At 41.8% G+C, this 72,089-nt stretch overlaps 2 protein-coding genes and 1 pseudogene across 3 annotated transcripts in view; all 3 read right to left on the bottom strand.

Moving 5' to 3' along the window:
- Positions 1-3,427, bottom strand: part of LOC118360704 (carboxy-terminal domain RNA polymerase II polypeptide A small phosphatase 2-like) — a 15,556-nt gene extending 12,129 nt beyond the window's left edge. Inside the window, exon 1 of one of the 2 annotated variants that reach the window (XM_035740024.2) lies at positions 2,781-3,427. In XM_035740024.2, the coding sequence (XP_035595917.1) occupies positions 2,781-2,841 (61 nt within the window). In that variant the 5' untranslated portion in view covers positions 2,842-3,427. The remainder of the gene's footprint in view (positions 1-2,780) is intronic. The other variant, XM_035740026.2, reaches the window with a different exon arrangement.
- A 4,852-nt stretch (positions 3,428-8,279) lies between these two features.
- Positions 8,280-26,750, bottom strand: LOC118360533 (natural resistance-associated macrophage protein 2-like; annotated as a pseudogene).
- A 5,071-nt stretch (positions 26,751-31,821) lies between these two features.
- Positions 31,822-59,309, bottom strand: LOC118360531 (E3 ubiquitin-protein ligase MARCHF9-like). Its single transcript, XM_052484981.1, has 4 exons — positions 57,568-59,309; positions 34,404-34,559; positions 33,704-33,896; positions 31,822-33,252 (listed from the first exon to the last, which is right to left on the bottom strand). Exons 1-4 carry the CDS (start codon positions 57,889-57,891, stop codon positions 32,924-32,926), a joined length of 1,002 nt encoding a protein of 333 aa, XP_052340941.1. The 5' UTR covers positions 57,892-59,309; the 3' UTR covers positions 31,822-32,923.
- Positions 59,310-72,089: the final 12,780 nt, after the last annotated feature.

Raw genomic sequence — 72,089 nt, 5'->3', positions numbered from 1 at the left:
TATTCATGGGCATAAGTACTTGAACGGACGTCAAAGCTTGATCTTTAACCAGAGATACATTTTCTTCAAATAACATAAAACTATTTGGTGGACTGTGCTTTGTGGCTGCCCAAACAGGCAAGTGAAATTGTCCCGAAAAATGTTGACATTTTGTCTTGAAGCCAATGTTAATTTGCTTTGACTCTAGTGTTCCAATTGCACATCTGTATTTGCGGAGCACAACAAAAAAAGAAACCAACCCAAGCATCGCACAGTTCTTCTCCCTAAATTCCCTTTCCCCTCCTTGTGTCATTCACTCGATTGCCTTCCGACCGCTCACTACACACGTGTGCTGAGTGTGCACACAAGCTCCTATAGAAATAACTGTCTATAAAAATGTATCTAACTGATGGGATACACAAGCTATATACTCCTTGCCAGATGATGACAGTTTTATCACAAATTCAAAATGGACTGGTTTATTGATGTAGGAAAATATGCATTCCAACAATGAGCTGCAGATTAGGAATAATTGTGTCCCATCTAGTTTCCACTTAGGCTACTTTGCAAACTGCTAGTGCCATTTAGAATTAGTTAGCCTAGGCTATAATCCCCCTAATATAGACAGGTTCCACACTGAAAATATGCAAAAACATTAGTTTGATAAAGACATATATTTTCACCAGAATCATTAAGCATTCATTACCATGCAGTGTTCAATGAATTTTAGAAAATTCTATTCTAACTGGCCAAATTGATCCCCGTTTCAAATTAACACTCTTTGAGAATAACTTTCCCAGGCTCGAGATGCGCATCACTTGCACTGGCAACTTTTTCATTTGGAAAAATATTCGGATATATTTTATTCTGTTATATAACATCATGTTTTTTTTTACAATAAAATGTGTCTAAAAAAAAATGTTTTCCACAATATAATATAACTAGTTGATAGTATGGTTTCAATAATTGAATCTTAAATGGCACTTGCTTTTTTATTGACTGAATATGGCAATTTAGCAATTAGGATTTGTTATCTGTAACGGTTATGATAAATGAAGCATTGTGGCACACTGTTGGCATAAACTTATAGATAAATGTGCACATGTGTTTTTCCAGCGCAGGCCTTGTGTTCTAAAAATATACTTTTTTCCATTGGAGATCTCGGGAAAAAATAATAATGGGAGTACTTGAACGGTCATAAAAAGTAAAATGCCCATCCCTAATTCATGTGGTTGTTGGCTTATGCATCTATGAAATGCTCATGTATTGTTTACGAAAGCATTATTAATGTGTTATGAAGTCTCCCTTATGTAGCTACCCTTCAAATAAAGTGTTACCAAAATCGTTTAGGGCTGACATGTATAGGCATATTACCCAGCAGCTTACAGCTTACTTAACTGTAAACATGATTGTTGTTGTGGATTTCCTTTATAAACACAAACATAACATGCTAGTGCCAAAAAGTCATTTTAAAGGGTAGGATAGCCTATTCCTGAATATATCGAAACAAAATTCTAATAAATGAGAGAAAAAAAACAATCTATAATAATCAAATAATCGAATCTATTAGATTTGTATCTGTTGAGCAAACATAGGATAACCCTGCTGCTCCTATCACACATAATCAGGTATTGTAAATCAACCATAACCATACAGCAGTACCCTACCCTCCAATTCAAACCGGAATGCCTGAAGCATGAAAACAAAGATTCTTTGAAACCGCGCTTTACAATGGGCGGCGGAGGGCGTGTGCTGAGGGGTGTGCTTGTGCATTCCACTGTCAATATCGACCGCGGCACCTGGCATTTCTACGGTTATGTTTTTCATCCGCAACCGTTGTTGGTTTAATTTCCAACAAATTGTATATCATACACCTGACAATCTTTGTATTGTATAGGCCTGTGATGTGGTATTTTTATAATAACATTAGGATAGCATGCCACCCTGCGCGCATTGATCTGCCTTGATGTGTCTCCAGCCTGAGCCTGCGAACAAAAACAAGACATGGCTGTGCTGTGTGTATGGCTGCCTAGAGACATATGTGACAAAGTAATAAATGGAACGGCGACATACAACAGCTGGACAGATATGAAAAACACAGGGTAGGCTAAATTTGGCGTTGGTTTGGTTGAACATTTTACACGCAAAATTATTTGTCTGTCAATTAATGAAATTATAATTATTGGCTAATAATAATAATTTGGTATTGGATGTTGTAGCCTTGTTTTGGTCGATAGAAATACTGTATCATCAACAACTGAATCATTTGATTGGTCTTGAAAATCTAATCATGTAAAATGGGAAATAAATATTGATTTGAATTGTTTACAGTGAATTCGTGATGACAAAAGACATGTAATGCGATACGGTTTTTCAAATAGCCTTTACTCTTACATTGTCAAAAATGTGTTTGTACCAGAGGGGTTTTCCCCTTCCAATTATGCAGGTGTTCCATAATACCTTTGAAAACTAATCCATGTTCAGCATCAGTTGCATGTGGCGGCTTGAATCATCATGAAATATAATATTGATATTCAACGTAGTCTATTTATATGCCAGATTAATCCAATGTGTACATATCAGACCGTGAAGAAGAACAGTGAGCTCTAGAATGTCGCGCGCAATATCCGCGACGTTGGAACTGTCAAATGGACGCGCTGGGAACATGTTTGCATCAACGTGAGTGCTTTCATTTGATTACTTAACGAAGCTCCTCCAAATCAAACTAACCTTTACCCTTCTAGTTAAACCCATGATTTATCAGAACAAACCATAAAAACCGGAGCATATCATATTCTTACCTGTTTTCGGTGACAATTGAATGTCTTCTTTTTGCACTTGAGTGATGATAGAACTTTCCATCTGACAAGCACAGAGCCCTCAAAATCCAATCCGTTCCCCAAACAGAGATAAGCAGCCTTCATTAGGTTATATTGACAAGTTACTAAATGATTGCCCTGATAACTGTCATCCGTGGCTTTGTTGGATATGGAAGACGCTACAATTCATCACCAACAATGCTTCTTTATTTCTTGCTTCTTCTGGGAGGGGCAGGGCGCTTGGATATGTTTTCGTCTTTGCGTTTTCCTCGGCTGCGCGTCTCGGTTTACTTTATCGCTAGTATATTTCGGAACCGAACGACCCCTTCCTGTCTCTGCGAAGAACTCACTTTTCGCTCCAACAACATGGAGAATACAGGCGAAAGAAGAAAAACAACCGAGGAAATGGGGCAAGGGGCGGTTTCAAGTTCCCCTTACTACAGATAAACAACACCGTCAAATTGATATTACAGAGAGGAGGCAAAGAAAACAGATTACATCGGCGGACATATTTCTCAAAAAGAGAATTGGTTATGAATATAATTCGATTTTAAATGTGAGATGTATTTTTTTTTCTGGGCTTTGTTTTTCTTCGAATGGGACACCAAGGGCGCCTTGAAACCGTTGCTAGTTTCGGATTGGATCTTTTCAAAGTGGGAGTTGCAAAGGCATTCCTCGCCATTCCGCACACTCCACACCAAAATATGTTCCAGAGCTGGTTTTGTTACGACTGAGTGTGCATTTATGATTGTAATAAATTGGATTAGTAAATTAAGCAATTTTTTCTTCGATATATCAACATTATAATAATAATGTTTTTATTGATATTGTCATTGATAATATTATACATCTTTAGTTAATTGAGACACAGGACTTCAGTAATTGCAGTAATGACTAAGAAAAAACAGAACTTAAGCATTCAAGTTTATCCACCGTATATGATTGTTTCCTTACAAATACAATTTTTGCTAAATATAATGTTTATGTCCATCATAACTAATGGTAATCTGTTTAGTTGATTTGTTGTAATTTTCCAGCACTCCAACATGACAACACTTCATCTTATACAGATGAAGGAAGAGGTAGCTAGCTAAGTCTTTTTTTGTCAAACGCAGTGCTGCACACATCACATACAGTGCATTCAAAAAGTATTCAGACCCCTTTCGCTTTTTCCACATTTTGTTACTTTACAGCCTTATTCTAAAATTGATTACATTTTTGTTTTCCTCACCAATCTACACACAATACCCCATTATGACAAAGCAAAAACTGAAATATCACATTTACATAAGTATTCAGACCCTTTACTCAGTGCTTTGTTGAAGCTCCTTTGGCAGCGATTACAGCCTCAAGTCTTGGTGGGTATGACGCTACAAGCTTGGCACACATGTATTTGGGGAGTTTCTCCCATTCTTCTCTGCAGATCCTCTCATGCTCTGTCAGGTTGGATGTGGAGCGTCGCTGCACAGCTATTTTCAGGTCTCTCCAGAGATGTTCGATCGGGTTCAAGTCTGGGCTCTGGCTGAGCAACTCAGCGACATCCAGAGACTTGTCCCGAAGCCACTCCTGCGTTGTCTTGGCTGTGTGCTTAGGGTCGTTGTCCTGTTGGAAGGTGAACCTTCGCCCCATTCTGAGGTCCTGAGTGCTCTCGAGCAAGTTTTCATCAAGGATCTCTATGTACTTTGCTTTGTTCATATTTCCCTCAATCTTGAGTAGTCTCCCAGTCCCTTCCTCTGAAAAAAATCCCTGCAGCATAATGCTTCACCGTAGGGATGGTATTAGCCAGGCGATGAATAGTGCCTGGTATCCTCAAGATGTGACGCTTGGCATTCAGGCCATCTTGGTTTCATCGGACCAGAAAATCTTGTTTCTCATGGTCTGAGAGTCCTTTAGGTGGCAAACTCCAAGTGGGCTGTCATGTGCCTTTTACTGAGGAGTAGCTTCCGTCTGGCCACTCTACCTTAAAGGCCTGATTGGTGGAGTGCTGTAGAGGTGGTTGTCCTTCTGGAAGGTTCTCCCATCTCCACAGAGGAACTCTAGAGCTCTGTCAGATTGACCATCGAGTTCTTGGTCACCAACCTGACCAAGGCCCTTCTCCCCCGATTGCTCAGTTTGGCTGGGCGGACAGCTCTAGCAAGAGTCTTGGTGGTACCAAACTTCTTCAATTTAAGAATGATGGAAGCCACTGTGTACTTGGGGACCTTCAATGCTGCATACATTTGTTGGTAACCTTCCCCAGATCTGTGCATCGACACAATCTTGTTTCAAAGCTCTATGGACAATTCTTTTGACTTCGTGGCTTGGTTTTTGCTCTGACATGCACTGTCAGCAGTGGGACCTTATATAGACAGGTGTGTGCCTTTCCAAATCATGTCCAATCAATTGAATTTACCACAGGTGGACTCCAATCAAGTTGTAGAAACATCTCAAGGATGATCAATGGAAACAGGATGCACCTGAGCTCAATTTTGAGTCTCATAGCAAAGTGTCTGAATATTTATGTAAATAAAGTATTTCTGTTTATTTTTAATACATTTGCGAAAAAAAGAAAAAATGTTTTTGTCATTATGGGGTATTGTGTGTAGATTGATGAGGGGGAAAATAATTACATCCATATTAGAATAAGGCTGTAACGTAACAAAATGTGGAAAAAGTGAAAGGTCTGAATACTTTCCGAATGCACTGTACCTCCTGAGGTGCATTTTTATTTTTGATTGTTGTCTAAAAATACATTTCACCAGCTCCACAGAACACACTGAAATGGATGAACAAATGTGTTTCTTATCATTTTGAAATGCTTTTGACGCTGAAATAATGTGTAACAATAACACCTTCAACAGCAACAGAGGGTGAATTTCAGAACACACCTGTAGTGCGGTAAGGGCTGAGTGCTCTGACTGACTCTGTGTGATGTGAGGCAGGTGTATACTGTGACTGGAAATACATGGAAATAAGATAACACATTGATGAAATGCTTATGGACATGCACACAGAGAGAGGGACATACATCAGGGAATTCTGCATCTCTTTTGGGTGCAGCATGTTTTGGAAGCCAACCTGTGTATTCTAACAGGAGCACTGAGCAGAGGACGCAAAAGACAGATGTTTCTTTATGACTAACCCAACTAACAACACTGGAGCAGAGAGAGAGAAACTCTGGGGCCCTACTGCCAAAATCATGGATCCGGATCAAAACGCCAACCACAAAACTAATGCATAAACAAGAATGGCACAGCTGTTTGCATTCCTGCTTTCGGACTGTTTTTACACAGCAACACAGATGCATTGTGAATGTATGTCAAATTAGCATCAACTGGATGACCTGGAAAATGTCATGAGGCTCAATGTAAAAAAATGAGGCCACTGATGACACAAATTAAACTTGAAATTGTTTCTCTGTGCTTGTTTTCTGGTCTGTCTGTCTTTAAAGTGTCTCTCTCCTGGTCATGTTGTCTTTGCATTCCTCTGAGCTATAAGAGCTGAGAGAGAGAGAAAGGGACTGAGAAAGAGAGAGAGACAGAGAGGGAATGTGAAAGAGAGAGGCATAGAAAGGGACTGAGAAAGAGAGAGAGAGAGGGACTGAGAAAGAGAGACAGAGCGAGGGACTGAGAAAGAGAGAGACAGAGAGAGGGACTGAGAAAGAGAGAACTACAAAGATGGAGAAAGAGAGAGAAGGGCAGCTGATGGGGGAGTATCGCCTTCCTAAGGAGTAGATAGAGGCAGCGCAAGCGGAACGGAGATATTACGAGGAGTAGTACCGACGAGACAAGCCCGAGAAGCAGACGAGGAGACGAGGAGATTGGCTGAGTCAGGTTGGAGACCTGAGCCAACTCCTCGTGCTTACCATGGAGAGCGTGTGACTGGTCAGGCACCGTTATATGCAGTGATGCGCACGGTGTCTCCAGTTCGCATTCATAGCACGGTACGCTCTATTCCAGCTCCTCGCATTTGCCGGCCTAGAATGGGCATCCAGCCAGGAAGGATGGTGTCGGCTCATCGCTCCTGGTCTCCAGTACACCTCGTTGGACCAGGATATCCTGCGCCGGTTCTGCGTACTGTGTCTCTCCGGTGTGTCTGCACAGCCCAGTGAGTCCTGTGCTAGCGCCCCGCACAGCCAGGGCGCAGTGTGCCAGCTTTATGCTCCAGATCTCCAGTGCGCCTCCACAGTCCAGTACGTCCTGTGCCTGCTTCCCGCACTCGCCCTGAGGTGCGTGTCACCAACCCGGTACCACCAGTGCCGGCACCATGCACCAGGCCTCCGGTGTGCCTCCAAAGTTCAGTACGTCCTGTGCCTGCTCCTCGCCCTCGCCCTTAGGTGCGTGTTCCCAGCCCGGTACCACCAGTGCCGGCACCACGCACCAGATATCCAGTGCGCCTCCGCAGTCCAGAGCTTCCGGCGACAGTACCCAATCCAGAGCTTCCGGCGACAGTTCCCAGTCCAGAGCTTCCGGCGACAGTTCCCAGTCCAGAGTTTCCGGCGACAGTTCCCAGTCCAGAGCTTCCGGCGACAGTTCCCAGTCCAGAGCTTCCGGCGACAGTTCCCAGTCCAGAGCTTCCGGCGACGGGCCACAGTCCGGAACCTCCAACGACGGGCCACAGTCCGGAACCTCCAACGACGGGCCACAGTCCGGAACCTCCAACGACGGGCCACAGTCCGGAACCTCCAACGACGGGCCACAGTCCGGAACCTCCAGCGGCGGGCCACAGTCCGGAACCTCCAACGACGGGCCACAGTCCGGAACCTCCAGCGGCGGGCCACAGTCCGGAACCTCCAACGACGGGCCACAGTCCGGAACCTCCAGCGGCGGGCCACAGTCCGGAGCCTCCAGCGGCGATCCGGGGTCCAGAACCAGAGCCGCCCCCGAGGGTAGATGCCCACCCAGATCCTCCCCTATAGGTTCAGGTTTGCGGCCGGGAGTCCGCACCTTTCGGGGGGGGGGGGTACTGTCACGCCCTGACCTGAGATATCTCTGGTATCTTTATTATTTTGGTTAGGTCAGGGTGTGACTAGGGTGGGTATGTTAGTTTTGTATTGTTTAGGGGTTTTGTAGGTCTAGGTAGTATGTATGTCTATGGTGGCCTGATATGGTTCCCAATCATAAGCAGCTGTTGATCGTTGTCTCTGATTGGGGGTCATATTTAGGTAGCCATTTTCCCTTTTGTGTTTGTGGATTCTTGTTCTATGTTTAGTTGCCGGTCTGCACTACTCATATTAGCTTCATGGTTTGTTTTGTTGTTTTTGTCTGGTTGTTCAGTGTTCGTTCTTATAATAAGGAAGAATGTACGCTTACCACGCTGCACCTTGGTCTCCTTCGTACAACGAACGTGACAACAGCAGCATTTGATTTCCCAAATAATCCCTGAAAGATAATTGAGTTGAACATTTTATGTTATAAAATTGTGTTATAAACATGATGAGAAGTTTCAAGGAAAGCTTTTTTTAAATAAATAATTAGACAAAGTAATTTCAAATGTCCTATCTTATTCTTTAGTTCCAATCTTAGTTATCTGAAAAGAGCAAGTTCAGAGAATCAGGATCTATCAATCTTTGTACAAAACAATCCAAATGTGCAGATAGTTATCATTCACCATCAAACTTCATCTTATTAAATTCTGTTAAAAAAAAATATGACACAATATCAACACAATATTAATTTGGGAATACACTGTTTAAATTAAACATGAACCTAAACATGTAATTAACCATATTACATACAGTTGAAGTCGGAAGTTTACATACACTTAAGTTGGAGTCAGTAAAACTCGTTTTACAACTTCCACAAATTTGTTGTTAACAAACTACCGTTTTGGCAAATCGGTTAGCACATCTACATTGCGCATGACACAAGTCATTTTTCCAACAATTGTTTACAGACAGATTATTTCACTTATATTTCACTGAATCACAATTCCAGTGGGTCAGAAGTTTACATACAATGAGTTGACTGTGCCTTTAAACAGCTTGGAAAATTTCAGAAAATGATGTCATGGCTTTAGAAGCTTCTGATAGGGTAATTGACATCATTTGAGTCTATTGGAGTTGTACCTGTGGATGTATTTCAAGGCCGACCTTCAAACTCAGTACCTCTTTGCTTGACATCATGGGAAAATCCAAAGAAATCAGCCAAGACCCCAGATTTTTTTTTTAGACCTCCACAAGTCTGGTTCATCCTTGGGAGGAATTTCCGAATGCCTGAAGGTACTACGTTCATCTGTACAAACAATAGTATGCAAGTATAAACACCATGGGACCACGCAGCTGTCTAACCGCTCAGGAAGGAGACGCGTTCTGTCTCCTAGAGATGAACATACTTTAGTGCAATAGGTGCAAATCTATCCCAGAACAACAGCAAAGGACCTTGTGAAGATGCTGGAGGAAAAAGGTACAAAAGTATCTATATCCACAGTAAAACGAGTCCGATATCAACATAACCTGAATGGCCGCTCAGCAAGGAAGAAGCCACTGCTCCAAAACCGCCATAAAAAAGCCAGACTACGGTTTGCAACTGCACATGGGGACAAAGATTGTACTTTTTGGAGAAATGTCCTCTGGTCTGATGAAACAAAAAATAGAACTGTTTGGCCATAATAACCATCGTTATGTTTGGAGGAGAAAGGGGGAGGCTTAAAACCCGAAGAACACCATCCCAATCGTGAAGCACGGGGGTGGCAGCATCATGTTGTGTGGGTGCTATGCTGCAGGAGGGACTGGTGCACTTCACAAAATAGATGGCATCATAAGGAATGAAAATGATGTGGCTATATTGAAGCAACATCTCAAGACATCAGTCAGGAAGTTAAAGCTTGGTTGCAAATGTGTCTTCCAAATGGACAATGACCCCAATCATACTTCCAAAGTTGTGGCAAAATGGCTTAAGGACAACAAAGTCAAGGTATTGGAGTGGCCATCACAAAGCCCTGACCTCAATGCTATGGAAAATTTGTAATAATATAATAATATATGCCATTTAGCAGACGCTTTTATCCAAAGCGACTTACAGTCATGTGTGCATACTTACAGTCATGTGTGCATACATTCTACGTGGGCAGAACTGAAAAAGCGTGTGCTAGCAAGGAGGCCTACAAACCTGACTCAGTTACACCAGCTCTGTCAGGAGGAATGGGCCATAGTTCACCCAACTTATTGTGGGAAGCTTGTGGAAAGCTACCCGAAACGTTTGACCCAAGTTAAACCATTTGAAGGCAATGCTACCAAATCATAATTGAGTGTATGAAAACTTCTGACCCGTTGGGAATGTGATGAAAGAAATAAAAGCTGAAATAAATCATTCTCTCTACTATTATTCTGACATTTCACATTCTTAAAATAAAGTGGTGATCCTAACTGACCTAAGACAGGGAATTATTACTAGGATTAAATGTCAGGAATTGTGAAAAACTGACTTTAAATGTATTTGGCTAAGGTGTATGTAAACTTCCGACATCAACTGTATCTCCAATCAGACTCTGTAAATCTAGCATACATGTTCAATGTCTGCCCCCTCCATACTTGGCTATGGCGACTATGAAGATCACATCTGAGCTTTATGTAGGACTGGGACTTTAGGTCTAGGATCATGTGATTTGCTGGAAGCCCACCTCCCCTCCCCTCCCTTCTCCTTCCCCTGCCCCTTAGTGGCCTCTGCTGGGCTATGTTTCCAGGAAAGGGGCCTGCTGGACAGACTGTGAGAGAGGCCTATGCAGGGAAAGATTGGCTCATAGAGAAAAACAAAAACTCCTCCTTACATAAGGCTGCTGCCTCAATGACAGGAAAACGTTCCCAGCCACCACAATGCAAAGAAAACCTGTTTGGCGCTCTATTTCACAGTCACAGCACGGCACTTGAGGACTGAAATATGCTAAACTCTTATAACAATGACTCTACCAGTCTTCTACAGGAAATGTAATGACACAATTGTGCATACTAGCATAAGAATTCCAATCAACAACATTAGCTATACACTGTAGCAATTGCATTCAGAGGCAATCAAGACTTATATTTGAGGTGAAATAAGATGAACATGGTGGATGTACAAATAAAAATAAAGTGATGCACTTTCACAATATGTAAAAACTCATGGCATTAAATGTTTGTTGTTCAGACTACAGTACTGGTAGTCTGGTACTTTTAAACATTACCATGAGTTTTAGTCAACAGTGCCTCCCTGTGGCAGAATGCTAGGCTTCTGTCAAGCACGTGCATTATGAAACCTGTGCTGTGAGGCTATGCAATGAGCCTTGAAGGTGATATTTGGAAAGGGAGATATCTTGTCCCTCGTACAACTGAATGCATTCAACTGAAATGTCTTCTGCATTTAACGCAATACCTCTGAATTAGAGAGGTGCGGAGGGCTGCCTTAATCGACAACCACGTCATCGGTGCCCGGGGAACAGTGGGTTAACTGCCTTGCTCAGGGGAAGAACGACAGATTGTCAGCTCTGGGATTCGATCCAGCAACCTTTCGGTTACTTGCACAAAGCTGGAGGTGCGACTATACAGACTGTACGATAAAAAAATGTAATCAAGGTTTTTTTATTTGATATTTTTAAAGATTATACAGACAAGACAAACAAACAAACAGGTAGAGGGCAAACACTGATCTCATAGCACATCAAATAGATGGCCGTAATGTTTATGTGATGGTCAATGACATCTAATGGAAAAGTAGTTTCAGGAGTTGAGGAATGCTAGGCTTCTGTCAAGCACCGACATTATGAAACCATTTTTCTCTGGTAGATCTCATTGACCACCACATACAAAAAAATAGGAGAAAATCTATTTGAGTTAACCATTTCAAGATGTAATTCAGTCACTAAGTGAATAAATAATATATTGACATTTACAGTACCATTTCACAATAATTTTCAAGACTCATCACAAAGAAAGTCCTATTACCATTAATATGTCAATTAACTTATCCCAAGGATCCTCACATAGCCACACACACACGCGCGCGCACACGCACACGCACACGCACCCACACACACGCACACACACACACACACACACACACACACACACACACACACACACACACACACACACACACACACACACACACACACACACACACACACACACACACACACACACACACACACACACACACACACACACAGCTGCTGTATCAGAACTGTGGTGTCGTTCCTGACCCTGCCGTTGACATCCAGACAGGACACGCCTAATGCTATCAGACTAAACAACACCTAGAGAGAGGGAGAAAGGGACGGAGAGACAGAGGAGAGAAAGGGGTGTGAGAGATTCAGTACAATGTGTAATCATTCTACTGCCAGGAGGGCATTCTCACACATATAACTGTCCTCATGCAAAGTTTGTCAAATGATTAATAACTGACTCAGTGGTTTAAGATTAAAGTGGTCCTCTATATTACCAATTTAGTTCAGTATGCATTGCACGACATAGAAAACAAAGAGTGAAAAACCTTTCAAACTGACCACACAAAGCTTTCAGTAATAAATAAACAGCCTAAACTAAAATAAATACTTACCAGGTAACCTACAAATCCCAAATATCCTATGCAAAGAAAAGCAGCCAGCACATATAGCCACACGCTGTCCAAAACTGTCACATAGATGACCACAAAGTACATGTTGATACAACACACTAGCAGGATCACAACTCCTCCCCAATCTTCCAAAATCTGAAAGAATGGTGATAGCATCAGAAACCATTCGGATCAAAAAAATTGTACGTTGAATCTTCTCATATTATCATATGATGTTCTTTAAAATATACCATTTAATGTAGCTAAAATTGTAACGTTTTCAGCATATTCACAGTATACTTACAATCCATTGGCTAATTCAGTCATGAGGGATGACAAACTGGTGAAAGTGAGGATGGAAATCAAAGTAAATGGCAGCTGAGTGACGAAAAAGAAATCATCAACCAACTACTCTGTTGGAATGGCAGAAACAGAAAGCATCAACCAACTACTCTGTTGGAATGGCAGCTGAGTGAGAGAAACAGAAAGCATTAACCAACTACTCTGTTGGAATGGCAGCTGAGTGAGAGAAACAGAAAGCATCAACCAACTACTCTGTTGGAATGCAACAGCTTGCCTGGGATTAGGGTTAGGGTTGAGTCGGGGTGTGGAGCTGAAGCTAGAGCTAGGTTTGTGGTTGAGACAGGGGTTAGGGTTGGACCGGGTTGTGGACATGAAGCTAGGGTTAGGGTTAGGATAAAGGCTAGGGTTGAACCAGGCTGTGGAGATACAACTAGGGTTAGGGTTATGGTTAGGGTTGAGGCTAGAGTTAGGGTAGAACTGGGTTGTGGACATGAAGGTAGGGTTAGGGTTGAGGCTAGGGTTAGGATTGAGCTGGGGTGTGGTCTAAGGTGTCCACGCTTAAAATACCCAAAATGTGGAACAATAGGATGATTTTGCAAGACATTCACGGGATATTGTAGCCCACACGGGCTCTCGAGTGGCACAGAGGTCTAAGACAATGCATCTCAGTGCTAGTAGGCGTCACTACAGACTCCCTTGTCGAATCCAGGCTGTATCACAACCGGCTGTGATTGGGAGTTCCATAGGGTGGCGCAAGTCGTCCAGGTTTGGCCGCTGTAGGCCGTCATTGTAAATAAGAATTTGTTCTTAACTGACTTGGCTAGTTAAATAAAGGTTACATTTAAAAATGTAAAACATTAACAAAAATGGTCAGCACCAATGTTCTTGAGCGCAAACGTCAAAGTTGTGACAATTCTGTAAACACTGAGAATGTACCCACTTCAAAGTACAGTTTTAACCTTGGCCAAGTGGGCTACTGTGGCTATTTAATCATAATGTAGGTGTCCCCATAAAAAAACATGGAGAAAATGCATCCCATAACATTTTAACATGGAAATTGCTGTTCTATCATTCAACCTACATTAGCAGCCAATGTGTGGTGTTCAATGTAGGCCTGCAGTCGTGGCAAAAAGTTTTGAGAATGACACAAATATTAATTTCCACAAAGTTTGCTGCTTCAGTGTCTTGCATATTTTTGTCAGATGTTACTATGGAATACTGAAGTATAATTACAAGCATTTCATAGGTGTCACCGGTTTTTATTGACAATTACATGAAGTTGATGCAAAGAGTCAATATTTGCAGTGTTGACCCTTCTTTTTCAAGACTTCGGCAATCCGCCCTGGCATGCTGTCAATTAACTTCTGTGCTACATTCTGACTGAAGGCAGCCCATTCTTGCATAATCAATACTTGGAGTTTGTCAGAATTTGTGGGTTTTTGTTTGTCTACTCGCCTCTTGAGGATTGAACACAAGTTCTCAATGGGATTAAGGTCTGGGGAGTTTCCTGGCCATGGACCCAAAATATCAATGTTTTGTTCCCCAAGCCACTTAGTTATCACTTTTGCCTTATGGCAAGGTACATGCTGGAAAAGGTGTTGTTCGTCACCAAACTGTTCCTGGATGGTTGGGAGAAGTTGCTCTCGGAGGATGTGTTGGTACCATTCTTTATTCAAGGCCGTGTTCTTAAGCAAAATTGTGAGTGAGCCCACTCCCTTGGCTGAGAAGCAACCCCACACATGAATGGTCTCAGGATGCTTTACTGTTGGCATGACACAGGACTGATGGTAGCGCTCACCTTGTCTTCTCAGGACAAGCTTTTTTCCGGATGCCCCAAACAATCTAAAGGGGAATCATCAGAGAAAATGACTTTACCCCAGTCCTCAGCAGTCCAATCCCTGTACCTTTTGCAGAATATCAGTCTGTCCCTGATGTTTTTCTTGGAGAGAAGTGGCTTCTTTGCTGCCCTTCTTGACACCAGGCCATCCTCCAAAATTCTTCACCTAACTGTACGTGCAGATGCACTCACACCTGCCTGCTGCCATTCCTGAGCAAGCTCTGTACTGGTGGTTCCCCGATCCCGCAGCTGAATAAACTTTAGGAGACGGTCCTGGCGCTTACTGGACTTTCTTGGGCGCCCTGAAGCCTTCTTCACAACAATTGAACCGCTCTCCTTGAAGTTCTTGATGATCCGATAAATGGTTGATTTAGGTGAAATCTTACTGGCATTTATATCCTTGCCTGTGAAGCCATTTTTGTGCAAAGCAATGATGACAGCATGTATTTCCTTGCAGTTAACCATGATTGACAGAGGAAGAACAATGATTACAAGCACCACCCTCCTTTTGAAGCTTCCAGTCTGTTATTCAAACTTAATCAGCATGACAGAGTGATCTCCAGCTTTGTCCTCGTCAACACTCACACCTGTGTTAACGAGAGAATCACTGACATGATGTCAGCTGGTCCTTTTGTGGCAGGGCTGAAATGCAGTGGAAATGTGTTTTGGGGATTCAGTTCATTTGCATGGCAAAGAGGGACTTTGCAATTAATTGCAATTCATCTGATCACTCTTCATAACATTCTGGAGTATAGGCAAATTGCCATCATACAAACTGAGGCAGCAAACGTAATATTTGTGTAATTCTCAAAACTTTTGGCCACGACTGTACATTCCATTAGACTTTTGAAAAAAACATACAGGGCTTGACATTAACCTGTTTATCCTACAGATAAGGCAGATAAGGAGGTGACTGAAAATGTTTTTGTGTTGTGTAATGCAAGAAATCACTACTATTTCCATATCATTATTACATAGAATCAGACAAATGATGCTACCCTCTGCCTATTGGCTGCTTAGCTTATTCAAGTCTGTCTCAAAATACAACACTGCCCCTTTAAGACAAAAAAGCTTTCTCTACTTGACTCACTTTTCAAAGATGTCTAGAAATGTATGTACACGTTTTGTGCTCTTGTAGGAAGCAATCATTCCCCTATTGCTGACTACAAATGATCTATAACAGGGCCATTAACTCACGAATTAGCAAAGGATATGAACTAAATGTGCACGTGGCTACATGCAGCTCTTGCTTTGATTTCAAAACAAGCACAGGACCACAGCTGTAAACAGATTCCAGTTCAAAGTAAATGGCAAAGATCCATATATGGCAATGGTCTATTTGCATATAGGCCTAGTGCCGCTCTGATTGGTTATGCTGCACAGGTCTATGTAGAGTATGGGCGCAATAGATTCCTACTCAGATACGTTCTGCCTACAGCAAAATCTCTTGCATATTTCGTTTTGGTATGAAAGTGACCAGTATTAGTTGATTCGATCACAACTGTCACAGTAAAGGAAAACGTTGATAGCGTTAACGCACAGGGAAAACTCAGCAGTCAAGGGGGAGCTGTGTGGCATAGAGGCAACATTGCTCAGAACCCCCCACCCCCCCACACACACGATAAAATGTAAATTATGTGAGCAAATTAGAGCAGATGGTGTTAACTAACTGTAGTCTTCCTGTATTTTGTTTTAATCAAAAAACATTCTGCGTAGTGGCGCAGGCTTCTGCGTTTTTGCTACATGAGATATTTTTTTTGACTATTCAGCTAACCATCCTAAAGTGTCAAAAGAATTGTGGTGTTTCTTGTGTAACAGTAACGTTATACTATGCTATTATACTTGGATATGTTATGTAGAACATTAATGAATCATTATGTGATCATCCAAGACATTGATACAGCTTTGATTTGAGCACCATTGTGAGAAGTGACAAAACTCCGGTGTGAGAAGTGGCGGAGCTCTGGTGTGAGAAGTGGTGGAACTCTGGTGTGAGAAGTGGCTGAGCTCTGGTGTGAGAAGTGGCTGAGCTCCGGTGTGAGAAGTGGCTGAGCTCCGGTGTGAGAAGTGGCGGAGCTCTGGTGTGAGAAGTGGCTGAGCTCTGGTGTGAGAAGTGGCTGTGCTCCGGTGTGAGAAGTGGTGGAACTCCAGTGTGAGAAGTGGCTGAGCTCCGGTGTGAGAGGTGGCAGAGCTCCGGTGTGAGAAGCGGTGGAGCTCTGGTGTGAGAAGTGGCTGAGCTCCGGTGTGAGAAGTGGTGGAACTCCAGTGTGAGAAGTGGCAGAGCTCCGGTGTGAGAAGTGGCGGAACTCCGGTGTGAGAAGTGGCGGAACTCCAGTGTGAGAAGTGGCAGAGCTCCGGTGTGAGAAGTGGCAGAGCTCCGGTGTGAGAAGTGGCAGAGCTCCGGTGTGAGAAGTGGCGGACCTCCAGTGTGAGAAGTGGCAGAGCTCCGGTGTGAGAAGTGGCGGAACTCCAGTGTGAGAAGTGGCGGAACTCCTGTGTGAGAAGTGGTGGAACTCCAGTGTCAGAACTCCAGTGGTGGAACTCCAGTGTGAGAAGTGGCGGAACTCCAGTGTGAGAAGTGGCAGAGCTCCGTGTGAGAAGTGACAGAGCTCCGGTGTGAGAAGTGGTGGAACTCCAGTGTGAGAAGTGGCTGAGCTCCGGTGTGAGAAGTGACAGAGCTCCGGTGTGAGAAGTGGCAGAACTCCAGTGTGAGAAGTGGCTGAGCTCCGGTGTGAGAAGTGGCGGAACTCCAGTGTGAGAAGTGGCAGAGCTCCGGTGTGAGAAGTGGCATAGCTCCGGTGTGAGAAGTGGCGGAACTCCAGTGTGAGAAGTGACAGAGCTCCGGTATGAGAAGTGGCAGAGCTCCGGTGTGAGAAGTGGCAGAGCTCGGGTGTGAGAAGTGGCGGAACTCCAGTGTGAGAAGTGGCTGAGCTCCGGTGTGAGAAGTGGCGGAACTCCAGTGTGAGAAGTGGCAGAGCTCCGGTGTGAGAAGTGGCGGAACTCCGGTGTGAGAAGTGGCGGAACTCCAGTGTGAGAAGTGGCAGAGCTCCGGTGTGAGAAGTGGCAGAGCTCCGGTGTGAGAAGTGGCAGAGCTCCGGTGTGAGAAGTGGCGGACCTCCAGTGTGAGAAGTGGCAGAGCTCCGGTGTGAGAAGTGGCGGAACTCCAGTGTGAGAAGTGGCGGAACTCCTGTGTGAGAAGTGGTGGAACTCCAGTGTCAGAAGTGGCGGAACTCCAGTGTGAGAAGTGGCGGAACTCCAGTGTGAGAAGTGGCAGAGCTCCGGTGTGAGAAGTGGCGGAACTCCAGTGTGAGAAGTGGCTGAGCTCCGGTGTGAGAAGTGACAGAGCTCCGGTGTGAGAAGTGGCAGAACTCCAGTGTGAGAAGTGGCTGAGCTCCGGTGTGAGAAGTGGCGGAACTCCAGTGTGAGAAGTGGCAGAGCTCCGGTGTGAGAAGTGGCAGAGCTCCGGTGTGAGAAGTGGCGGAACTCCAGTGTGAGAAGTGGCTGAGCTCCGGTGTGAGAAGTGGCGGAACTCCAGTGTGAGAAGTGGCAGAGCTCCGGTGTGAGAAGTGGCGGAACTCCAGTGTGAGAAGTGGCTGAGCTCCGGTGTGAGAAGTGGCGGAACTCCAGTGTGAGAAGTGGCAGAGCTCCGGTGTGAGAAGTGGCGGAACTCCAGTGTGAGAAGTGGCTGAGCTCCGGTGTGAGAAGTGACAGAGCTCCGGTGTGAGAAGTGGCGGAGCTCTGGTGTGAGAAGTGGTGGAACTCTGGTGTGAGAAGTGGCTGAGCTCTGGTGTGAGAAGTGGCTGAGCTCCGGTGTGAGAAGTGGCTGAGCTCCGGTGTGAGAAGTGGCGGAGCTCTGGTGTGAGAAGTGGCTGAGCTCTGGTGTGAGAAGTGGCTGTGCTCCGGTGTGAGAAGTGGTGGAACTCCAGTGTGAGAAGTGGCTGAGCTCCGGTGTGAGAGGTGGCAGAGCTCCGGTGTGAGAAGCGGTGGAGCTCTGTGTGAGAAGTGGCTGAGCTCCGGTGTGAGAAGTGGTGGAACTCCAGTGTGAGAAGTGGCAGAGCTCCGGTGTGAGAAGTGACAGAGCTCCGGTGTGAGAAGTGGCGGAACTCCAGTGTGAGAAGTGGCAGAGCTCCGGTGTGAGAAGTGGCAGAGCTCCGGTGTGAGAAGTGGCAGAGCTCCGGTGTGAGAAGTGGCATAGCTCCGGTGTGAGAAGTGGCGGAACTCCAGTGTGAGAAGTGACAGAGCTCCGGTATGAGAAGTGGCAGAGCTCCGGTGTGAGAAGTGGCAGAGCTCGGGTGTGAGAAGTGGCGGAACTCCAGTGTGAGAAGTGGCTGAGCTCCGGTGTGAGAAGTGGCGGAACTCCAGTGTGAGAAGTGGCAGAGCTCCGGTGTGAGAAGTGGCGGAACTCCGGTGTGAGAAGTGGCGGAACTCCAGTGTGAGAAGTGGCAGAGCTCCGGTGTGAGAAGTGGCAGAGCTCCGTGTGAGAAGTGGCAGAGCTCCGGTGTGAGAAGTGGCGGACCTCCAGTGTGAGAAGTGGCAGAGCTCCGGTGTGAGAAGTGGCGGAACTCCAGTGTGAGAAGTGGCGGAACTCCTGTGTGAGAAGTGGCAGAACTCCGGTGTGAGAAGTGGCGGAACTCCAGTGTGAGAAGTGGCGGAACTCCAGTGTGAGAAGTGGCAGAGCTCCGGTGTGAGAAGTGGCGGAACTCCCAGTGTGAGAAGTGGCTGAACTCCAGTGTGAGAAGTGGCAGAGCTCCGGTGTGAGAAGTGGCAGAACTCCAGTGTGAGAAGTGGCTGAGCTCCAGTGTGAGAAGTGGCGGAACTCCAGTGTGAGAAGTGGCAGAGCTCCGGTGTGAGAAGTGGCAGAGCTCCGGTGTGAGAAGTGGCGGAACTCCAGTGTGAGAAGTGGCTGAGCTCCGGTGTGAGAAGTGGCGGAACTCCAGTGTGAGAAGTGGCAGAGCTCCGGTGTGAGAAGTGGGCGGAACTCCAGTGTGAGAAGTGGCGGAACTCCAGTGTGAGAAGTGGCGGAACTCCAGTGTGAGAAGTGGTGGAAATCCAGTGTGAGAAGTGGCGGAACTCCAGTGTGAGAAGTGGCGGAACTCCAGTGTGAGAAGTGGTGGAAATCCAGTGTGAGAAGTGGCGGAACTCCAGTGTGAGAAGTGGTGGAACTCCAGTGTGAGACGTGATGGAAGTCCTGTGTGAGAAGTGGTAAAACTCCAGTTTGAGAAGTGGTGGAACTCCAGTGTGAGAAGTGGTGGAACTCCAGTGTGAGAAGTGGTGGAACTCCAGTGTGAGAAGTGGTGGAACTCCAGTGTGAGAAGTGGTGGAACTCCAGTGTGAGAAGTGGTGGCACTCCAGTGTGAGAAGTGGTGGAACTCCAGTGTGAGAAGTGGTGGAACTCCAGTGTGATCCAGCAGCACCTACACATCTGATCCTTGACTTATCTACTATTTTTTGCCTTGCGCAAAATTTGGTAATGCAGAAACGAGAGGACACATGTGTGGCTGTTTTATGAAAATCTTGGAAGATTTGGCAAAGGAAACATTTCTGGTTGGTCTCAGAGAATGTTAAACAGCTAGGAAGGGTAAGGGATACTTTTAAAAGGGGATTGAGTGAAGCAGCAGCCAATATGTTGAATGATCAACTGATGAGCATCAGATCAAATCAAATCAAATTGTATTTGTCACATACACATGGTTAGCAGATGTTAATGTGAGTGTAGCGAAATGCTTGTGCTTCTAGTTCTGCCAATGCAGTAATAACCAACGAGTAATGTAACCTAACAATTCCACAACTACTACCTTATACATACAAGTGTAAAGGGATAAAGAATATGTACATAAAGATATATGAATGAGTGATGGAACAGAACGGCATAGGCAAGATGCAGTAGATGGTATGGAGTACAGTATATACATATGAGATGAGTAATGTTGATGATAGGTCTATGACATTGGCCGCCTATAACTCGTCTTGCGCTGCGAAGAATGTCAGATCTCAACAACGATTGAAGAAGTGTTTAACATCACCAGTACCATATCCTTATGATATACACTGCTCAAAAATATAAAGGGAACACTAAAATAACATATCTGTCACGTTCTGACCTTTATTTCCTGTGTTTTGTATTTAGTTAGTATGGTCAGAGTTGGGTGGGCAGTCTATGTTTGTTTTTCTATGATTTGGGTATTTCTATGTTTCGGCCTAGTATGGTTCTCAATCAGAGGCAGGTGTCATTAGTTGTCTCTGATTGAGAATCATACTTAGGTAGCCTGGGTTTCACTGTGTGTTTGTGGGTGATTGTTCCTGTCTCTGTCTTTGTACCAGATAGGACTGTTTTGAGTTTTCACATTTCTTGTTTTTTTGTAGTCAGTTGTTCATGTGTACCTTAACGTATTAAAAAGAACCATGGACACTTACCACGCCGCGTATTGGTCCTCTGATCCGTTTCGCCTCTCCTCTTCGGAAGTAGAGGAGGAAATTCATTACAATATCCTAGATCTGAAGGAATGAACTATTCTTATTAAATACTTTTTTCTTTACATAGTTGAATGTGCTGACAACAAAATCACACAAAAATTATCAATGGAAATCAAATTTATCAACCCATGGAGGTCTGGATTTGGAGTCACACTCAAAATTAAAGTGGAAAACCACACTACAGGCTGATCCAACTTTGATGTAATGTCCTTAAAACAAGTCAAAATGAGGATCAGTAGTGTGTGTGGCCTCCACGTGCCTGTATGACCTCCCTACAACGCCTGGGCATGCTCCTGATGAGGTGCGGATGGTCTCCTGAGGGATCTCCTCCCAGACCTGGACTAAAGCATCCGCCAACTCCTGGACAGTCTGTGGTGCAACGTGACGTTGGTGGATGGAGCGAGACATGATGTCCCAGATGTGCTCAATTGGATTCAGGTCTGGGGAATGGGTGGGCCAGTCCATAGCATCAATGCCTTCCTCTTGCAGGAACTGCTGACACACTCCAGCCACATGAGGTCTAGCATTGTCTTGCATTAGGAGGAACCCAGGGCCAACCGCACCAGCATATGGTCTCACAAGGGGTCTGAGGATCTCATCTCGGTACCTAATGGCAGTCAGCCTACCTCTGGCGAGCACATGAAAGGCTGTGCGGCCCCCCAAAGAAATGCCAACCCACACCATGACTGACCCACCGCCAAACCGGTCATGCTGGAGGATGTTGCAGGCAGCAGAACGTTCTCCACGGCGTCTCCAGACTCTGTCACGTCTGTCACATGTGCTCAGTGTGAACCTGCTTTCATCTGTGAAGAGCACAGGGCGCCAATTTTGGTGTTCTCTGGCAAATGCCAAACGTCCTGCACGGTGTTGGGCTGTAAGCACAACCCCCACCTGTGGATGTCGGGCCCTCATACCACCCTCATGGAGTCTGTTTCTGACCGTTTGAGCAGACACATTTGTGGCCTGCTGGAGGTCATTTTGCAGGGCTCTGGCAGTGCTCCTCCTGCTCCTCCTTGCACAAAGGTGGAGGTAGCGGTCCTGCTGCTGGGTTGTTGCCCTCCTACGGCCTCCTCCACATCTCCTGATGTACTGGCCTGTCTCCTGGTAGCGCCTCCAAGCTCTGGACACTACGCTGACAGACACAGCAAACCTTCTTGCCACAGCTCGCATTGATGTGCCATCCTGGATGAGATGCACTACCTGAGCCACTTGTGTGGGACTCCGTCTCATGCTACCACTAGAGTGAAAGCACCGCCAGCATTCAAAAGTGACCAAAACATCAGCCAGGAAGCATAGGAACTGAGAAGTGGTCTGTGGTCACCACCTGCAGAACCACTCCTTTATTGGGGGTGTCTTGCTAATTGCCTAGAATTTCCACCTGTTGTCTATTCCATTTGCACAACAGCATGTGAAATGTATTGTCAATCAGTGTTGCTTCCTAAGTTGACAGTTTGATTTCACAGAAGTGTGATTGACTTGGAGTTACATTGTGTTGGCTAAGTGTTCCCTTTATTTTTTTGAGCAGTGTATATCCTTTCATAAAGCCAAACGTGACTGCAAGAGACTGGTTGGAATGTCTGACTGAAATACGGGACAAATCAACCTTTTTTTCTCAAGTAGTGGTGTTTGAATTTGTTGATCAAATGCGGGATATGATTGTTTGGTTGTAGGACACAGGACAAAGGGACAAAATTCAGGACTTCCCCACACAATGTGGGACATGTGGTCACCCTAGTGTAGGAATGGGGGTTTAGGATTAGGGTTAGGGTTGAGGGTTAGGGTTGAGGATAGAGTAAGGGTTGAGCTGGGGTGTGGACATGAAACTAGGTAAAGGGGATCTGCTGTCTGACCTGACTCATCTGCTTAAAGAAGTTTATTTATTTTTAAACAAAAAAACCTGCATGCTCTGCAACACGTTGAGGAAGTCGTTCATGGGTGACGTCCTTGAAGATGGCTACCAGAAGGGTGGGCGTGATGGCGATGGAGCGGGTCAGCAACACCCGAGAGAAATGGGACAAGTGTAGGTTCAGAAAGCTCTGTAGGGACGAGACTGGGTTCAAAATCTTTAACTCTGATTTTCATTTAGCTACTGTAAGGTTTTAGATGATGTTAGTGGTGATGAGAGAGCTGAGACACTGTCATTTTATCTACCATCACAAACGCTCTACAGCCTGATACCTGGTATTATTTAGTCATCGACAGACAGTTAAAGCAATTAACAGATCAATACATCTAATTGATCCAGGGGTTGACTTGTAAATAGGGCAGAGTTATAGGTGAGTCTAAGAGGATCTCATCTCTCAATTCAATTGACCTTGAATGAATAAATGAATGAGTTCTTGCACAATCCTCCATGACAAACTATCCTGAGTAGGTCCCAGTCATGGTTGTCCCAGGCTAGAACACACCTAGCCTAAACCCATTCATTGTCTTACATCAGATCGCATCACTCCTACGCGACGCTCATCCCTTAAACGATCAGTGCAGGTGGAATCAACACGCTCTCTGACTTAAGACAATGTGCCTACACCAGGAAAAACCTGAATGTTGGCATTCAGCCTGAGGGTGAAAGGGCATCCTTAACCCTTTGAAGATGTTCACCTGCAGTGTCTAATTGTTCAACAGGAACAGATCTAGATGAGGAATGTGTGTTGATTTACAGACTTCATGCTGAAATAAAGAGCCACAAGACATGTTAATAACGTCAACAACAACGTCTAGAAGCAACACAGCATTGAAATAAAATAAACTCAGCAAAAAAAGAAACATCCTCTCACTGTCTCACTGCGTTTATTTTCAGCAAACTTAACATGTGTAAATATTTATATGAACATAACAAGATTCACCAACTGAGACATAAACTGAACAAGTTCCACAGACATGTTGTCACGATCGTTATAAGGAGTGGACCAAGATGCAGCGTGGTATGTTTCCATCCTTTTAATTAGGAAGAGAAAAACTCAAAGAACAAAAACAATAAAGTTCACAAATGAAACGTGACGCTGATATAATGGTCACTGGCAAGTATACCAAGACAAAATCCCACAACAAAGCACAATGGGAAAATGGCTGCCAAAATATGATCCCCAATCAGAGACAACGATAAACAGCTGTCTCTGATTGGGAACCATACCAGGCCAACATAGATCAATAATCACCTAGATAACCCGCCCTAGTCACTGTCACGCCCCAACCAACACAGAGAATAAACAGCTCTCTATGGTCAGGGCGTGACCAACAGAAATGGAATAATGTGTCCCTGAACAAAGGGGGGCACTACAACTTGTCCCTGAACAAACAGAGGGCACTACAATGTTTATCCACTCAGAGAGCACATATAAACTCAGAAAAAAAGAAACATCCCTTTTTCAGGACCCTGTCTTTCAAAGATAATTCATACAAATCCACATAACTTCACAGATCTTCATTGTAAAGGGTTTAAACACTGTTTCCCATGCTTGTTCAATGAACCATAAACAATTAATGAACATGCACCTGTGGAACGGTTGTTAAGACACAAACAGATTACAGACGGTAGGAAATTAAGGTCACAGTTATGAAAACTTAGGACACTAAAGAGGCCTATCTACTGACTCTGAAAAGCACCAAAAGAAAGATGCCCAGGGTCCCTGCTCATCTGTGTGAACGTGCCTTAGGCATGCTGCAAGGAGGCATGAGGACTGCAGATGTGGCCAGGGCAATAAATTGCAATGTTCGTACTGTGAGACGCCTAAGACAGCGCTACAGGGAGACAGGACAGACAGCTGATCATCCTTGCAGTGGCAGACCACGTGTAACAACACCTGCACAGGATCAGTACATCCGAACATCACACCTGCGGGACAGGCACAGGATGGCAACAACAACTACCCGAGTTACACCAGGAATGCACAGTCCCTCAATCAGTGCTCAGACTGTCCACAATAGGCTGAGAGAGGCTGGACTGAGGGCTTGTAGGCCTGTTGCAAGGAAGGTCCTTACCAGACATCACCGGCAACAACGTTGCCTATGGGCACAAACCCACCGTCGCTGAACCAGACAGGGCTGGCAAAAAGTGCTCTTCATTGACGAGTCGCGGTTTTGTCTCACCAAGGGTGATGGTCGGATTCGCGTTTATTGTCAAAGGAATGAGCGTTACACCGAGGCCTGTACTCTGGAACAGGATCGATTTGGAGGTGAAGGGACCGTCATGGTCTGGGGCGGTGTGTCACAGCATCATCAGACTGAGCATGTTGTCATTGCAGGCAATCTCAACGCTGTGCGTTACAGAGAAGACATCCTCCTTCCTCATGTGGTACCCTTCCTGCAGGCTCATCCTGACATGACCCTCCAGCATGACAATGTCACCAGCCATACTGCTCGTTCTGTGTGTGATCTCCTGCAAGACAGGAATGTCAGTGTTCTACCATGGCCAGTGAAGACCCCAGATCTCAATCCCATTGAGCACGTCTGGGACCTGTTGGATCGGAGGGTGAGGGCTAGGGCCATTCCCCCCAGAAATGTCCAGGAACTTGCAGGTGCCTTGGTGGAAGAATGGGGTAACATCTCACAGCAAGAACTGGCAAATCTGGTGCAGTCCATGAGGAGGAGAGGCACTGCAGTGCTTAATGCAGCTAGTGGCCACACCAGATACTGACTGTAACTTTTGATTTTGACCTACCCCCTTTGTTCAGGGACACATTTTTCCATTTCTATTACTAACATGTCTGTTTATGTCTCAGTTATTGAATCTTGTATGTTCATACAAATATTTACACATGTTAAGTTTGCTGAAAATTAACACAGTTGACCGTGAGAGGCGGTTTCTTTTTTTGCTGAGTTTATAATCACTGCTACAAGGCAGGCAGGTTACATTGTAATGTACATAAGATTGGTGATTATTGACCTTGTGCTTGTCTCCACCCCCCTCCAGGTATTGGCCATCTTCCCCATTATCCCTTGTGTATTTATACCTGTGTTGGACCAGCTCTGCAATGCCATCTCCTCCCAAGGAGCCCTCATTGGTAGACACAAGGAGATGCTTCGTGGTCTGATGGAAGGGTTCCAGGACGTGGCCGAACATCACGACCTAGCATTAGATGCTTTGCGGGAGCAATTCCTTTGCTTGCCTACTAGGCAGCCTACAATGACGGTAACCTCCCAGCCCCTCAGTAACCCGGCTGATAGCAGCGTCATCACCCCGGTTTCCCGGGAACTCCCCCAGAGTGCTACGATGGAGATTCCAGAACCTGCCAGGCCTTTTGCTCCCAATGCTCCCTCCTTTTCCAGCTGCAGCCTTCTTCGTTCCCCTCGGACCGCTCAAAGATAGCGTACATTATTATGCTGAAGTCCGGTAGGGCACTCGCCTGGGCCACGGCGGTGTGGGAGCAATAATCCGGCACCTGCTCAGTCTGGAGGTATTTGTGAGGGAGGTGAGAAGTTTGAGGCTCTATGCGGTGCAGCGTAGGGTACCTGGAACCCAGAAGCGCTGTTCGACGCGTTCCTGCACAGATTATCGGTGGGGGTAAAGGACGAGCCCGGGAACTACCGATGGATCTCAACTCACTCATCCCCTTAACCTTCCAGATCCATGGATGGTTATGGGAATGTAGTAGGGAGAAGTGGTCTGATCACGGTCCCAATCGCTCACTCAAGGATCCCTTCTTGCATCTGATGAACTCCGGAATTATCCGAGAGGATTCGAGCTTACCCGAGTTCCTCCAAAAGACTCCGAAGACCGCTGTGTTGCCTCTTCCCGAGCTGATGCAGCTCGGCAGGGCTAGGCTGCCTCCAGCCGAATGCGTACGCAGACTGAACACCCAGAGTTGTCTGTATTGCGGTACTTTCAGTCATTATGTGTCTACCTGTACCTGTACCTGTTCCCATGGTATTGGGATTCTCTTGGCTCCAGCGACACAATCCCTCCATTGACTGGGCAACTGGTGCCAACATGGGCTGGAGCCTGTCCTGCCACTCTCATTGCCTGAAGTCAGCTCTGCCTGCCCCAGGACATCTTCCTGGGGGCTTGGAAATTTGCCTGGACCCTGCTCCGCAGAGTACCAGGACCTCCGGGAGGGGTTCAGTAAGGCCCGGGCGACTTCTCTTCAGCAGCACCGACCGGTATCCAAGAAGGTCAAGCCTGAGGCGCTGGCACGCTGCTATAGTACCGTGGCTACTAGCCGAGACCTTTTCCCCCTGCTCCAAGATCAATAGCCCCTCTGCTGTTCGTCCTCTGTTGCCCCTTCCCCTCTGTATTTTTCCTACCTTTTCTGTGTCTGGAGTTAAAACCATGTCTAACTGCCCCTTGTCTCCTGTTTCCATGCCCACCCCTCCCTCGTCTCATCAACGGCCGACTGGCATACATGGTGAGACGCCTCCAGAAGGTTCGACCTCTGGGCTGGGGATTCCAGTACATGGTTGACTGAGAGGGGTATGGCCCGGAAGAGAGGTCCTGGGTCTCCACTAGACCCAGCCCTCATCTCTGAGTCCCAGCGCCAGCACCCCGTTCAACCAGGTATGCGCCCAGGTAGGACACCAGGTGGCGTCCCTAAAGAGGGGGGAGGTACTGTCACGCCCTGATCTGTTTCACCTGTCCTTGTGCTTGTCACCATCCCCCTCCGGGTGTCACCCATCTTCCCCATTATCCCCTGTGTATTTATACCTGTGCTTTCTGTCTGTCTGTTGCCAGCTCATCTTGCCTGTTCAAGGACAGGCTACCAGCGTTTTGTCTCAGCTCCTGTTTTTCCCTAGTCTCTCTTTTTCGCATCCTCCTGTTTTTTTACCTGTCCTGACCCTGTACCCGCCCGCCTGACCACTGCCTGTCTCTGACCCTGACCCTAAGCCTGCCTGCCTTCTGTCCTGTAACCTTTGCTCCATCTCTGGATTACCGACATCTGTCTTACCCTGTCCCTGAGCCTGCCTGCCGTCCTGTACCTTGGCCGTCCTGTACCTGTACCTCTGCTCTGGAATGTCGACCCCTGCCTGCCTTGACCTGTCGTTTGCCTACCCTTGTGGTTACAATAAACATTGTTACTTCACACAGTCTGCACATGGGGCTTACCTTGATTCCTGATAACTGGTTTGGTTTCTGAGATGTGTTTGTCATGCAAACCCTAACTTCTGTGTTGTCTTTTGGACTCCCGCTGAAACAACCAGCCAACGTAACCGAACCTGCTCCTATCATAGTACACTTTACTGTTCTATTTCTAATGCTCCCTTACCTTCTCCATGCGTTGGCTCCTGGCCTGTGGAAAGACTGGGAGGTAGAGAAGAGATGTGGATGTTCTCAGGCTGGGGGTTTCTCTCTGCAAACACAAAGTGTTATAATTTAGAGTAGGTTGTGGTGTGGTAGGCTACACAAAAGACGCCATAGCTTACTGTATACACAAAACTAATCCAACCCATGTAAAGAGAACTGGGACTTTCCACAAACTGCACATTACAGGGTCTTGCTGAAAAAGGCCACACACAAACAATTGAACTGACTGAGTCAAATAATAAGCATGCACATTTTAGCTGTCAACAATTCATTGTATTATGGTGCCAGTTAATACATATTGCCCTCAAACATGGTGACAATGGAAATATGTTTTATACTTCATGCACTGAATACGGAAATAGCATGATAATGCATTGAACACAACCTGTACACACGTTTTAATAGTCAATGTAACAAATCAAATGGTGTCGCTACAGAGGTCTGCATTTTCCTCTAAAGCACTCAATATTACAACCCTAATGGCACATTACCTGTCATCAGAAAAGAGAAGATGTTTTAACTGAAGCTCTTCATCCTCGTCTTCAAAGCGAAAGGTAGGCTACCTGTACATTTATAAGTCCTCATTGAGGTATTCAGGAAAATAGTGTGCCTTACTGTATTGAAATAGCCAACTTTGTGAGTTTACACCTCATCCATCCATTCAAATAATAGTTCCACCGTGTTACAACTTATCTAGTCCACTGGTGTCTGAGCCATTGAGGGTGAGAGGAGGCCAGTAAAGGTGTGTTTACAAAGGCATGCACATTTTGATATTTTTTCCACTAATTGGTCTTTTGACCAATCACATCACATCTTTTTACATCAGCTCTTTTTGAGAGATTCTGATCTGATCTGATTGGTCAAAATATCAATTAGTCAAAAAAGATCAAAAGAGAGAGGGCAAAGTCACATTTGGAAATGTTTGATATGAATGTGCAGTATTTATATCACTTGCCCGGCCTACCTGGCAGGCTTTGTCCGAGCGTTAGGACTAGGTCATGTCTAGTATGATTACAGCTTTTGTCAAATTTGAAGTCAAAAGTTTATTTATTTTAGCATTTTAGCTAACCTTAACCCTAAGTCTTTTCCTAACCTAAACCTAATTCTCCTAACTTGCTACGTTCATTCTCCTAACCTGCTGCTTAAATTATCCTAAGCCTGCTACAAAAAGTCAATTTTGACAAAAGCTGTATCCCTTCTAGACAAAACCCTAGGACTAGAGCCGTTGAGGTAACAATGAATGTATGGCATTGGGGCGCCATCTATCAGAATGATTAGGCCATACACCTGAATTAGACTACATTATGAAGAGAGAATTATGTGGTTAGGTCTCTAGGAGGTGACAAAGGAGGCGTCCTTTCAGGGAGGCGTCCTTTCCGTCTAGGAGGCGTCCTTTCCACACAATGCAGAGATCATACTACAGTTTATTACATTGTAATAATGGGCCTATGTCAGAGATTCTAGTGTAATAAATGGCCTACGACAGAACTTCAATGTAATAATGGGCTTTTGACAGACCTTCTAATGTAATAAATGGCCTTTGATAGAACTTCTAATGTAATAATGGGCCGATGACAAAACTTCTAATGTCCATAAATTACCTACCTACACTACAAAAGTTTGGGGTCCTTTCGAAATATCCTTGTTTTTGAAAGAAAATAATTATTTTGTCCATTAAAATAACATCAAATTGATCAAAAATACAGTGTAGACATTGTTAATGTTGTAAATGACTGGAAATGGCAGATATTTTATGGAATATCTACATAGGTGTACAGAGGCCCAATATCAGCAACCATCACTCCTGCGTTCCAATGGCATGTTGTGTTAGCTGGTGTACAACTGAGCAAGAGGATAAGTACTAGACTAGACTGTCTAGTTTGAGAAACAGATGCCTCACAAGTCCTCATCTAGCAGCTTCATTAAATAGTACCCTCGAAACACCCGTCTCAACGTCAACAGTGAAGAGGCAATTCCGGGATGCTGGCCTTCTAGGCAGAGTTGCAAAGAAAAAGCCATATCTCAGACTGGCCAATAAAAATAAAAGATTAAGATGAGCAAAAGAACACAGACACTGGACAGAGGAACTCGTTGAGACTGGTGTTTTGCGGGTACTATTTAATGAAGCTGCCAGATGAGGACTTGTGAGGCATCTGTTTCTCAAACCAGACAGTCTAACGTACTTATCCTCTTGATGAGGACTTCTTGGCAATTTCTCGCATGGAATAGCCTTCCTTTCTCAGAACAAGAATAGACTGACGAGTTTCAGAAGAAAGATCTCTGTTTCTGGCCATTTGAGCCTGTAATCGAACTCACAAATGCTGATGCTCCAGATACTCAACTAGTCTAAAGAAGGCCAGTTTTATTGCTTCTTTAATTAGAACAACAGTTTTCAGCTGTGCTAACATAATTGCAAAAGCGTTTTCTTTCTCCACTTCCTGTCTGAATGACGTGCCCAAAGTAAACTGCCTGTAGTTCAGGCCCTGAAGCCAGGATACGCATGTAATTGGTACCATTGGAAAGAAAACACTTTGAAGTTCGTAGAAATGTTAAAATAGTATAGGATAATATAACAAAATAGATATGGTAGGAGAAAATCCAAAGAATAACCAACCTGACATTTTTTTGAGAGAGACTGTCCTCTTAGAAATGCAAGGTCATATTGATAATTCCCTCCCTGGATGCAATTCCTATGGCTACCACAGGGCGTCAGCAGTCTATGTTCAAGGTTTCAGGCTTGTAACTTCAAAAACAAACAAGAAATATTAGTTTTAGTAGTGGGACACAGGCTTGTAAATTTGTGTTTGCGCGCGCCATAAGAAATTACTCACCTGCTAAAATCAGTTTCCTATTGAACATACTTCTTTTCAAAATAAATATTATAGTTTGATTACATTTTAGGGTATCTGAGGAGTAAATAGAAATGTATTTTGACTTGCTGACACAAAGTTTAGGGGTAGATTTTTGGATTCCTTTCTCTGCTGTTGATCGAGTGGATTACTCAAATCGATGGCGCCAACTAAACAGACTTTTTGGGATATAAAGAAGGATTTTATCTAACAAAATGACACTACATGTAATAGCTGGGACCCTTTGGATGACAAATCAGAGAAAGATTTTCAAAAAGTAATTGAATATTTAATCGTTATTTGTGAATGTATGAAACCTGTGCCCGTGGAAAAATATTTTGATGTGTGCCGCCGTCCTCAAACAATCACATGGCATGTTTTCACTTTAATAGCTACTGTAAATCGGACAGTGCTGTTAGATTAACAAGAATTGAAGCTTTCAGCCAATATAAGACATTTATAAGTACATAAATGTTTAAAATCCATAATATTTACGATTATTTATTTGAATTGCGCGCCCTCCAGTTTCACCGGAAGTTGTCCAGTTACAATAGTCATTTACAACATTAACAATGTCTACTGTATTTCTGATCCATTTCATGTTATTTTAATGGACAAAAAAATAGCTTTTCTTCATAAAAACAAAGACATTTCCAAGTGACCCCAAACTTTTGAATGGTAGTGTGTATGTAATTGTACAGTATTTACACCATGAACCAAGATACAACTTGCAAGAGGGCAGTTTTAATAAGAAGAAGAATGAGGCAGTCATTTCTAACTGTATCAGTAGATATAAAGAAAAACAATGACACAGGAGTGAGATAGTGAATAGCAAGAGATTACATAGATCTCCATCTTTAATCCAAATCTGAATCATCAGCACACAGCAGCGAGTCAGTCATCTTTGTTTTAGCTGAAATAACACACTGCTATTTGACAGATTCAAAAAACAGTTTGGTGCAATGAAACCAGATGAATAAAAAGCTTTTCTGAAAAGCACCATTCTGAATGAGCAAATTTGTAGAAGTGCTTAAATGTTATGTGATGATGATGCTGCATACAAAAATGATATACCCATGCAAAATTCACCATGAAATGTACAGATATCTTTATTGCAGAGAAGATAGGACGAGGAGTCATTTTAATGTTAATAAATAAATAATCTTCATTTTGTAGTCTATCCATTGATCCCTGTATTTATTGTTTGCAGTAATAACTGCTGTTTTCATATGATGTCTTAGATATGATGTATTTGTTGTTCTCTGGTCTGTAGCCTAATCATCATTATCTACAGCAATATTTCAGAACTACAAAACTCGTAAATTAATTATTATTCAGAGTTTGTTCATGTTTGGCGTGGCATAAGGAGTTTCAGGTATCTCTTTAAATCATACTGCCACAAAAAAAATAGAAATGAGTAAAATGGAAATCATACCAAAAAACGCAGGAGAAAATACATTAAAGATAAAATAATCTTTGTGCATCCTGAAATTGTCCCGAAAAATATCTGTTCTCACCTTGGATTGCGTTGTTATAAAGCCTTGCATGTTCAACGTAGCTCATAATATCAGTTCTTCAATTATTACAAATGTGCACCTCTAAACAAACTCCTGGAAAGATCCTCATAGTTCAGCATGTTCTGTCTGTTTTTGTTTCAGGGCAAACCACTGCTCCAGTAGGATACATCCACTTGGGAGGAATCATGATGAGCCTAGCATGGCAATGGCCGTTACAATATCACAGTAGCTTGACTGCAGTGCAAGACATGGTCTTGTCTGTACATGTCCTTCCCTGGGCTGGGTATTGAAATCCAGTTCCTCAATGGTGTTGACAGAATCACTTGAAAGAACTGGCCAGATTAAAAAAGAAAACACGATACCCAGTTTTAGTCTTTTCTTCCAGCCCTTCCACATTCAGTCTCATACCGTTGTCACCCTCATCACCACCTCCCGGTTGGCCGTGGAGCCAAAGCGTGGGTTGTGGGGCCGTAGCTGGCTGAGGATGTGCAGGATGGTGTAGCCACAGTGGTGGTCCAGAATAGTCCTGAACCTCCGGTTCTGTCTCCCACTGCTGCCACTACCCAGGCCATGGGAGTTACTTCGTGAGCCCCGACCCCCACCCTTACTGCTACTCAGCGGGTCCCCCAAGTCATTGGCTTTTATATAGTTCAATACTTTCCACTGCTGATTGACAGCCTGCCATCGCTTGAATATTCGGTACACTGATGAGCCCTCGTGGATTATAAGGCCTGGGAAGAGAGAGAGTTTTTTATTTTTACAGATATGGGAAAGGCAAGATTTCTAATGATTTTAAAGGCTTTTGCATGACATACTTCCAGCAACTAATATGTAAGAATCAGCCAAATACTATAGCACTAGTATATATAACTGGCATTTGGCATAACCACACAGTGCAGATACAAAGCTAGTACCATCTGTTTTCAGGTTGGCAATGCACCATTTCACACAAAACAAATCTATCTACAAAGATTTACGTGTGTGTGCGTGTCTGTGCGTGTGCATGCATGCCTGCCTTCCTGAGTGCATGTGTGTGCATGCCTGCCTGCCTGCATGCCTGCGTGCATCTTTGTGCATGCCTACCTGCCTGCCTGCGTGCATGTGTGTGTATTCATGGGCCTGTGTATGAGAATTTGTGTGACTATGCCAACGGTCCAGTTTCACATGATTCATCCCCCTCACCGATGCACACGATGTCCATGAAGCCGTACATGCCGTAGCAGATCTGGAAGAGCAGGTCCTGACGCTGCCACTTGGCCGAGGGGCTGAGGGACGACCAGATGAGCCAGGAGATGCTGGCGATGAGGAACAGGGAGCCCAGGATGATGGCAGCAATCTGGACCTTCTCAATCACCGTCAGGGAGATGGCCTGCCACTGAACAGAACAGCCACAAGGGCCAAGACAGGGACAGTAAGAAAGGGACAATATGGTGAAGTCCAGTCCTCACACCATCATTGTGAGTGCCCACGATTTGTTCTAGCAAAGTGAGTAACTGTAATGCCTAGACTGGTGCACCTGAGCAGAGCACTGCATACTCCTGATTGTGGTATTGTGCATTGTTTAAATCGATGCATTAGCAGAAAACTGTGAGATAAGATCTGTGGCTACTAGAAAAAATATTAATTAATTTGAGATGAGAGTAGACCTTGTGCACAATGAAAATACGACTGGAGTGGATGAGACAGACCCCTAGCCCCTATCCCTTAGACACTTGTGTAGATCTGAAAGGATAGGTGTGAACAATATGGCGAATATCTTGCAGTTGGCAAGGTGTAGCTACTACCGTATTGTACCGCATGAAGTACCTAGGAAATAGGGTCTGATTCTGGCCAGAGCGTAAGTCCCAGAGAATGAGGGGTTGGACAGGCTGAGGAAAGGTACCTGCAGTGGGTTCTTGGTGCTGATGGCCAGAACATGGTACTTGAAGTAGCAAAGCTCACAGCTCCAGGAGCCTCTCTCACTGATCCAGCGGATGAGGCAGGGCTGGTGGGTGCAGCGCACAGAGCCCTTACAGCGACACGGGCTCAGCAGCTCACCCTGCAGGAGACAGAGGAGTAGAAACAGAATTACTAGAACAGATATTCCTATTTAAGTCAATGTTCTGACGTGGCATAACATACCATAAGTTATTTCTGAATTGAAAATATTTTGAAAAAACAAACAATATTGGATTATGGATAGCCTTCAATGTCTCTCCGAAGCTACTGGTTTGGTGTATGTCTGTCTGGCACACTCAGGAAGCGGATGATGAGTGGGTTCACACAGGTTGTGGGACCTTAACTCAACATCACAATCCTCCCACTTAATGTAGACTTTGAAACAGTCAGAAAGCAACTATGAATGACCTATTCATTATTAAATAGAGTATCTTCCTTCTCTTCCACGATTTCCACCTTAGTAAATGTTGGCTAACTTCCTTCTTAAAAAGTAAGTGCTGAAAACGTCCGTATTGTAGCTAAATGCGGAGGTTATTTCGTTACTCCTCATCAATGCTAAAATCATTAATGTCTAGGAATCACTAGTGCTAAAATTATGCCTGTGAAGGAATCATTAGTGGTAAAATGATTGATGTCTAGGAATCATTCGTGCTAAAATGATTCATGTCTAGGAATCGTTAGTGCTAAAATTATGAATGTCTAGGAATCATTAGTGCTGAAATTATGAATGTCTTGGAATCATTAGTGCTAAAATTATGAATGTCTAGGAATCATTAGAAGTCAAATAATTAGTAGTAGTAGTAGTATATGCCATTTAGCTGACGCTTTTATCCAAAGCGACTTACAGTCATGTGTGCATACATTCTACGTATGGGTGGTCCCGGGAATCGAACCCACTACCCTGGCGTTACAAGCGCCATGCTCTACCAACTGAGCCACAGAAGGACCACAATGTCTAGGAATCACTAGTGCACAAATGATTCATGTCTAGGAATCATTCGTGCTAAAATTATGAATGTCTTGGAATCAGTAGTGCTAAAATTATGAATGTCTAGGAAACATTAGTGTTAAAATTATGAATGTCTATGAATCATTAGTTCTCAAATGATTCATGTCTAGGAATCATTATTGCTAAATGTTTCAGGTCTAGGAATCATTAGTGCTAAAATTATTCATATCTAGGAATCATTAGTAGATCAATGCATGCACCCATCTTGATTGTGGCCTGTTGGCCAGAACGAGCCTATTAGGACCCAGAAACATTGACAGGGGTGCTCAGAGATTCGAAGTGCAGGCAGGTGAATGGGAGGTGAGCCATTCAAACCCTACTGTTCACATAGAACGTGTCTAGGACACATAGGACTCTGGTCAAAAGTATTGCACTATGTAGGGAATAGGTTTCCATTTGGGATGCAGAGACAGACTCTCAGTGAACTCAATCAATACAGGCCCTACTGCAGCACCTATGGCAAACATTGCCCTTTCAACAGACTGACTCTTGAGGAATAGGGAGAATGTTGAGCATTGTAGAAACATTTAAACAGTTATGTATGTGCCTATTTACACACATCTAAAAGGGCTGAAGTTAAAGTCCCAGTGCAGCCAAAATTCTGTTTTCCCTGTTTTTCCTGTTTTATATTATATTGTACAACAGCTGATAAAACTAACACTGTAAACGTGTGAACAAATTTGATCAGTGTTGTTTCATGATTGTTGAAAATACAAGATACACAGGACCTTGTAATCAGCAGGTTTACAGGACCAATAACAAAAGAGTTCCTAGGGAATTAGCCCGTCTCCACGCCTTATCCAATAAGAATAGCTGCTGCCTCTGCAAAAGCTAGTGGGAGTTTTCAGTTTTCAGTTTCAACCTCCACACTCAAGACCACTCAGTCCTACCATATTGTTAGCTTGAGAAATATTTTTGAGTTGCTAAAATGTTTTGCTAATTTTAATGGAAATCTATTACAGTAAGGTAGTTCATTGTTACCCAGAAATGATTTGATTTTGAAATCAATTGGCTGGATTGGGCTTTAAAAGAGTAGCCTAGTCATTCCTCTGAATGCAGTTTCCTATTAATTGCTAGCAGCATCTACAGCAAACATCCCATCTCGTGAGATGGGAAGGAAGTCAGGCTGCATCCCGAGGCTTCTCCCCCTTTGCATACTCCCCATCATGGATTTAAAATCATTCCAATAGTGGAATATTAGAAACTACCCTCACTAATTAAGTTGGTTGGTTGTCTTGCATTTTAACATTTTAGTCAAATAGCAGACACTCTTATCCAGAGCATAAATGGTCATTTGTACTGGTCCCCCGTGGGAATCAAACCCACAACCCTGTCATTTCAAATGGCATGCTCTACCAACTAAGCCACACTGGACCGACAACTTGCACAACAAACTTAATTCGTTTTTATTACTTTACACATTTATTTTGGGATCCACCCCTGTAAACGTAATTTGCCTGATGATGTGTGAGTGGTTATTTGTTTATGTGGATTTCCCACTAGCTTTTGCAGAGGCAGCAGCTATTCTTCTTGGATGAGGCGTGGAGACGGGCTAATTTCATACAAGCACTAGTTTGTCCACTTTCCCTCGCCTCAACACCTCTCCTCGATTACCTTTGAGATTTTTCAAAAGGAGACAAGAGAGGACGGTAGGAGTTGACCAAATTAAATTGAGATAAGGCCATAGTCCCTGATGACTCATGAAAATTATATTTAATAGTGCAATATTAGAAACTACACTCACTGCAGAAATAATTACATCCCAAATCCTTTTCTTTATTTCCAATCTCAAATGCAGAACAGTGGCTCATTTAACCCATGTTTATTCCTCCCTAAGTAACCAGGAACCCTGTTTCTAGACAGGGGGACGACAATTAGACAAATCAATATTTTCCCGTTTTAAATGCCCAGTGATGTCAAAAAAGTGATTTTCCTGTGTGATGTATATATTTCCACACTAGGAGGTTGGAATAATACTGTGAAATTGTGAAAATTATGATAATGTCCTTTTAGTGTAAGAGCTCTTGAAAAGACCACCTGAAATGTCAGTACATGTGGAATTGTTTCATACACATTAAACACATGGCTTCTATGTGTTTGATACCTTTCAATTTGCTCCGTTCCAGCCATTATTATGAGCCATCCTCTCCTCAGCAGCCACAACTGTCCCAGACAGTCCAAGCTACATTTTTGACTATTTTAATGGAAAAAAAATCACAGTAAGGTACTTCATTGTTACCCAGAAATAATTTGATATTGAGATAAAAACAGCTGTATTGGACCTTCAACATTGAATCCCCCCCGTCTCGCATGTTAAAAACGTGTTATTATAAGATACATTCATTGACTAACCACATACCGATTTGAGTGGGGGAGAGAAGCTACTTGCCCATTAGTCATGAACGTTATATTAAACGAGCTGAAATGATAAAGACGTTATAATAACTGCGCTGAAATGATAAAGACGTTATAATAACTGGGCTGACATTATAAAGACATTATAATAACTGGGCTGAAATGATAAAGACGTTATAATAACTGGGCTGACATTATAAAGACATTATAATAACTGGGCTGAAATGATAAAGATGTTATAATAACTGGGCTGAAATGATAAAGACATTATAATAACTGGGCTGACATTATAAAGACGTTATAATAACTGGGCTGACATTATAAAAACATTATAGTAACTGGACTGACATTATAAAAACATTATAATAACTGGTCTGACATTATAAAGAAGTTATTATAACTGGTCTGACATTATAAAGACATTATAATAACTGGTCTGACATTATAAAAACATTATAGTAACTGGTCTGACATTATAAAGACATTATAATAACTGGTCTGACATTATAAAAACATTATAGTAACTGGTCTGACATTATAAAGACATTATAATAACTGGTCTGACATTATAAAGACGTTATAATAACTGGGCTGACATTATAAAAACATTATAGTAACTGGTCTGACATTATAAAGACATTATAATAACTGGTCTGACATTATAAAAACATTATAGTAACTGGTCTGACATTATAAAGACATTATAATAACTGGGCTGACATTATAAAAACATTATAATAACTGGTCTGACATTATAAAGACATTATAATAACTGGTCTGACATTATAAAGACATTATAATAACTGGTCTGACATTATAAAGACATTATAATAACTGGGCTGACATTATAAAAACATTATAGTAACTGGTCTGACATTATAAAGACATTATAATAACTGGTCTGACATTATAAAAACATTATAGTAACTGGTCTGACATTATAAAAACATTATAATAACTGGTCTGACATTATAAAAACATTATAGTAACTGGTCTGACATTATAAAGACATTATAATAACTGGTCTGACATTATAAAAACATTATAGTAACTGGTCTGACATTATAAAAACATTATAGTAACTGGTCTGACATTATAAAAACATTATAGTAACTGGTCTGACATTATAAAGACATTATAATAACTGGTCTGACATTATAAAAACATTATAGTAACTGGTCTGACATTATAAAAACATTATAGTAACTGGTCTGACATTATAAAGACATTATAATAACTGGTCTGACATTATAAAAACATTATAGTAACTGGTCTGACATTATAAAGACATTATAATAACTGGGCTGACATTATAAAGACGTTATAATAACTGGGCTGACATTATAAAAACATTATAGTAACTGGACTGACATTATAAAAACATTATAATAACTGGTCTGACATTATAAAGAAGTTATTATAACTGGTCTGACATTATAAAGACATTATAATAACTGGTCTGACATTATAAAAACATTATAGTAACTGGTCTGACATTATAAAGACATTATAATAACTGGTCTGACATTATAAAAACATTATAGTAACTGGTCTGACATTATAAAGACATTATAATAACTGGTCTGACATTATAAAGACGTTATAATAACTGGGCTGACATTATAAAAACATTATAGTAACTGGTCTGACATTATAAAGACATTATAATAACTGGTCTGACATTATAAAAACATTATAGTAACTGGTCTGACATTATAAAGACATTATAATAACTGGGCTGACATTATAAAAACATTATAATAACTGGTCTGACATTATAAAGACATTATAATAACTGGTCTGACATTATAAAGACATTATAATAACTGGTCTGACATTATAAAGACATTATAATAACTGGGCTGACATTATAAAAACATTATAGTAACTGGTCTGACATTATAAAGACATTATAATAACTGGTCTGACATTATAAAAACATTATAGTAACTGGTCTGATATTATAAAAACATTATAATAACTGGTCTGACATTATAAAAACATTATAGTAACTGGTCTGACATTATAAAGACATTATAATAACTGGTCTGACATTATAAAAACATTATAGTAACTGGTCTGACATTATAAAAACATTATAGTAACTGGTCTGACATTATAAAAACATTATAGTAACTGGTCTGACATTATAAAGACATTATAATAACTGGTCTGACATTATAAAAACATTATAGTAACTGGTCTGACATTATAAAAACATTATAGTAACTGGTCTGACATTATAAAAACATTATAGTAACTGGTCTGACATTATAAAGACATTATAATAACTGGTCTGACATTATAAAAACATTATAGTAACTGGTCTGACATTATAAAGACGTTATAATAACTGGGCTGACATTATAAAAACATTATAGTAACTGGTCTGACATGATAAAGACATTATAATAACTGGTCTGACATGATAAAGACATTATAATAACTGGTCTGACATTATAAAAACATTATAGTAAATGGTCTGACATTATAAAGACATTATAATAACTGGTCTGACATTATAAAAACATTATAGTAACTGGTCTGACATGATAAAGACATTATAATAACTGGTCTGACATGATAAAGACATTATAATAACTGGTCTGACATTATAAAAACATTATAGTAACTGGTCTGACATTATAAAGAAATAATAACTGGTCTGACATTATAAAGACGTTATAATAACTGGTCTGACATTATAAAGATGTTATAATAACTTGGCTGACATTATAAAGACATTATAATAACTGGTCTGACATTATAAAGACATTATAATAACTGGTCTGACATTATAAAGAAATAATAACTGGTCTGACAATATAAAAACATTATAGTAACTGGTCTGACATTATAAAGAAATAATAACTGGTCTGACAGTATAAAAACATTATAGTAACTGGTCTGACATTATAAAGAAATAATAACTGGTCTGACATTATAAAAACATTATAATAACTGGTCTGACACTATAAAGACATTATAATAACTGGTCTGACATTATAAAGAAATAATAACTGGTCTGACATTATAAAAACATTATAATAACTGGTCTGACATTATAAAGAAATAATAACTAGTCTGACATTATAAAGACATTATAATAACTGGTCTGACATTATAAAAACATTATAATAACTGGTCTGACATTATAAAAACATTATAATAACTGGTCTGACATTATAAAGACGTTATAATAACTGGGCTGACATTATAAAAACATTATAGTAACTGGTCTGACATGATAAAGACATTATAATAACTGGTCTGACATGATAAAGACATTATAATAACTGGTCTGACATTATAAAAACATTATAGTAACTGGTCTGACATTATAAAGACATTATAATAACTGGTCTGACATTATAAAAACATTATAGTAACTGGTCTGACATGATAAAGACATTATAATAACTGGTCTGACATGATAAAGACATTATAATAACTGGTCTGACATTATAAAAACATTATAGTAACTGGTCTGACATTATAAAGAAATAATAACTGGTCTGACATTATAAAGACGTTATAATAACTGGTCTGACATTATAAAGATGTTATAATAACTTGGCTGACATTATAAAGACATTATAATAACTGGTCTGACATTATAAAGACATTATAATAACTGGTCTGACATTATAAAGAAATAATAACTGGTCTGACATTATAAAAACATTATAGTAACTGGTCTGACATTATAAAGAAATAATAACTGGTCTGACAGTATAAAAACATTATAGTAACTGGTCTGACATTATAAAGAAATAATAACTGGTCTGACATTATAAAAACATTATAATAACTGGTCTGACATTATAAAAACATTATAATAACTGGTCTGACATTATAAAGAAATAATAACTAGTCTGACATTATAAAGACATTATAATAACTGGTCTGACATTATAAAAACATTATAATAACTGGTCTGACATTATAAAAACATTATAATAACTGGTCTGACATTATAAAGAAATAATAACTGGGCTGACATTATAAAAACATAAAAGTAACTGGTCTGACATTATAAAGAAATAATAACTGGTCTGACATTATAAAAACATTATAATAACTGGTCTGACATTATAAAAACATTATAATAACTGGTCTGACATTATAAAGAAATAATAACTGGTCTGACATTATAAAAACATTATAATAACTGGTCTGACAATATAAAAACATTATAATAACTGGTCTGACATTATAAAGAAATAATAACTGGGCTGACATTATAAAAACATAAAAGTAACTGGTCTGACATTATAAAGAAATAATAACTGGTCTGACATTATAAAGACATTATAATAACTGGTCTGACATTATAAAGAAATAATAACTGGTCTGACATTATAAAGACATAATAATAACTGGTCTGACACTATAAAGACGTTATAATAACTGGTCTGACATTATAAATACATTATAATAACTGGTCTGACATTATAAAAACATTATAATAACTGGTCTGACATTATAAAGAAATAATAACTAGTCTGACATTATAAAGACATTATAATAACTGGTCTGACATTATAAAGACATTATAATAACTGGTCTGACATTATAAAGAAATAATAACTGGTCTGACATTATAAAGACATAATAATAACTGGTCTGACACTATAAAGACGTTATAATAACTGGTCTGACATTATAAATACATTATAATAACTGGTCTGACATTATAAAGAAATAACAACTGGGCTGACATTATAAAGAAGTTATAATAACTGCGCTGACATTATAAAGAAGTTAAAATAACTGGGCTGACATTATAAAAAAGTTATAATAACTGCGCTGACATTATAAAGAAGTTATAATAAATGGGATGACATTATAAAGAAGTTATAATAACTGGGCTGACATTATAAAGAAATTATAATAACTGGGCTGACATTATACAGAAGTTATAATAACTGGGCTGACATTATAAAAAAGTTATAATAACTGGGCTGACATTATAAAGAAATTATAATAACTGGGCAGACATTATAAAAAAGTTATAATAACTGGGCTGACATTATAAAGAAGTTATAATAACTGGGCTGACATTATAGAGAAGTTATAATAACCGGGCTGACATTATAAAAACATTATAATAACTGGGCTGACATTATAAAGAAGTTATAATAACTGGGCTGACATTATAAAGAAGTTATAATAACTGGGCTGACATTATAAAAACATTATAATAACTGGGCTGACATTATAAAGAAGTTATAATAACTGGGCTGACATTATACAGAAGTTATAATAACTGGGCTGACATTATAAAGACATTATAATAACTGTACTGACATTATAAAAACATTATAGTAACTGGTCTGACATTATAAAGACATTATAATAACTGGTCTGACATTATAAAAACATTATAGTAACTGGTCTGACATTATAAAGACATTATAATAACTGGTCTGACATTATAAAAACATTATAGTAACTGGTCTGACATTATAAAGACGTTATAATAACTGGGCTGACATTATAAAAACATTATAGTAACTGGTCTGACATGATAAAGACATTATAATAACTGGTCTGACATGATAAAGACATTATAATAACTGGTCTGACATTATAAAAACATTATAGTAACTGGTCTGACATTATAAAGAAATAATAACTGGTCTGACATTATAAAGACGTTATAATAACTGGTCTGACATTATACAGACGTTATAATAACTGGGCTGACATTATAAAGACATTATAATAACTGGTCTGACATTATAAAGACATTATAATAACTGGGCTGACATTATAAAAACATTATAGTAACTGGTCTGACATTATAAAGAAATAATAACTGGTCTGACATTATAAAAACATTATAGTAACTGGTCTGACATTATAAAGAAATAATAACTGGTCTGACAGTATAAAAACATTATAGTAACTGGTCTGACGTTATAAAGAAATAATAACTGGTCTGACATTATAAAAACATTATAATAACTGGTCTGACATTATAAAAACATTATAATAACTGGTCTGACATTATAAAGAAATAATAACTGGTCTGACATTATAAAGACATTATAATAACTGGTCTGACATTATAAAAACATTATAATAACTGGTCTGACATTATAAAAAATTATAATAACTGGTCTGACATTATAAAGAAATAATAACTGGGCTGACATTATAAAAACATAAAAGTAACTGGTCTGACATTATAAAGAAATAATAACTGGTCTGACATTATAAAGACATTATAATAACTGGTCTGACATTATAAAGAAGTTATAATAACTGGGCCGACATTATAAAGAAGTTATAATAACTGACCTTACATTATAAAGAAGTTATAATAACTGGGCTGACATTATAAAGATGTTATAATAACTGGGCTGACATGATAAAGAAGATATAATAACTGGGCTGACATTATAAAGAAGTTATAATGACTGGGCTGACATTATAATGATGTTATAATAACTGGACTGACATTATAAAGACGTTGGAATAACTGGGCTGACATTATAAAGACGTTATCATAACTGTGATGATATTATGAAGACGTTATAATACCTGGGCTGACATTACGAAGAAGTCATAATAACTTGGCTGACATTATAAAGAATTTATAATAACTGGGCTGACATTATAAAGAAGTTCTAATAACTGGCCTGACATTATAAAGAAGTTATAATAACGGGGCTGACATTATAAAGAAGTTATAATAACTGGGCTGACATTATAAAGAAGTTCTAATAACTGGCCTGACATTATAAAGAACTTATAATAACGGGGCTGACATTATAAATACGTTATAATAACTGGGCTGAAATTATAAAGAAGTTCTGATAACTGGCTAACATTAGAAAGAAGTTATAATAACTGGGCTGACATTATAAATAAGTTCTAATAACTGGGCTGACATCATAAAGATGTTATAATAACTGGGCTGACATTATAAAGAAGTTATAATAACTGGGCTGACATTATAATGATGTTATAATAACTGGACTGACATTATAAAGACGTTGGAATAACTGGGCTGACATTATAAAGACGTTATCATAACTTGGCTGACATTATAAAGAAGTTATAATAACTGGGCTGACATTATAAAGAAGTTATAATAACTGGCCTGACATTATAAAGAAGTTATAATAACGGGGCTGACATTATAAAGAAGTTATAATAACTGGGCTGAAATTATAAAGAAGTTCTGATAACTGGCTAACATTAGAAAGAAGTTATAATAACTGGGCTGACATTATAAAGAAGTTCTAATAACTGGGCTGACAACATAAAGATGTTATAATAACTGCGCTGAAATGATATAGAAGTTATAATAACAGGGCTGACATTATAAAGATGTTATAAAAACTGGGCTGACATTATAAAGACGTTAGAATAACTGGGCTGACATTAAAAATAAGTTATTATAACTGGGCTGACATTATTAAGAAGTTATAATAACTGGGCTGACATTATAAAAACATTATAATAACTGGGCTGACATTATAAAGAAGTTATAATAACTGGGCTGACATTATACAGAAGTTATAATAACTGGGATGACATTATAAAAAAATTACAATGACTGGGCTGACATTATAAAGAAGTTATAATAACTGGGCTGACATTATAAGTCACTTATAATAACTGGACTGACATTATAAAGAAGTTCTGATAACTGGCTAACATTAGAAAGAAGTTATAATAACTGGGCTGACATTATAAAGAAGTTATAATAACTGGCCTGACATTATAAAGAAGTTATAATAATGGGGCTGACATTATAAATAAGTTATAATAACTGGGCTGAAATTATAAAGAAGTTCTGATAACTGGCTAACATTAGAAAGAGGTTATAATAACTGGGCTGACATTATAAATACGTTATAATAACTGGGCTGACATTATAAAAACATTATAATAACTGTGCTGATATTATAAATAAGTTATAATAACTGGGCTGACATTATAAAGAAGGTATAATAACTGGGCTGACATTATAAAGAAGGTATAATAACTAGGCTGACATTATAAAGAAGTTATAATAACTGGGCTGACATTATAAAGAAGTTCTAATAACTGGGCCGACATTATAAAGAAGTTATAATAACGGGGCTGACATTATAAAGAAGTTATAATAACTGGGCTGAAATTATAAAGAAGTTCTGATAACTGGCTAACATTAGAAAGAGGTTATAATAACTGGGCTGACATTATAAAGAAGTTCTAATAACTGGGCTGACATCATAAAGATGTTATAATAACTGGGCTGACATGATATAGAAGTTATAATAACTGGGCTGACATTATAAAGATGTTATAAAAACTGGGCTGACATTATAAAGAGGTAATAATAACTGGGAAGACATTATAAAGAAGTATAATAACTGGGCCGACATTATAAAGAAGTTATAATAACTGGCCTGACATTATAAAGAAGTTATAATAACTGGGCTGACATTATAAATACGTTATAATAACTGGGCTGACATTATAAAAACATTATAATAACTGTGCTGATATTATAAAGAAGTTATAATAACTGGGCTGACATTATAAAGAAGGTATAATAACTGGGCTGACATTATAAAGAAGGTATAATAACTAGGCTGACATTATAAAGAAGTTATAATAACTGGGCTGACATTATAAAGAAGTTATAATAACTGGGCCGACATTATAAAGAAGTTATAATAACGGGGCTGACATTATAAAGAAGGTATAATAACTAGGCTGACATTATAAAGAAGTTATAATAACTGGGCTGACATTATAAAGAAGTTATAATAACTGGGCCGACATTATAAAGAAGTTATAATAACTGGGCTGAAATTATAAAGAAGTTCTGATAACTGGCTAACATTAGAAAGAAGTTATAATAACTGGGCTGACATTATAAAGAAGGTATAATAACTGGGCTGACATTATAAAGAAGGTATAATAACTAGGCTGACATTATAAAGAAGTTATAATAACTGGGCTGACATTATAAAGAAGTTATAATAACTGGGCCGACATTATAAAGAAGTTATAATAACTGGGCTGACATTATAAAGAAGGTATAATAACTAGGCTGACATTATAAAGAAGTTATAATAACTGGGCTGACATTATAAAGAAGTTATAATAACTGGGCCGACATTATAAAGAAGTTATAATAACGGGGCTGACATTATAAAGAAGTTATAATAACTGGGCTGAAATTATAAAGAAGTTCTGATAACTGGCTAACATTAGAAAGAAGTTATAATAACTGGGCTGACATTATAAAGAAGTTCTAATAACTGGGCTGACATCATAAAGATGTTATAATAACTGGGCTGACATGATATAGAAGTTATAATAACTGGGCTGACATTATAAAGATGTTATAAAAACTGGGCTGACATTATAAAGACGTTAGAATAACTGGGCTGACATTAAAAATAAGTTATTATAACTGGGCTGACATTATTAAGAAGTTATAATAACTGGGCTGACATTATAAAAACATTATAATAACTGGGCTGACATTATAAAGAAGTTATAATAACTGGGCTGACATTATACAGAAGTTATAATTACTGGGATGACATTATAAAAAAAATTACAATGACTGGGCTGACATTATAAAGAAGTTATAATAACTGGGCTGACATTATAAAGAAGTTCTAATAACTGGGCTGACATCATAAAGATGTTATAATAACTGGGCTGACATGATATAGAAGTTATAATAACTGGGCTGACATTATAAAGATGTTATAAAAACTGGGCTGACATTATAAAGAGGTAATAATAACTGGGAAGACATTATAAAGAAGTAATAATAACTGGGCCGACATTATAAAGAAGTTATAATAACTGGCCTGACATTATAAAGAAGTTATAATAACTGGGCTGACATTATAAATACGTTATAATAACTGGGCTGACATTATAAAAACATTATAATAACTGTGCTGATATTATAAAGAAGTTATAATAACTGGGCTGACATTATAAAGAAGGTATAATAACTGGGCTGACATTATAAAGAAGGTATAATAACTAGGCTGACATTATAAAGAAGTTATAATAACTGGGCTGACATTATAAAGAAGTTATAATAACTGGGCCGACATTATAAAGAAGTTATAATAACGGGGCTGACATTATAAAGAAGGTATAATAACTAGGCTGACATTATAAAGAAGTTATAATAACTGGGCTGACATTATAAAGAAGTTATAATAACTGGGCCGACATTATAAAGAAGTTATAATAACGGGGCTGACATTATAAAGAAGTTATAATAACTGGGCTGAAATTATAAAGAAGTTCTGATAACTGGCTAACATTAGAAAGAAGTTATAATAACTGGGCTGACATTATAAAGAAGGTATAATAACTGGGCTGACATTATAAAGAAGGTATAATAACTAGGCTGACATTATAAAGAAGTTATAATAACTGGGCTGACATTATAAAGAAGTTATAATAACTGGGCCGACATTATAAAGAAGTTATAATAACGGGGCTGACATTATAAAGAAGTTATAATAACTGGGCTGAAATTATAAAGAAGTTCTGATAACTGGCTAACATTATAAAGAAGTTATAATAACTGGGCTGACATTATAAAGAAGTTCTAATAACTGGGCTGACATCATAAAGATGTTATAATAACTGGGCTGACATGATATAGAAGTTATAATAACTGGGCTGACATTATAAAGATGTTATAAAAACTGGGCTGACATTATAAAGACGTTAGAATAACTGGGCTGACATTAAAAATAAGTTATTATAACTGGGCTGACATTATTAAGAAGTTATAATAACTGGGCTGACATTATAAAAACATTATAATAACTGGGCTGACATTATAAAAAAGTTATAATAACTGGGCTGACATTATACAGAAGTTATAATAACTGGGATGACATTATAAAAAAAATTACAATGACTGGACTGACATTATAAAGAAGTTAAAATAAACGGGCTGACATTTAAAAAAAGTTATAATAACTGGGCTGACATTATTAAGAACTTATAATAACTGGGCTGACATTATAAAAATATTATAATAACTGGGCTGACATTGTAATGATGTTAGAATAACTGGGCTGACATTATAAAGATGTTATCATAACTGGGGATGACATTATAAAGAAGTTATAATAACTTGGCGGAAATTATAAAGAAGTTATAATAACTGGTCTGACATTATAAAGAAGTTATTATAACTGGGTTGACATTATAAAACCATTATAATAACTGGGCTGACATTCTACAGACATTCTAATAACTGTGCTGACATTATAAAGAAGTTATAATAACTGGGCCGACATTATGAAGAAGTTATAAGAACTGGGCTGACATGATAAAGACATGATAATAACTGGGCGGACATTATTACGACATTATAACGAAGTTATAATAACTGGGCTGATATTATAAAGAAGTTATTATAACTGGGTTGACATTATAAAAACATTGTAATAACTGGGCCGACATTATGAAGAAGTTATAAGAACTGGGCTGACATGATAAAGACATGATAATAACTGGGCGGACATTATTACGACATTATAAAGAAGTTATAATAACTGGGCTGACATTATAAAGAAGTTATAATAACTGGGCTGACATTATAAAGAAGTTATAAGAACCGGGCCGACATTATAAAGAAGTTATAATAACTGGGCTGACATTATAAAGAAGTTATAATAACTGGGCTGACATTATAAATAAGTCATAATAACTGGGCTGACATTATAAAAACAATATAATAACTGGGCTGATATAATAAAGAAGTTATAATAACTGGGCTGACATTATGAAGAAGGTATAATAACTGGGCTGACATTATAAAGAAGGTATAATAACTAGGCTGACATTATAAAGAAGTTATAATAACTGGGCTGACATTATAAAGAAGTTATAATAACTGTGCCAACATTATAAAGAAGTTATAATAACTGGGCTGACGTTATAAAGAAGTTATAATAACTGGGCTGACATTATAAAGAAGTTATAAGAACCGGGCCGACATTATAAAGAAGTTATAATAACTGTACCAACATTATAAAGAAGTTATAAGAACTGGGCTGACATTATAAAGAAGTTATAATAACTGGGCTGACATTATAAAGAAGTTATAAGAACCGGGCCGACATTATAAAGAAGTTATAATAACTGGGCTGACATTATAAAGAAGTTATAATAACTGGGCTGACATTATAAATAAGTAATAATAACTGGGCTGACATTATAAAAACAATATAATAACTGGGCTGATATAATAAAGAAGTTATAATAACTGGGCTGACATTATGAAGAAGGTATAATAACTGGGCTGACATTATAAAGAAGGTATAATAACTAGGCTGACATTATAAAGAAGTTATAATAACTGGGCTGACATTATAAAGAAGTTATAATAACTGTGCCAACATTATAAAGAAGTTATAATAACTGGCCTGACAAGATAAAGAAGTTATAATAACTGGGCTGACGTTATAAAGAAGTAATAATAACTGGGAAGACATTATAAAGAAGTAATAATAACTGGGCCGACATTATAAAGAAGTTATAATAACTGGGCTGACATTATGTTGAAGTTATAAGAACTGGGCTGACATTATAAAGAAGTTATAATAACTGGGCTGACATTATAAAGAAGTAATAATAACTGGGAAGACATTATAAAGAAGTAATAATAACTGGGCCGACATTATAAAGAAGTTATAATAACTGGGCTGACATTATAAAGAAGTTATAATAGCTGGGCTGACATTATAAAGAAGGTATAATAACTGGGCTGACATTAAAAAGAAGTTATAAGAACTGGGCTGACATTATAAAACATTATAATAACTGGGCTGACATTATAAAGAAGTTATAATAACTGGGCTGACATTATAAATAAGTTATAATAACTGGGCTGACATTATAAAAACATTATAATAACTGGGCTGATATTATAAAGAAGTTATAATAACTGGGCTGACATTATAAATAAGTCATAATAACTGGGCTGACATTATAAAAACATTATAATAACTGGGCTGATATTATAAAGAAGTTATAATAACTGGGCTGACATTATGAAGAAGGTATAATAACTGGGCTGACATTATAAAGAAGGTATAATAACTAGGCTGACATTATAAAGAAGTTATAATAACTGGGCTGACATTATAAAGAAGTTATAATAACTGTGCCAACATTATAAAGAAGTCATAATAACTGGCCTGACAAGATAAAGAAGTTATAATAACTGGGCTGACGTTATAAAGAAGTAATAATAACTGGGAAGACATTATAAAGAAGTAATAATAACTGGGCCGATATTATAAAGAAGTTATAATAACTGGGCTGACATTATGTTGAAGTTATAAGAACTGGGCTGACATTATAGAGAAGTTATAAGAACTGGGCTGACATTATGTTGAAGTTATAAGAACTGGGCTGACATTATAAAGACATTAAAATAATATCAGCAGAATATGAGGAACTGAATAAAACTTAAACAAACACTTGTTGTACAGTAAAAGTAATCCAGTATGCCGAACCACCCATCCATCCATCCTCCCACCCACATACCCAACCCATCCATCCTCCCACCCACCCACCCACACACCCAACCCATCCATCCTCCCACCCACCCACCCACCCACCCACCCACCCACCCACCCACCCACCCACCCACTCACCCACCCACACACCCAACCCATCCATCCATCCTCCCACCCACCCACACACCCAACCCATCCATCCATCCATCCATCCATCCATCCATCCATCCATCCATCCTCCCACCCACCCATCCACACACCAAACCATCCATCCATCCTCCCACCCACACACCCAACCCATCCATCCATCCATCCATCCATCCATCCATCCATCCATCCATCCATCCATCCATCCATCCATCCATCCATCCATCCTCCCACCCACCCACCCATCCACACACCCAACCCATCCATCCATCCTCCCACCCACACACCCAACCCATCCATCCATCCATCCATCCATCCATCCATCCATCCATCCATCCATCCATCCATCCATCCATCCATCCTCCCTCCCACACACCCAACCCATCCATCCAGGCACCCATCCATCCATCCATCCTCCCATCCTCCCACACACCCAACCCATCCATCCAGGCACCCATCCAGTTTGAAGCAAATGCTGCCAGGCTTTGCCCAGATCCTTACATTTGGCTTCTATTCAAAATATAAGACTGACACAGCCAATACTGAAGCTAGCTGTGTACACCAGTGAGTCAAGTGGAATGGTTGGTGGTGGTGCACACATAGAAACAGAATTACTAGAACAGGCATAGCTCCTCAGACCACAGAACTAGATTATATTTCTATGCCTCATACCCCTTCACCCATCACCCATATTGACTTGAATGGGAATTTCTATGAGAGAATGGTATTCATTGACTACAGCTCAGCGTTCGACACCATAGTGCCCTCAAAGTTCAATACTAAGCTAAGGACCCTGGGACTAAACACCTCCCTCTGCAACTGGATCCTGGACTTCCTAACGGGTCGCCGCCAGGTGGTACGGGTAGGTAACAACACATCCGCCACGTTGATCCTCAAGAAGGGGAGCCCCTCATGGGTACGTGCTCAGCCCCATTCACTCATGACTGCACGGCCAGGCACAACTCCAACACCATCATTAAGTTTGCCAATGACACAACAGTGGTAGGCCTGATCACCGACAACAACGAAACAGTCTATAGGGAGGAGGTCAGAGACCTGGCCGTGTGGTGCCAGGACAACAACCTCCCTCTCAACGTGATCAAGACAAAGGAGATGATTGTGGACTACAGGAAAAGAAGGACCAAGCATGCCCTCATTCTCATCGACAGGGCTGTAGTGGAGCAGGTTGAGAGCTTCAAGTTCCTTGGTGTCCACATCACCAACAAACTAACATGGTCCAAACACACCAAGACAGTCGTGAAGAGGGCACGACAAAACCTATTCCCCCTCAGGAGGCTGAAAAGATTTGGCATGGGTCCTCAGATCCTCACAAGTTTCTACAGCTGCACCATCGAGACCATCGAGACTGGTTGCATCACTTCCTGGTATGACAACTGCTCGGCCTCCGACCGCAAGGTACTACAGAGGGTAGTGCGTACGGCCCAGTACATCACTGGGGCTAAGCTTCCTCCTATCCAGGACCTCTATACCAGGTGGTTTCAGAGGAAGGCTCTAAAAATTGTCAAAGACTCCAGCCACTCTAGTCATAGACTGTTCTCTCTGCTACCATATAGCAAGTGGTACCGGAGCACCATGTCTAGGTCCAAGAGGCTTCTAAACAGCTTCTGACCCCAAGCCATAAGACTCCTGAACATCTAATCAAATGGCTACCCAGACTATCTGACAGGGACATGACTCTGTCCCCTGTTGTGACCACTTAAATAATGAAATAACAATTAAATGACAAAGTTGCTGGGTCTAAGATAATAGGTCATCACTGTAAAAAAAATGATCTAGTTGTTTCAACTAATTATTATTAAGTAACTGGTTCCACATCCTTTTTTAATGTTTACTCAACTTCAGTTACCTGAACAACAACAAAAATAGTTGGCCCAATCTCTAACTTGAGAAAATGTAGGCAAAAAGTCAACTTAAAATTAACTCATCTTGTCTCATTCACCAATAAATTATTATTTGGGCATCTTACTGTCACGCCTTGGTCTTAGTATTTTGTGTTTTCTTTAATTATTTGTTCAGGCCAGGGTGTGACATGGGTTTATTGTATTGTCGTAAAGGGGTTTTTGTAGGCATTGGGATTGTGGTTGATTAGGGGTGTGTCTGGTATAGGCTTGGCTGCCTGAGGCGATTCTCAATCAGAGTCAGGTGATTCTTGTTGTCTCTGATGGGGAACCGTATTTAGGTAGCCTGGGTTTCACTTTGTATTTCGTGGGTAATTGTTCCTGTCTCTGTGTAGTTTCACCAGATAGGCTGTAATTAGGTTAATCGTGAGGAGCAGCGATCAAAAGATTTCTGGACTTGGGAGGAGATATTAGACGGAAAAGGACCCTGGGCTCAGCCTGGAGAATATCGCCGTCCCAAGGAAGAACTGGAGGCGGAAAAAGCGGAGAGGCGCTGGTATGAGGAGGCAGCACGGCGACGCGGATGGAAGCCTGAGAAGCAGCCCAAAAAAATTATTGGGGGGGCTTACAGGGAGTATGGCTATGCCAGGTAGGAGACCTGCGCAAACTCCCTGTGCTTACCGGGGGGCTAGAGAGACTGGGCAGGCACCGTGTTATGCTATGGAGCGCACGGTGTTTCCAGTGCGGGTGCATAGCCCGGTGCGGTTCATACCAGCCCTTCGTATTGGCCGGGCTAGAGTGGGCATCGAGCCAGGTAAGGTTGGGCAGGCTCGGTGCTCAAGAGCTCCAGTGCGCCTGCACGGTCCGGTCAATCCAGAGCCACCTCCACACACCAGTCCTCCGGTAGCAGCTCCCCACACCAGGCTTCCTGTGCGTGTCCTCGCTCCAGTATAACCAGTGCCAGCACCACACATCAGGCCTACAGTGCGCCTCGCCTCTCCTGTGCTGTCGGAGTCTCCTGTCTGTTCAGCGCTATCAGAGCCTTCCTTCCCTCCTGCGCTGTCGGAGTCTCCCGCCTGTTCAGCGCTATCAGAGCCTTCCTCCTCTACAGCGCTGCTGGAGTCTCCTGTCTGTTCAGCGCTATCAGAGCCTTTCTCCTCTCCTGCGCTGTCGGAGTCTCCCGCCTGTTCAGCGCTATCAGAGCCTTCCTCCTCTACAGCGCTGCCGGAGCCTCCTGCCTGTTCGGAGCAGCCTGAACTGTCAGTCTGCATGAAGCAGCCAGAGCTGTCAGTCTGCATGAAGCAGCCAGAGCTGTCAGTCTGCATGAAGCAGCCAGAGCTCTCAGTCTGCAAAGAGCTGTCAGTCTGCAAAGAGCTGCCAGTCTGCAAGGAGCTGTCAGTCTGCAAGGAGCTGTCAGTCTGCAGGGTGCTGTCAGCCTGCATGGAGCAGTCAGAGCTGTCAGTCTGTATGAGGCAGCCAGAGCTGTCAGTCTGCATAAAGCAGCCAGAGCTGTCAGTCTGTATGAAGCAGTCAGAGCTGTCAGCCTGCATGGAGCAGTCAGAGCTGTCAGTCTGTATGAAGCAGCCAGAGCTGTCAGTCTTCATGAAGCAGCCAGAGCTGTCAGTCTGCATGAAGCAGCCAGAGCTGTCAGTCTGCAAAGAGCTGCCAGTCTGCATATAGCAGCTAGATCTGCCAGTCAGCCATGATCTTCTAGATCTGCCAGTCAACCAGATTCTTCCAGATCTGCTAGTCAACCAGAATCTTCCAGATCTGCTAGTCAACCAGAATCTTCCAGATCCGCCAGTCAGCCAGGATCTACCGGAGCCTACTACCTGCCTGAGCTTCATCTCAGTACTGGGCTTCCTCTCAGTACTGGGCTTCCTCTCAGTACTGGGCTTTCTCTCAGTACTGGGCTTCCCCTCAGTCCCGAGCTTCCCCTCAGTCCTGAGCTTTCCCTCAGTCCCGAGCTTCCCCTCAGTCCCGAGCTTCCCCTCAGTCCCGAGCTGCCTCAGTCCCGAGCTGCCCCTCAGTCCCGAGCTGCCCCTCAGTTCAGTGGGGTTCTGGGTGAGGACTATTAGGCCATGGTCGGCGGCGAGGGTGGATTATCCCAGGACGCGAAGGGGAGGAACTATGACATTAATGGAGTGGGGTCCACGTCCCGAGCCGGAACCGCCATCATGGACAGACGCCCACTCGGACCCTCCCTATGGTTTTGAGGTGCGTCCGGGAGTCCGCACCTTAGGGGGGTTCTGTCACGCCTTGGTCTTAGTATTTTGTGTTTTCGTTAATTATTTGTTCAGGCCAGGGTGTGACATGGGTTTATTGTATTGTTGGGGTTTTTGTAGGCATTGGGATTGTGGTTGATTAGGGGTGTGTCTAGTATAGGCTTGGCTGCCTGAGGCGATTCTCAATCAGAGTCAGGTGATTCTTGTTGTCTCTGATGGGGAACCGTATTTAGGTAGCCTGGGTTTCACTTTGTATTTCTTGGGTGATTGTTCCTGTCTCTGTGTAGTTTCACCAGATAGGCTGTAATTAGGTTTCACGTTCCGTTTGTTGTTTTGCATTTGTATAAGTTATTTCATGTATCGCTCTTCATTTATTAAAGACATGAGTAACCACCACGCTGCATTTCGGTCCGACTCTCTTTCGACAAACGAAGAACGCCGTTACACTTACTAAAAAAATGCAGTGGAACACACAGTGCTTACACACACAGTGCTTTTAACATACTCCTTCCTAATATGGAGTTTGCTTTCAGAAAAGCCTCAATTCATCTGATCATGGACTTTCCAGTGATCCTTCAAGTAATCATTCAATCGAAGTGGTAGAAAGCGGTTCTGAAAGAGAGGTTAATATCATGTCAATCTAAAGAAGATTGATGCTACTTTTAAATCACTTTTAAATGTTTTCTGAATATGTTTGTTTGCCTGTGCTTCATAGTCTATTCACTGAAGGCCTGATCAACTAGCCTGAGAACCAGACAAGGTGGTACAACAGGCCAGAGCCAGGTAACAGATAAATGTGTCTTTAATACTTAAAGACGTTTTTTTCTCAATATCAAATCATTCTTGGGTAACAATATAGTACTTACTGTGATTGTTTTCAATTAAAATGGTGAAAAGAAACAAAAACAGCTTCTTAGCAAAGAGCAATTTCTCAAGCAAGAATTTTGCTATAGGACTGTCTGGGAGGGGTCTGAGTGGGGAGGGGTTAATAGAAAATGTGCTGTTATTGGCAGAGAGGTTTGGAACTCTCTTTCTTATTGGTCCATTAAGTAATTCATTGACTGGTGATGTCAACAGGCAGGCCCACATGTCATCCCACCAAAACAGACTGAAATTTCAAGCAGTCTTTTCAAACAGCTCTTACACTAAAAGAGCATGATCATAAGTGTGGAAATAAACTGAGTGTATAAAACATTAGGAACATCTTCCTAATATTGAATTCACCTGGTCAGTCTGTCATGTAAAGAGCAGGTGTTCTTACTGTTTTGTCCCCTCGGTGTATATATAAATCACTGGGCCTTTAAGGTTCAATTACAGGTGTAAAAAAACGGCCTGTTATTTTCTATGGTTTCTCATTTCTGCAACATCCCATTGAATTTACAGATGCTATAAATTAGCACCTACTGTATATTGTATTAACACTATGACAAACATCAAATCTTATAAAGTGATTAAGTGGTGATTTCCATCTGTGCTTCAGTGGCACGTACACCATATATAATTATCTCAAGACCATGATTATCCAGCACATCTGTTGTGTCAAGTTTTGGCTGAGGACCAAAGATTCGTTCATTGTTCTGCATGCCTATACTTTCCTTGGCTTATAGGCCCACAAACAAGCCTGCGTGCCAGTCTTTTTATGCTCTTCTGCCATTCGTTACAAGTTCATTGCCAGGCCAATTATTATTCAAGTTTACACGTGGACCGTGACATCAGTCATGCAATAATCCACAATGAGTACTACAATACAAATAATAGTTGTCAGTATTTTCTCAACCAAATCAATTTGTCAACACAGAACACACCAACTCGCAACTGGTCCAAATATAGCCAGGGCATTTAGGTTTAACTATAGGCCTATAGGTGCACTAACATTCAGCACCATGGACAGCATAGGGCTATTGCCTAAGGTTCAATTGAACAGTGTTGTGTTGTGGCGCGAAAAGCAGGACAACGTGAAGGAGCATGTATCTATCTCGGACAGTACCTGTTCTGGGCCCTGGAAGCAGATACGACAGCGCAGGCTGCTTGCGGTGCTGGTGAGCGACACGGTGTCCATGCCCACTTGCAGTTTGGGGTCCTTCTCCTCAAAGCCCAGGCTCCGAGGTCGAGGTTCCGTCCCGTAATACTCCTCCTCGTCATCCCGGGAGGAGCAGTCTACAAAGGGAGGCCAGCCGCAGCCGCCCATCCCTAGACCCCGCATGCTGGACGGTCTATCTGCGTCGGATCTGTCGGGCTGTCTCGAATCGTCTCGCATAAAAACCAGCACTTTCAGTTCGTTGAAAAACATTCGGATCCGATATTTGAACATTTTTGGCTACATGAATTCTTCGGAAGGGAATGAAACCTATTTGACAATAATGTGGTCTCAATCAAATATAAAATATGCCGTTGATTTAGAAATGTTATTATTGTTAATAATAATATTATTGTGGTTATTGGTATTATTAATTTTGGTATTATTCTTTTTAGCCAATTATTTTACTACATAAACTATGACAAATGTTCACCAATACATCTTCTGAATAACATTACCGATGAGCTTAACAAACTTGTAGGTTAGGCCTCTACCCTACTGTAAATGTGCTGTCAAATGGTAAGACATAAATGACCACGTCTTGGTTGTTGTCTCTGATGGCATGTGTGTCTAAAACAATGCGGATGGGAGATTTTTCTCTTGAGAAGCTCGAGACACTCTCAATATTCATTACCGAACAACTCTGCGAATGCAGTCTAGTGAGATGTTTCTTCCACCCCTACCACCACAATTGCGTGACAGGCCTATAACGTACAATGCCAGAGTCCATTGCTTGCACTATCGATCTAAATTCCACACATCGTCAAATGCATTGCACTTGGGGTTTGCAGCAAAAATCCATGTTTTGCTACCCAAAGCAGAAGACAGACAGAGTATGACTAGCGGAAGAGAGAGCAACATAGAGCCATAATAAAATGTAGAACGGGGTGACGTAGAGCCATAATAGAATGTAGAGCGAGGTGTGAAAAACATTCCATTACCAGTCACACAGTTATATCTGAGACTGTTGTCAAGAATCATAATCCAAAAGGGTGCCGAAAGACGATGTAATGGAAGTTAGGTGAAGGCGTGTGATTATATCGTCTTTTTATTGTTCTTAAGTAGCATCCCAGCGGTCAGATCATGATCATTCTTTTATATTCTATTCCTCGGTAATGTTTCGGATTGATCCATCAAGAATGATCCACCCCATTGCACCCGACGTCCACACAGAGTGGATCCAATTTACAATCCAGTGCATTTGCATGTTAAGTAGCTGTAAATACAGCCACCCAAAACAGCGATACATCTCATCTTCATTCGATACCCATCAGCATTTCTCTTCTGTGTCTTTTATCTTTCCGTTGAAAATATGGTGCACCGAAATTTCAGAATAACAGACCAGAATTCAAACAACAGTTGCTGCAATCTTTTAATTACAGACGCATAGATAGAGATGTCTACACACCCGAGAGGGCAATTACAGCAGTAATGCCGTTGATATGGTAGGCTAGCCTCTCAGATGGTGACGATGAGGATGATAGCCTACTGCTCGATTTCGCTGCCTGATTTCTCCTCGAAATGGTCGACTTTGATAAAGAATCAACGCAGGACCTATACTTCCGGAATTAATTCTAGCCTTCTAGAATGAAAAACTGTATGACACTTCCCATTTTCTACTCTACAGTCATTAGTCTGTTTCCTCTTTATGATATGGATGCACCCTCTCTGTATCCCTGTAGTTAGGGATGGGTGACGCTGTCGTGACAGGAGACGCTGTCGCTGTCCAAGGTGCTGATCTCGCCTAGTGACGTATACAGTCACAGTGCCACATGGACTACTACTACACGCCCGGGAAATATAAAGGGCGATGCCTGTCTGAGCGTTTCTTTCTTTCTTTCTTTCTTTCTTTCTTTCTTTCTTTCTTTCTTTCTTTCTTTCTTTCTTTCTTTCTTTCTTTCTTTCTTTCTTTCTTTCTTTCTTTCTTTCTTTCTTTCTTTCTTTCTTTCTTTCTTTCTTTCTTTCTTTCTTTCTTTCTTTCTTTCTGTCTGTCTGTCTTTCTTTCTTTCTTTCTTTCTTTATTTCTTTCTTTCTTTCTTTCTTTCTTTCTTTCTTTCTTTCTTTCTTTCTTTCTCTGTAATATTACTGCACTGTCGGAAACTAGAAGCACAAGCATTTCACTACATTCGCATTAACATCTGCTAACCATGTGTATGTGACAAATACAATTTTATCTGATTTGATTTGAGATTAATAGTGTCATGGTGACGGAAAAACTACTGAAAAAGCCACACACACACACACTCAATTATTGGTGGTTGTTTGACCACTGGCCGGCCCCTACATTCAACATTCTGAACCCATAGCAATGCCCTGCCACCCTGCACAGAATTGATTGGAATGGATCTTTCACACATACTCTTTGCACTTGTTCATTTTTCGACATGGAGCCTGTCTTGAGAGGCAGTGCCATGGGTAGGCTACTATGTGAAGTCTCCATAAATGGTGGAGGAAGCTAATACTGTATTGGAACTATGTTAGGTATTTATGATATGTGGATGTTTATTTTACATACCATTATTACCATAATTCTCATTGCCTCTCACAGATCATATTAGCTCTGGTCCAGGTAGTTCCTCTATGCTCACTAAAGCCCTGGACCAGAGCTAAGATCATATTTGCTTTCTGTATTCCTACACAAAAACCCCTTACAGTAATTTGAGATCGTTTCAGTGACTCACAAATACCCTGCCCCACCCCGACTCATCACCTGCCCCTATATGATCACTTAATGTACCATTCCTACCAATGGCTCTATGGGATGTGACTCATACTGTAATATAATGATGGGATGACAAGATATCCTTCCTCTCTCCCATACTGCCAAGCATAGCAGGCCTGTCTTTAATGAGCCCTGTAACAATCACCCACCACCATCGCCATGGAGGAAGAATGATCACTACAGGATATCGTCTCCCATACTGCCAGTACCAGGCGTATCAGGGCAAAGCCCTCTTTAGGAGCATCCTGTCTCGTACATTAACACAGTGCTAGGCTGGTTAGTGCAAGCTATCCTCCCTCCCATAGTGCCAGATGTAGCAGAGCAGCCCTCTTCTCTTTATGAGCACTAACAACATCCACCCACCCACCAACGTACCCAGTTGGTCTGTTACATTATTGATAGGCTTGTTGAGCTGTTTGTCTCCTCTTACTGAACCGATGACAATGATTTCCTCTCCTGTTGGTCCTGGCTGCATCGTGACTGAGAGGAGTCTACATCTAAATCCATACACATCGTTGTTATCTCTTGTCTCATGGTCGCATGGTTTCATCTATTGGAATAGTCTGAATTACATTCTTATCATTCTATTTCTATGGTTTTAACATCATTCTTCCTTCTGTTATTTGAAGAGCTCAGTATAATAGAGAAATATCAGTTACTTTTATGTGGGTATTGATGTATATTATAATAATTGACAAATAAACGGCCATGTAATCAGATCTATAATATAATCTATAATTTTAACATAGGATGCATATGATATTCCTTACTTCAAGCTTTGCATAGGCATTGTACAGCACACAACACAGCCACATAAAATGTTTGACTACAGTATATTCAGTCATTTCCACATAATGCAAAATGTGTGTTTTATCTCTGGTCTTCCTTTGTGTGCTGCCTTGCAGAGCTCTATGCTATATCTGTATGGGCCCAGATGGTCGTCTCTGTTGGTGTGAATCTCCACAGCTCCTCCACGTTAATACTCCCGGCATATGGACATTCATCACAGGGTAGGGACAGGGCTTCTTCCCAAATGGCACCCTATTCACTATATAGTTCACACTATGGGCTGGCCCTATGAACCCTGGTCAACAGTAGGGCCCTAAATAGGGAATAGAGTGCCATTTGTAACATGGACTGGCAGAGGGCCCGCAGGAGAGCACGCTGACAGGATGGGGATGATGGGGACCAGCTAGGTGTCCGACCCCCACACACACACACACACACACACACACACACACACACACACACACACACACACACACACACACACACACACACACACACACACACACACACACACACATCTTCACTCACACACACACAGCAAGGTGTCTAAACCACACTGCTGTACGCACACAGGAAACTTAGAGGACCCAAAGCCCTTACTAGGCGCATTTCACTTACATTAATGTTCCTACTACACCCCAGGGGATAGACCCGGGTAGACCACCCAGCCAAGTTGTATACATAGACTATTAAAAAAACGGCATGTGATTTGGTTACACTTAAAACAACCCATTAGCATGAGCTATGGTGCAACTAATCACAAGATTGTTCAATATGTCAATATCGTTCCCCTATCCAGATAGCCATAATATCAATGTATAACTGTGGTGGTGGCAATCTGTCAGGCAGGGATAGAATAGGGAATTAGGGAATCTCAAGTTATGTTTCCATTGTTAAAAAACTTGTTCATGCTTACTCAACAGGATTTGCCATTAATTTGAATTGGTAAAGTAATGCATGTTGGTCCTACATGGTCTCTTGTGTATTATTACCCAGAGTCTTCTGTCATGGGAACCAACAAGAGGATCAATAGACTTACATTATAGGCTTAAACACATGCAGCCCAATTCTGATATTTTCCCCACTAATTGGTATTTCGACGAGTCACATCAGATCTTTTTCAAAGCTAATCTGATTGATCAAAATAAAAAATGATTGAAAAATAAATATCAAAATTGGGCTGCCTGTCTAAACGCAGCCTTATACTCATAGATTCATATTTCCAGACACAGGTTAACCCTAGTCCTGCATTCAAAAGCACTTTCAATGGAGATTCTCCATTGAGTATGGCTTTTAGTCTAGGACTAGGCTTAATCTGTGTTGGGAAACTGTCCCATACCCTTGTGCCTGAGAAAATTTCCTCAATATTTGTTCCAGTCCCGATGCTTTTTAACCCGACATCACACTTACAGTATGTGGTATTTTTATTCAATAGACAAAGTAGGACTAATTAGCAATCTCTATCACACGGTTTCACAACTGGCAGCCTGCAGGATTTTAGTTTTTTTCTCTAAAAATACTGTAAAATCACCAGGAATTTAGCTAAAAATGTGTTTAATTTAGGAAATCTGTTCCCAAGTATTCCCACGAATAAAGAGAAATATGTGAGTGTCTCATTGTAATCAATGCACAAAATTATGATTTTCAAATACAATCTCTTTTTGGGCTAAGTTGTGGTCAATTTTCAGTGTACAGATGATTTTAATTAGGCCTATATTCCGGCCCCCCGACCATCCCCTCTGACAAAAATAGGCCCGCAGCTGAATATATAGTAGTTGCTGAACCCTGCGTTATCAAATTGCATTACAATTGTCAGAGACTCCAGTCACTCAAGTTATAGACTGTTTTCTTTGCTACTACATGGCAAGCGGGACAGTTGTTGTGCCGAAAAGCTCCCCACTGCCAGAATCCCCCCCCCCTTCGCGTGAACGCGCACGCACTCAAATCTTCATTGCTGCGACTTGCTTGCTAGTTGAGATTTCTGATCACGTTAGGCTGCGTTTCATTTTTATTTTTTATGTCGTTTGATAGTGGGGAGGCACTAATAATGTCTGCAGTTTTCGGTTTGGCTATTTGTTTCAAGTGTATTAGTCCATAAATAAATCTCTTTGCCAAAATTCATTATCTCTCCCATGTCTTATTTGACTATTCGTTTTTTTCCACCTTTATTTAACCAGGTAGAATAGTTGAGAACAAGTTCTCATTTGCAACTGCGACCTGGACAAGATAACAAGATAAAGCAAAGCAGTTCGACACATACAACAACACAGAGTTACACATGGAACCAACAAACATACAATCAATAATACAGTTTGAAAATGTATATACAGCAAGCGCAAATGAGGAAGGATAAAAGAGGTAAGGCAATAAATAGGCCATGGTGGCAAAGCAATTACAATATAGCAATTAAACACTGGAGTGGTAGGATGTGCAGAGGATGAATGTGCAAGTTTAGATACTGGGGTGCAAAGGAGCAAGATAAATAAATACAGTATGGGGATGAGGTAGATTGGATGGGCTATTTACAGATGAGCTATGTACTGGTGCAGTGATCTGTGAGCTGCTCTGACAGCTGGTGCTTAAGCTAGTGAGGGAGGTAATAGTCTCCAGCTTCAGAGATTCTTGCAGTTCGTTCCAGTCATTGGCAGCAGAAAACTGGAAGGAGAGGCGGCCAAAGGAAGAATTGGCTTTGGGGGTGACCAGTGAGATATACCTGCTGGAGAGCGTGCTACGGGTGGGTGCTGCTATGGTGACCAGTGAGCTGAGATAAGGTGGGGCTTTATCTAGCAGAGACTTGTAGATGACCTGGAACCAGTGGGTTTGGCGACGAGTATGAAGCGAGGGCCAGCCAACGAGAGCGTACAGGTTGCAGTGGTGGGTAGTATATGGGGCTTTGGTGACAAAACGGATGGCACTGTGATAGACTGCATCCAGTTTGTTGAGTAGAGTGTTGGAGGCTATTTTGTAAATGACATCGCCGAAGTCGAGGATCGGTAGGATGGTCAGTTTTACGAGGGTATGTTTGGTAGCATGAGTGAAGGATGCTTTGTTTCCGAAATAGGAAGCTGATTCCAGATTTAATTTTGGATTGGAGATGTTTAATGTGAGTCTGGAAGGAGAGTTTACAGTCTAACCAGACACCTAGGTATTTGTAGTTGTCCACATATTCTAAGTCAGAACCGTCCAGAGTAGTGATGCTGGACGGGCGGACAGGTGTGAGCAGTGATCGGTTGTAGTGCATGAATTTAGTTTTTACTTGCATTGAAGAGCAGTTGGAGGCCACGGAAAAGGAGTTATATGGCATTGAAGCTCGTCTGAAGTTTAGTTAACACTGTGTCCAAAGAAGGGCCAGAGGTATACAGAATGGTGTCTCCTGCGTAGAGATGGATCAAAGAATCACCAGCAGCAAGAGCGACATCATTGATGTTCCAGAGAAGAGAGTCGGCCCTCCAATTGAACCCTGTGGCACCCCCATAGAGACTGCCAGAGGTCCGGACAACAGGCCATCCAATTTTACACACTGAACTCTATCAGGGAAGTAGTTGGTAATCCAGGAGAGGCAATAATCGTTTTATTTATTTATTTCACCTTTATTTAACCAGGTAGGCTAGTTGAGAACAAGTTCTCATTTGCAACTGCGACCTGGCCAAGATAAAGTATAGCAATTCGACACATACAACAACACAGAATTACACATGGAATAAACAAAACGTAGTCAATAATACAGTCAAACAAAATAAAAATACAAGTCTATGTACAGTGAGTGCAAATGAGGTAAGATAAGGGAGGTAAGGCAATAAATAGGCCATGGTGGCAAAGTAATTACAATATAGCAATTAAACACTGGAATGGTAGATGTGCAGAAGATGAATGTGCAAGTAGAGATACTGGGGTGCAAAGGAGCAAGATAAATAAATACTGTATGGGGATGAGTTAGGTAAATAGGTGGGCTGTTTACAGATGGGCTATGTACAGGTGCAGTCATCTGTGAGCTGCTCTGATGCTAGTGAGGGAGATATGAGTCTCCAGCTTCAGAGATTTTTGCAGTTTGTTCCAGTCATTGGCAGCAGAGAACTGGAAGGAAAGACGACCAAAGGAGGAATTGGCTTTGGGGGTGACCAGTGAGATATACCTGCTGGAGAGCGTGCTACGAGTAGGTGCTGCTATGCTGACCAGTGAGCTGAGATAAGGCGGGGCTTTACCTAGCAGAGACTTGTAGATAACCTGTAGCCAGTGGGTTTGGCAACGAGTATGAAGCGAGGGCCAACCAACGAGAGCGTACAGGTCGCAATGGTGGGTAGTATATAGGGCTTTGGTGACAAAACAGATGGCACTGTGATAGACTGCATCCAGTTTGTTGAGTAGAGTGTTGGAGGCTATTTTATAGATGACATCACCGAAGTCGAGGATCGGTAGGATAGTCAGTTTTATGAGGGTATGTTTGGTAGCATGAGTGAAGGATGCTTTGTTGCGATATAGGAAGCTAATTCTAGATTTAATTTTGGATCGGAGATGCTTAATGTGAGTCTGGAAGGAGAGTTTACAGTCTAACCAGACACCTAGGTATTTGTAGTTGTTCACGTATTCTAAGTCAGAGCCATCCAGAGTAGTGATGCTGGATGGGAAAGCAGGTTCGGGCAGTGATCGGTTGAATAGCATGCATTTAGTTTTACTTGCGTTTAAGAGCAGTTGGAGTCCCCGGAAGGAGAGTTGTATGACATTGAAGCTCGTCTGGAGGTTAGGTAACACAGTGTCCAAAGAAGGGCCAGAAGTATACAGGATGGTGTCGTCTGCGTAGAGGTGTACCAGAGAATCACCAGCAGCAAGAGCAACATCATTGATGTATACAGAGAAGAGAGTCTGCCCAAGGATTGAACCCTGTGGCACGCCCATAGAGACTGCCAGAGGTCCGGACATCAGCCCCCCGATTTGACACACTGCTCTATCAGAGAAGTAGTTGGTGAACCAGGCTAGGCAATCATTTGAGAAACCAAGGTTATCGAGTCTGCCAATAAGAATGTGATGATTGACAGAGTCGAAAGCCTTAGCCAGGTCGATGAATACGGCTGCACAGTCATGTCTCTTGTCGATGGCGGTTGTGATGTCGTTTAGGACCTTGAGTGTGGCTGAGGTGCACCCACGACCAGCTCTGAAACCAGATTGCATAGCGGAGAAGGTACGGTGGGATTCGAAATGGTCGGTAATCTGTTTGTTAACCTGGCTTTCGAAGACCTTAGAAAGACAGGGTAGGATAGATATAGGTCTGTAGCAGTTTGGGTCTAGAGTGTCACCCCCTTTGAAGAGGGGGATAACCGTGGGAGCTTTCCAATCTTTGGGAATCTCAGAAGATACGAAAGAGAGAGGTTGAACAGGCTAGTAATAGGGGTTGCAACCATTTTGGCAGATCATTTTAGAAAGAGAGGGTCCAGATTGTCTAGCCCGGCTGATTTGTAGTGGTCCAGATTTTGCAGCTCTTTCAGAACATCAGCTATCTGGATTTGGGTACAGGAGAAATGGTGGGCGCTTTGGCGGGATGTTGTGGTGGGTGCCAGGCAGTTGACCGGGGTGGGGGTAGCCATGTGGAAAGCATGGCCAGCTGTAGAGAAATGCTTATTGAATTCTCAATTATAGTGGATTTATCGGTGGTGACAGTGTTTCCTAGCCTCAGAGCAGTGGGCAGCTGGGAGGAGGTGCTCTTATTCTCCATGGACTTTACAGTGTCCCAGAACATCTTTGAGTCAGTACTACAGGATGCAAATTTCTGCTTGAAAAGCTAGCCTTAGCTTTCCTAACTGCCTGTGTATATTTGTTCCTAACCTCCCTGAAAAGTTGCATATCACGGGGGCTATTCGATGCTAATGCAGAACACCACAGGATGTTTTTGTGCTGGCCAAGGGCAGACAGGTCTGGAGTGAACCAAGGACTATATCTATTCCTAGTTATAAATTGTTTGAATGGGGCTTGCTTGTTTAAGATGGTGCGGAAGGCACTTTTAAAGATTAGCCAGGCATCATCTACTGACGGGATGAGGTCAATGTCATTCCAGGATACCCCGGCAGAGGGTGGTCTATAGCAAGTGGCAACAGTGAGAGACTTGTTTCTGGAAAGGTGAATTTTGAGAAGTAGAAGCTCGAATTGTTTTGGTACAGACCTTGTTCTGAAATGTTTATTTGATTGCCTACATTTGACTCCCTCCGCCAGACTTCAAGGCCTGGCACACTTGAGAATCATTTTGGTAGCTCATGTTGACCAGTAGTGTGTGCCACAGAAAGCTAAATTAGAGCATAAAGAAACATAAACATTTATTTTAGAAACATTTTGTAATGTTTAAGAAAATAAAGTTAATACACAAATATTATCACACAAAAACATCACAGAAAGTTACGTTTGTTAATAAACATTAAATAGGAAATACAAATGTTAATCTTTGCATAATAAGATAAAAAATGACAATAAATCAAATATAAACTATCAAAATAAAGAAAGTCGCACACTCCATATGTCACGCCCTGGTCTAAGTATTTTGTGTTTTTCTTCATGTATTGGGTCAGGCCAGGGTGTGGCATGGAGTTTTTGTATTGTGGTGTGTTTTGTCTTGGGGTTTTGGTGTGTATGTATTTGGGATTGTAGCTAGTGGGGTTATCTAGCAAAGTCTATGGCTGTCCGGAGTGGTTCTCAATCAGAGGCAGGTGCTTATCGTTGTCTATGGTTTTTGAGTTTGTCGTGGGTGATTGTCCTGAGTGTTTTGACGTCCTTATTCTGTGTTAGTTTGCACCAGTTTAGGCTGTTTCGGTTTTCATTACGTTTATTGTTTTGTAGAGTTTGTGTTTTGGATTCGTGTTACGTTGTGTGATTAAATATGGATCGCAATATACACGCTGCAGTTTGGTCTGACTCTCCTTCACCACATGAAAACCGTGACAGAATCACCCACCGTAAACGGACCAAGCTGCGTGTCAACAGGCAGGAGCAGCCCAAAGAGGAGCTGCGTATTAAGGATTTCTGGACATGGGAGGAAATCCTTGACGGGAGAGGACCCTGGGCTAAACCAGGGGAGTGTAGCCGCCCAAAGGTGCAGCAGGAGAAGAGGAAACAGGAGCAGCCCAAAGAGGAGTACAGTATGGACTATACTTCTTGGGAGGAGATAGACAGGTGGGCGGTCGACCCAGGGAGAGTGCCGGAGCCCGCCTGGGATTCGATGGAGCAGTGCGCGGAGGGTCATAGGAGAATGAGGTTGGCGACGCAAGCACGAAGGCGCGGACGGAAGCCCGGGAATCAGCCCCAAAAATATCTTGGGGGGGGGGCTTACAGGGAGTATGGCAGTGCCAGGTAGGAGACCTGCGCAAACTCCCTGTGCTTACAGGGGGGCTAGAGTGACCGGGCAGGCACCGTGTTATGCAGTGGTGCGCACGGTGTCCCCAGTGCGGGTGCATAGCCCTGTGCGGTATATTCCAGCTCCACGTATCGGCCGGGCTAGATTGAGCGTCAAGCCAAATGCCATGAAGCCGGCTCTACGCATCTGGTCCCCAGTGCGTCTCCTTGGGCCGGCTTACATGGCACCAGCCTTGCGCTCGGTGCCTCCGGTTCGCCTACATAGCCCAGTACGGGCTATTCCACCTCGCCGCACTGGCAGGGCGACCGAGAGTATTCAACCAGGTAAGGTTGGGCAGGCTCGGTGCTCAAGAGCTCCAGTGCGCCTGCACGGTCTGGTCTATCCAGTACCACCTCCACACCCCAGCCCTCCGGTAGCAGCTCCCCGCACCAGGCTTCCTGTGCGTGTCCTCGGCCCAGTACCACCAGTGCCAGCACCACGCATCAGGCCTACAGTGCGCCTCGCCTCTCCTGCGCGGTCGGAGCCTTTCTCCTCTCCTGCGCTGCCGGAGTCTCCCGCCTCTCCTGCGCTGCCGGAGTCTCCCGACTCTCCTGCGCTGCCGGAGTCTCTCGCCTCTCCTGCGCTGCCGGAGTCTCCCGCCTCTCCTGCGCTGCCGGAGTCTCCCGCCTCTCCTGCGCTGCCGGAGTCTCCCGCCTCTCCTGCGCTGCCAGAGTCTCCCGCCTCTCCTGCGCTGCCGGAGCCTCTCTCCTCTCCTGCGCTGCCGGAGCCTTTCTCCTCTCCTGCGCTGCCGGAGCCTTTCTCCTCTCCTGCGCTGTCGGAGTCTCCCTCCTCTCCGGCGCCGCTGCCGGAGTCTCCCGCCTGTCCGGCACCGCTGCCAGAGTCTCCCGCCTGTCCGGCGCCAGAGCCCCTCTGCCCAGCGCCGCCAGTCTGCCCAGCGTCGCTAGTCTGTCAGGATCGGTTAGATCCACCAGTCAGCCAGGATCCACCAGTCTGCCAGGATCCGCCGGAGTGCCAGTCAGCCAGGATCCGCCAGAAGTGCCCGTCGGCCAGGATCCGCCAGTCGGCCAGGATCTGCCAGATCTGCTAGTCAGCCAGGATCCGCCAGAAGTGCCAGTCGGCCAGGATCTGCCAGTCGGCCAGGATCTGCCAGTCGGCCAGGATCTGCCAGTCGGCCAGGATCCGCCAGTCAGCCAGGATCTGCCGGAACCACCAGCAAGCCAGGATCTGGTAGATCCATCAACCTGCCTGAGCTTCCTCTCACTCCCGAGCTTCCTCTCACTCCCGAGCTTCCTCTCACTCCCGAGCTTCCTCTCACTCCCGAGCTTCCCCTCACTCCCGAGCTTCCCCTCACTCCCGAGCTTCCCCTCACTCCCGAGCTTCCCCTCAGTCCCGAGCTGCCTCAGTCCCGAGCTGTCCTTCAGTCCCGTGGGGTTCTGGGTGAGGACTACTAGGCCATGGTCGGCGGCGAGGGTGGTCTATCCAGGGACGCGAGGAGAGGGGACTAAGACATTGACTGAGTGGGGTCCACGTCCCGCGCCGGAGCCGCCACCATGGACAGACGCCCACCCGGACCCTCCCTATTGTTTTGAGGTGCGTTCGGGAGTCCGCACCTTAGGGGGGTTCTGTCACACCCTGGTCTAAGTATTTTGTGTTTTTCTTCATGTATTGGGTCAGGCCAGGGTGTGGCATGGAGTTTTTGTATTGTGGTGTGTTTTGTCTTGGGGTTTTGGTGTGTATGTATTTGGGATTGTAGCTGGTGGGGTTATCTAGCAAAGTCTATGGCTGTCTGGAGTGGTTCTCAATCAGAGGCAGGTGCTTATCGTTGTCTCTGATTGGGAACCATATTTAGGCAGCCATATTCTTTGAGTTTGTCGTGGGTGATTGTCCTGAGTGTTTTGACGTCTTTATTCTGTGTTAGTTTGCACCAGTTTAGGCTGTTTCGGTTTTCATTACTTTTATTGTTTTGTAGAGTTTGTGTTTTGGATTCGTGTTACGTTGTGTGATTAAATATGGATCGCAATATACACTCTGCAGTTTGGTCCGACTCTCCTTCACCACATGAAAACCGTGACACCATATATAAACTCTCAGTAATTTAATGGGTTTTTACCAACATTTTGGCATTACTGTGCCTTCCTCAGGGTAATGTCATGAATACTTGAACCAGGTTATGTAGACAACCAGTGCAATTAGTGCAACCAATGACAATAGTGAAGGGTGTGTCATAATGATTAAGTTAATTCAAATGAATTAGTGAAAACGGTTAAATGTCAAATATATATATTGTCTATGGCATATTAAATCTATTACGCTATTGTTATCATGTAGAAACATCATTTAATATTAAACATCATATTACATTGTTGTTTAATAAAAAGTCACATTGTTTTGTATTTAATTTCATATTTGTTACATTTAATAATTTGGTTCAACATTAATGTATAATGAGCATCATCAACAAGGGGAACATATTAGGTGTACACTAGTAAGCTGTAGCAAGATTATATACATTTATAAGATTTGTTCATAAAAAGGGCCTGAGATCAAAGTCAATATTCCGACCACGAGGGGTCAATGTTTTTAGAGAGGATATCCAGTAAGCCTACCTTTATAGTAGTAGGATCTCCATGTTTCCTCCTCTCCTTGGTAGAGCAACATGCTCAATGCCTGTGTATTTGAGGGAGGAGATTGGATGGTTAGCTTCAACAAAGTGAACTGCTACAGGATAGTCAATGTTCTTACACCTGATTGAGCTGCGGTGCTCAGCTTGTTTTTGTCTTTTCGTTTGTCCTATGTAGGCTTGTCCACATGAACAGGTGATGAGATACATTACTCCCTTGGTCTTGCATGAGATGATCCCCTAACAGGGATCTTTTTTTTTTTGGAAAGGGTGTCAAGAGTGTCTGAGTGGGCTCAGGGGGCATGTCAGATCTCACCAAAATATCTCCAATATTGCGACCACGCTTAGACCACCAGTGGGGGTTCCTTGAAGAGGTTTGCAATTGTTTTTGTCTGATTGCAGAATATGCCAGTGCTTTTTCAGGGTTGCTTTCATTTTCTCCGAACCCTTGGTGTACTTAGTGCAAAAGATGGTTGCATTGTTTTTATTCTTTGGTTGGGTTTTCAGTAATTCCTTTCTTGGTTTTTGAAATATTTTCATAATTTCAGCATCAAGAGTTTTGTCCTTGTAGCCTCTCATTTTGAATGTATCTGTCATTTCTTTAGCATTGCTGTCCAAATGTGTCTGGTGGCCAAATATTTTTTTAACCCTGCATAACTGGCTGTATGGTAGAACATTCTTGAGGGGAAGGGGATGCATACTATCAACGTAGCAGGGTATTGCGGTGTGTGGGTTTTGTATATAAGTCTGTATGTAATGCATCATTCTCTTTGATAATCCATCCTCTTTGATAATCCAAGTCCAGGTAGTTTATTTTTCTCTCATCAGTCTGCATGGTGAATTTGAGGTATTCAGAGCTCTCGTTTAGTAGAGTTTGGAATTCAATTAGTTCCTGCTGACTTCCTTCCCCGAGCACAAACACATCATCTATGTATCTCTTCCATAGGAGTATTTTAGAAAGTAAGGGG

Source organism: Oncorhynchus keta, chromosome 28 (assembly GCF_023373465.1).
Source record: "Oncorhynchus keta strain PuntledgeMale-10-30-2019 chromosome 28, Oket_V2, whole genome shotgun sequence".
Lineage (NCBI taxonomy): Eukaryota > Metazoa > Chordata > Actinopteri > Salmoniformes > Salmonidae > Oncorhynchus > Oncorhynchus keta.
The sequence above is the reverse complement of the archived record's forward strand: the minus strand, read 5'-3'. Positions and strand labels throughout refer to the sequence as shown.

Coding starts and splice junctions, on each gene's coding strand:
- LOC118360531 (XM_052484981.1), bottom strand. CDS start 57,891: ATGTTCAAATATCGGATCCGAATGTTTTTCAACGAACTGAAAGTGCTG. Junction 34,560..57,567: donor GCTTCCAGGGCCCAGAACAG/GTACTGTCCGAG, acceptor TGTCTCCTGCAG/GGTGAGCTGCTGAGCCCGTG. Junction 33,253..33,703: donor CATGGACATCGTGTGCATCG/GTGAGGGGGATG, acceptor CTCTCTTCCCAG/GCCTTATAATCCACGAGGGC.